The sequence below is a fragment of the Bufo gargarizans genome, chromosome 1, assembly GCF_014858855.1.
Source record: "Bufo gargarizans isolate SCDJY-AF-19 chromosome 1, ASM1485885v1, whole genome shotgun sequence".
NCBI classification, from domain to species: domain Eukaryota; kingdom Metazoa; phylum Chordata; class Amphibia; order Anura; family Bufonidae; genus Bufo; species Bufo gargarizans.
This window is the reverse complement of record NC_058080.1, coordinates 514,556,899-514,628,987: the sequence shown is the minus strand read 5'-3', so window position 1 is coordinate 514,628,987 and position 72,089 is coordinate 514,556,899. Positions and strand designations below refer to the sequence as shown.

The following is a 72,089-nucleotide window of genomic DNA, read 5'->3' as shown; positions in this document are numbered from 1 at the left end:
TAGCCTGGAGTCTCTGGCGTTGCGCAGAGACCTCAAGGGACCTCTGGATCTGTACCCAAGAAGTACGTAGGACGGAAAGGTGATCCTCCACAGCCGGAGTATCCTGGGGAGAGAATACCTCCGGTAACACGGCAGGTTGGAACCCATAATTGGCCATGAAGGGAGACGTCCCAGAGGAAGAGTTCACCGCCGTGTTCCTGGCAAACTCAGCCCAAGGCAGGAGGTCAACCCAATTGTCTTGGTGATCGGAGACATAGCAACGAAGGAATTGCTCCAAGGCCTGATTGGATCGTTCTGCGGCCCCATTGGACTGAGGGTGGTAGGCCGAGGAGAAAGAGAGATGAATCCCCAACTGGGAGCAAAAGGCGCGCCAGAACCTGGACACAAACTGACTCCCCCGATCCGACACAATCTCCTTGGGCAAACCGTGCAACCGGAAGACCTCCCTGGCAAAAATCGAGGCCAACTCTTGTGCAGAGGGTAACTTCTTGAGAGGAACACAGTGGCACATTTTGGAAAACCGATCCACAATCATGAGAATGACCGTATGGCCTCGGGATGCAGGAAGGTCCACAATGAAATCCATCCCCAGGTGTGACCATGGACGCTCCCCGGTGGCTATGGGTTGCAAAAGGCCCAACGGAAGGTGCCGAGGGGACTTACTCTGGGCACAAACGGAGCATGCCGCTACATATGCGGCGATGTCGGAACGTAGAGAAGGCCACCAGAACAGACGTGAAACCGCCCAGGACAGCTGATTCTTTCCAGGGTGCCCCGCGGCCTTGGAGTTATGGTAGGTTCGCAACAACCGAGTGCGCAACTCCTCAGGCACAAAACATCTGCCGTTGGGTCTCCCAGAGGGAGCACCAGATTGAGCCGCCAAAATCTGCTCACCCAGAGGAGAGGTCAGGCTGGTGCGAATAGCAGCCAGGATCTGATTCGGGGGTATGACCGTAGTCGGAATCGACTCCTCCCCGGACAGCTCGGAGTACTGCCGTGATAAGGCATCCGCTCTGATGTTCTTGGAGCCGGGTAGGTAGGAGACCACGTAATTAAAACGTGACAAGAACAGAGCCCATCTGGCCTGACGTGGTGTCAATCTCTTGGCCTCAGAGAGGTAGGTCAGATTCTTGTGGTCCGTCAGGATGAGAACCGGAACCACCGAGCCCTCGAGCAAGTGCCTCCATTCTTTAAGGGCCTGCACGATGGCCAATAACTCCCTGTCACCAATCTGATAGTTGCACTCCGCGGAAGACAGTTTCCGGGAGTAAAACCCACAAGGAAGCAGAGGACCCTCTGGTGTTCTACGCTGAGACAGGAGGGCGCCTACTCCCGTCTCAGACGCGTCCACCTCGAGGACAAAAGGCAACCCAGGGTTGGGATGCGACAGAATCGGAGCCGACACAAAGGCGGACTTTAGAGCCTCAAAAGCTCGGATGGCCTCGAGCGGCCAGACCTGAGGATTACTGCCCTTCCTGGTCAGATCCGTGAGAGGCTTGGCTAGCATGGAAAAGTCCCTGATGAACTTCCGATAATAATTGGCGAAGCCCAAAAAGCGCTGCAGGGCACGAAGCCCACTGGGCTGGGGCCACTGTAAGACAGCCGAAACCTTCTCAGGATCCATGGAGAACCCCTCAGCGGAAATGATGTAACCTAAGAAGGTTACCTGGGATCGGTGAAATTCGCATTTCTCAAGCTTACCGAACAGCTTGTTCTCTCGTAAGCGTTGCAACACTCGTCTGACATCCAGAATGTGGGCCTCCATGGATGCAGAATATACCAAGATGTCATCCAAATAGACCACCACACACTGCTGCAACAGGTCACGGAAAACATCGTTGATGAATTCCTGGAAGACTGCGGGCGCATTGCACAACCCAAAGGGCATAACCAAGGATTCATAATGACCGGTCCTGGTGTTAAACGCGGTCTTCCACTCATCGCCCGCCTTGATCCTTACCAGGTTATATGCCGCCCTCAGGTCGAGTTTGGTAAAGACCGTGGCCCCTTTGAGGCGATCGAACAGCTCGGAAATCAAGGGTATCGGGTAAGCGTTCTTGATCGTGATGCGATTGAGACCCCTGTAGTCGATGCAAGGCCTCAACTCACCGCCCTTCTTTTTCACAAAGAAAAATCCAGCCCCTGCCGGGGACGAGGATTTGCGAATGTGTCCGCGTGAAAGCGCCTCCCTCACGTACTCCTCCATGGCCTCATTCTCCGCTACCGACAGTGGATAGACTTTGCCATGAGGAGGAACGGCACCAGATTGTAACTCTATGGCACAATCGTATGGGCGGTGCGGAGGTAGGGCAACCGCACGCACCTTATCGAATACATCCCGGTACTCCTCGTATTCAGGAGGCAACAGAGAGTCCGAGGAAGTACACAGCAACTTGACAGGCCCCTGGATGCAACTAGCCCCACACTGCGGTGACCACGAGAGGATCTCGGCCGATCTCCAATCGAAAGTCGGATTATGCTTCTGGAGCCAGGGGTACCCCAAGACCACCGAGTAGTGTGGAGACGAAATAACCTGGAGACAGACCGACTCTCTGTGAACGGCACCAATGGCCATCCCCACTGGAAGGGTCTCCTGAGTCACGTGTGGCGGCAGAAGGGGTCTGCCGTCTATCGCCTCAAGAGCCAGTGGGGAACCTCGAGGCTGCAGAGGAATGGAATTGGCGGCGGCGAACACACTATCAATGAACAAGCCACCAGCACCAGAGTCCACCAACGCCTGGGTCGTCACCGAGCCCCCGACCCAGGAGAGGACAACAGTAATCAGTGGTTTGTCAACACGGGAAACCGGGGACGAGGAGACTCCACCCAAGATCTGCCCCCGACAGGATCTCAGGTGCGAGCGTTTCCCGGACGGTTCGGGCATGCCAACCGAAAATGCCCACCGAGACCACAGTACATGCATCGGCCCTCGCGTCTCCGGAGTACCCTCTCCCCCTCGGACAGGCGAGCAACCCCCAGCTGCATGGGTTGACCCCCAGACCAGTCATCCCCAGGAGGCGTGGGAGGAGAGGGAGGCACGGGTGGGACAGCAAACGTAGGCGCCAATCTGTTAGAAGGCCTCCGCAGGCTCTCCTTAAAGGAAGGTCTCTCCCTGAGTCTGGTGTCAATCAAAATCAGGAAAGAAATAAGGGACTCGAGCTCCACTGGTAGGTCCTTGGCTGCAATCTCATCCTTCAAGACATCCGAGAGACCATGAGAGAAAGCAGCGACCAGAGCCTCATTATTCCAGCCCACCTCTGCTGCCAGGGTACGAAACTCAATGGCGTATTCAGCTACGGATCGTGAACCCTGTCTGATGGACATAAGGAGCTTCGCAGCAGAGGCAGCACGAGCCGGCACATCGAATACCTTCCGAAGAGAAGCAACAAAACCGGAAAACTCGGCAACCACCGGATTGTTGTTCTCCCATAAAGGGCTGGCCCAGGCCAAGGCCTTGTCCGAGAGCAGCGAGATCAAGAAGCCCACCTTTGATCTCTCAGTAGGAAAGGCATGTGGCAGCAACTCGAAATAAATGGCCACCTGGTTAAGGAAACCTCGGCACTGAGTTGGCTCTCCCCCAAAGCGCTGTGGAAGGGGGGCAGAACCGGTCATACCCCGAAACACCGCAGGTGCAGCAACAGGTGTCGGGGTAGACTCTGGCGCAACAACCGGAGCGGCAGTAGGAGCGGGCCCAGGAGCGACAACCGACCCATCGGCAACGGAAGCTAAATGAGCCGTACGTTCAAGCAGGGTTTGTAACGCCACAGCGAACCGACCCAACAGGTGATCCTGCTGATCAAGTCTGGCAACCAGCGTAGGTAGCGAGGATGGCCCTGTACCGTCAGAATTCATGGCTTGGTCCTAATGTCATGGAACCATGAACCAGACGTACAACGGAGATAGGTGGAATAAGAAGGCTTTATTGAAAATCAAGCCGTAGCTAAAGTCCAAACGGATGGCTAAACTGAAGCAGGGTCTTGCGTAGACGGAGGTCAGGAACCAGGAGGGTAGTCAGACGTAGCCAGGATCAGGAACCAACGGGGTAGTCAGACGAAGCCAGGATCGGGAACCAACGGGGTAGTCAGACGAGGCCAGGATCAGGAACCAGAAGCAGCAGCAGTCTTTGAAGCATGTGCACACAGGAGGACCAAGCAAGGAACTGAAGCCACAGACCTTCTATATATATGAGCTAGGCATCCAGCTCCTCCCAGTGGGAAGGAGGAGCCGCAGGGTGGGAGGCTACAAGAAACCCAGAAACCAAGATGGCCGCCAGCACATGTCAAACGAAGGAGAACAGTGAGAAGGTAAGACCATGACAGTATCTCTATCCAGGAAAGCTGTGTAGATGAAAGTCATAACACATTCAGTGCAATGTGAATGAAAGTGGCTTTAAGTTGTAGTTGAGTTCAATATGTGTGAAGTGAAGACTGATGGATGCTCAGCAGAGCTGTGTGTGGAGTCTGTATTCCAGAAATAAGGAGGTGGTTATGAGCTGTTTGTAAATATGAATAAATGATGCTGCAGCAAGAAATGAACAAATGAAAATGTGAATGTGCATGGCATATGATATTTTTTAATATATTTTTTTATAATATGCGCATTGGAGATTTTTATTTTTCTGGGAAGATTTTAGTTTTTTATTGGTGCCAAAAGTTTTGATTGAGCTCTACATTTTTAAATTGAAGTCAATGAAGTGTTTCCTATGGGCCCTTCATGTGTTCATGTCTGTATTGTCACATCTGTTTGTTTCAATGTTTGTTTATATGTTAAATGTTGTGCTAACGACAGAGATCTGTCCTTATGAACAGCTGAGAATTGACTAACTGAAAGAGGGAGGATCACACCAACCGACCGGAAGGGGTGGACTTAAATGACCTACAGGGGAGGGAGGAAGACAGGGTGGACGTCACAGACACAAAGACAGCCCTTGTGCCCATCCCGTAGTTAAAAGAGAGCGCCAGGAAAGAGGAGAAGGCCTGTCTATTAATTTCCACATTAAGAAAAGCTGGCTACTTCTGCAAAATGCAGAGTAACACCAAACAGCATTGGGTATCTTAAGAAGGGTCATGAATAAAAATGATAGGTTAAAAGGTTTACCTTGAAAAAGATACCAGTGCATTGCTATTGTTTAAAGTGTTGAAGTATGAAGACAAAGATCTCTATCACTTGTAAAAATAATATGTATGTTTGTTTTAAAATATTAGTAATATTAATGTACAGATAATTAGATCAGGTTTAGGATTTTATAAAAGTTTATTTTGCTTTGGCAGCAGACCTCTATGGTACCATTGGAAAGAGTCATGTATATACGGTGTTGGGCCGACAAGTGCAAGGACTTTTGTTTGTTTATTTGATCCATTTAAAGCAGGGGTGGAGAGAAAACCACCCCATCACCAGGTTCTTCTGACATGGACTAAGTTTAAATTATGGACTGAGTTTTTTGAATTTACATCTTCTAGATTGTGTGGAACTGTTCAAGTACATCTTTCCTAAGTGCAGGTTGTATCAGCTGTTAAACAGAGCCGGGACTGGCAACCTCAGAAAGGTCCAGGGGCTAAGTCAATGACACCAGGTGTGGGAAGACACAGTTTTCGGTGACCTGACTGTCACCCAACAAGAAAAGGCTTCAACCACTGGTCTGCCATACTGAACAAGGCCTTGCTTCTGGTACTACAGCTGTCCAGGGGTGGACCTGAACAGTAATCATCTGCCCAATACTTCCTGACCAACCAGCAGGGTTGATGCAACGATCTGCAGACCAGTGCGGGGAGGAGGTCCTTGTGTCAAAGCTCCTCCCAGTGACAAGGTAATGGACTGTCTATCACCCACTGATAAGAGGCTCTAAGATCTGCACTGTCATTACACCTGTAAAACTCCTTACACATAAATAAGGAGGGGTAATAGACTGAACAAAAACGGGCCATGCAGGTGCACAGAACATCAAGAAATAGACAATTGGCTTTGTACCAGAGAATTTGTTATCCAAGAAGATCAGAAGTGAAGAAGACCTCAGTGAGACACTTCTTGTTAATCCAACACACAGTTTTTTTATTTTTGTTTTTCTTAGAAATCTAATGGTCCAGAAGTAGTTTTCTGTCAAATGATTAGGCTATGTATGTAGAAAAGGTCCTGATGTCGGGTGTTGAAAATGAATTAAAGTGAAAGACCCAGGGGTGGAGTGTATTTTAAGGGTATTTTTGGTTCTCCCCTTTAATTCTGTTTAATACTCTTTGTAATAGTTTATAAGTGGGTAAGGCCCCATGCACACGGCCGTGTGCGGGCCGTGGAACCGCGGCCTGGATCCCTCCTGAGAGCAGGAGCGCACGGCGTCACTGGTTGCTATGACGCCGTGCGCTCCCTGCTGCCGCTGCAATACAGTAATACACTGGTATGATCTATACCAGTGTATTACTGTACTGTGCCGGCAGCAGGGAGCGCACGGCGTCATAGCAACCAGTGACGCCGTGCGCTCCTGCTCTCAGGAGGGATCCAGGCCGCGGTTCCACGGCCCGCACACGGTCGTGGAACACGGCCGTGTGCATGGGGCCTTAGAGAGAGAAACCCATCCCCCATTGTGCTGATCATGCGTGATGCACATTGGAGGAGGGGCTAACAGGTTAAAACTCTGCTACCCACCTTGTCTCAGGAGACTCCACCAGGCCTCCATTCTAGGTAGGATGTGAGTTTGCCCTATCTCTCTTGTACACCCTGGGGTGACGGTCATGTGAAATAACGGGGTAGACAGCCATGGGTTATAGTATGATTGACGGAGTTTCCATCCCATATAGGCTAGTGATGTTTATTTCCTTTTTATTCACTTAGTAAATATATTTATTCACGTTGCCTGCGTAAGCTTATTCATTCTCAAATCTTTCTAATTCACTTTACGTTACAAGAGTGCATGACTGACAATCCAAGTTTTAACCCCTGCAGTGCCTCATTAATAAATGTCCAGGAGGGAGCCCCGTCATGTGCAGGAGTCTCTGCACTAAATGCTACCCAGCCCCTCCTCCCTATGTAATGGTTCTAGTGCTCTCCTGATTGGACGGTAGAGCTGTCTATCAGAACAGAGAGGAGGGGCTGGGAAGGATTCAGGGAGACCAGGACATTGCACATGAACGGACCCCCTCTTTGGCACTGGCGGGAAGGGGATCAAAACGTAGGACTTCTCAGTCATGCAATCTGTGTGACCATTAGTCTGATCACACTGCTCTCCCCATTACCTATATGGTCTGTGAGTAGTCAAAACTGCTGACAGACTCCCTGTAAGATGTGTCTGTCAATGTGCTCTGTATGTTTTGCAGTTTTTAAAGGTAAAGCAACGAGTGACTAAAAAAAAAAAAAAAGAACTATAGTCTTTTACCATGTACATCCTCCTTCCTTTCTGATCCACTCCTGAGACTGGATTCAAAAGCCGCCACAAAAAGACATGTGCGAAAACACCCATAACAAACTTGCTGATTGTTTCCAATAGAAACTACCAGGATGGTAAACTGAGCTTTGGACTGTAACACAAGATTTGTGCAAGATAACTAATATAATGCAGCATATTTATCAATGCAATGGCATCATGTTCCTGGCACAGTTGCTTGAGAAATGTCAGTTGCTTGAGAAATGTCAGAAAAAGCAGCCATGGCTTGCAAGTTGCCTACAGTGTTACTAATGTACAATAAAAACTAGCTACTTCTTAACCTGGAAGTGAGCACCAGCAGGTACAACCCCATCCTAGGACAGGGACACTGCTGCAGCTCATTAGCTGCCCCACATTCATGGCAGATGGTGGTCTGAACCAGACCCCTCACATCTGCTGTTATTGAAGAGGTCTACTTAAAGGGCAGATTTGTCACCTATGTGTCACGCGCTAGTGTGGGAGGGAAACCCCACACCGAACATAGGAGGGAAAGGGGAAAGAAAATAAGGCCTGAAAACTTAGGGAAGGAAGATGGACACCTCCTAGTGAAAACCCTACTCAAAACCCTGACTGACTACCAGTATGAAAAGACCCCAGAGGTAGGTGAGTTCATACACAGGAACGGACCCTGGTACTAATGACAGGAATGAGACATCCTGATCCTCCAAAAGGAAGGATGAACGGGAGTCTCCCTAAGGCCTAATACAAAACAACAAAGAAATGCAACACACAGAAAAGCCAAAATACAAAGGGAATGTTAACACTTAACTTCCAAGAAGCTATGGCAGCAACAGGACCTCAGCCGAGATCCAAACGCCAGCTATCCACAGGTTCAACTGAAGCTATAAACCGCACAGCATTGTGGGAGAGACAACTATAAATAGGCAAAGTTAAATGACCACAATTGCAACACCTGGAGGTTAACCACTTGCCGCAGCGCTAACGCCGAAAGGCGTCATTGCGGCGGCTCTCCCAGGCTACGCTAACGCCAATAGGAGTCATTTCGCGTGAGCCGAGATTTCCTGCGAACGCGCGCACGCAGGCGTGCACGCTCACAGGAACGGAAGGTAAGCGAGTGGATCTCCAGCCTGCCAGCGGCGATCGCTCACTGGCAGGCTGGAGATGTGATTTTTTTAACCCCTAACAGGTATATTAGACGCTGTTTTGATAACAGCGTCTAATATACCTGCTACCTGGTCCTCTGGTGGTCCCTTTTGTTAGGATCGACCACCAGAGGACTCAGGCAGCTCACTAAAGTAGCACCAAACACCACTACACTACACTACACCCCCCCCCCTGTCACTTATTAACCCTTTATAAACCACTGATCAGCCCATATAGACTCCCTGATCACCCCCGTCATTGATCACCCCCCTGTCATTGATCACCCCCCTGTAATGGAGCCTTACAGGGGGGGTGATCAATGACAAGGGGGTGATCACGCATATAGACTTCCTGATCACTTCCCTGTCATTGATCACCCCCCTGTAAGGCTCCATTCAGACGTCCGTATGATTTTTACGGATCCACTGATACATGGATCGGATCCGCAAAACACATGCGGACGTCTGAATGGAGCCTTACAGGGGGGTGATCAATGACAGAGGAGTGATCACCAATATAGACTCCCTGATCACCTCCGTCATTGATCACCCCCCTGTAAGGCTCCATTCAGATGTCCGTATGATTTTTACGGATCCACGGATACATGGATCGGATCCGCAAAACACATACGGACGTCTGAATGGAGCCTTACAGGGGGGAAATCAATGACAGGCGGGTAATCACCCATATACACTCCCTGATCACCCCCTGTCATTGATCACCCCACTGTAAGGCTCCATTCAGATGTCCGTATGTGTTTTACGGATCCACGCATCAATGGATCGGATCCGCAAAACACATACGGACGTCTGAATGGAGCCTTACAGAGGGGTGATCAGTGACAGGGGGGTGATCACCCCATATAGACTTCCTGATCACCCCCCTGTCATTGATCACCCCCCTGTCATTGATCACCCCCCTGTAAGGCTCCATTCAGACGTCTGCATGTGTTTTACGGATCCACGCATCCATGGATCGGATCCGCAAAACGCATACGGACGTCTGAATGGAGCCTTACAGGAGGGTGATCAGGGAGTCTATATGGGATGATCACCCCCGTGTAAGGCTCCATTCAGACGTCTGCATGTGTTTTACGGATTCACGCATCCATGGATCGGATCCGCAAAACGCATACGGACGTCTGAATGGAGCCTTACAGGGGGGTGATCAGTGACAGGGGGGTGATCACCTCATATACACTCCCTGATCACCCCCTGTCATTGATCACCCCCCTGTAAGGCTCCATTCAGACGTCTGCATGTGTTTTACGGATCCACGCATCCATGGATCGGATCCGCAAAACGCATACGGACGTCTGAATGGAGCCTTACAGGAGGGTGATCAGGGAGTCTATATGGGATGATCACCCCCGTGTAAGGCTCCATTCAGACGTCTGCATGTGTTTTACGGATTCACGCATCCATGGATCGGATCCGCAAAACGCATACGGACGTCTGAATGGAGCCTTACAGGGGGGTGATCAGTGACAGGGGGGTGATCACCTCATATACACTCCCTGATCACCCCCCTGTAAGGCTCCATTCAGACGTCTGCATGTGTTTTACGGATCCACGCATCCATGGATCGGATCCGCAAAACGCATACGGACGTCTGAATGGAGCCTTACAGGGGGGTGATCAATGACAGGGGGGTGATCACCCGATATACACTCCCTGATCACCCCCCTGTCATTGATCACCCCCATGTAAGGCTCCATTCAGACATCCGTATGTGTTTTGCGGTTCCGATCTATGTATCCGTGGATCCGTAAAAAACATATGGACGTCTGAATGGAGCCTTACAGGGGGGTGATCAATGACAGAGGGGTGATCAGTGACAGGGGGGTGATCACCCATATACACTCCCTGATCACCCCCCTGTCATTGATCGCCCCCCTGTAAGGCTCCATTCAGACATTTTTTTGGCACAAGTTAGCGGAAATATATATATTTTTTTGTTAGTTTTTTCTTACAAAGTCTCATATTCCACTAACTTGTGTCAAAAAATAAAATCTCACATGAACTCACCATACCCCTCACGGAATCCAAATGCGTAACATTTTTTAGACATTTATATTCCAGACTTCTTCTCACTCTTTAGGGCCCCTAAAAAGCCAGGGCAGTATAAATACCCCACATGTGACCCCATTTCGGAAAGAAGACACCCCAAGGTATTCCGTGAGGGGCATATTGAGTCCATGAAAGATTGACATTTTTGTCCCAAGTTAGCGGAAAGGGAGACTTTGTGAGAAAAAAAATAAATAAAAAATTTCCGCTAACTTGTGCCCAAAAAAAAATTTTCTATGAACTCGCCATGCCCCTCATTGAATCCCTTGGGGTGTCTTCTTTCCAAAATGGGGTCACATGTGGGGTATTTATACTGCCCTGGCATTTTAGGGGCCTGAAACCGTGAGAAGAAGTCTGGGATCCAAATGTCTAAAAATGCCCTCCTAAAAGGAATTTGGGCCCCTTTGCGCATCTAGGCTGCAAAAAAGTGTCACACATTTGGTATCGCCGTACTCAGGAGAAGTTGGGGAATGTGTTTTGGGGTGTCATTTTACATATACCCATGCTGGGTGAGATAAATATCTTGGTCAAATGCCAACTTTGTATAAAAAAATGGGAAAAGTTGTCTTTTGCAGAGATATTTCTCTCACCCAGCATGGTTATATGTAAAATGACACCCCAAAACACAATCCCCAACTTCTCCTGAGTACGGCAATACCAGATGTGTGTCACTTTTTTGCCGCCTAGGTGGGCAAAGGGGCACACATTCCAAAGAGCACCTTTCGGATTTCACAGGTCATTTTTTACACATTTTGATTTCAAACTACTTACCACACATTAGGGCCCCTAGAATGCCAGGGCAGTATAACTACCCCACAAGTGACCCCATTTTGGAAAGAAGACACCCCAAGGTATTCCGTGAGGGGCATGGCGAGTTCCTATAATTTTTTATTTTTTGTCACAAGTTAGCGGAAAATGATGATTTTTTTTTTGATTTTTTTTTTCTTACAAAGTCTCATATTCCACTAACTTGTGACAAAAAAAAAAAAATTCCAGGAACTCGCCATGCCCCTCACGGAATACCTTGGGGTGTCTTCTTTCCAAAATGGGGTCACTTGTGGGGTAGTTATACTGCCCTGGCAATTTAGGGGCCCTAATGTGTGCGAAGTAGTTTGAAATCAAAATCTGTAAAAAATGGCCGGTGAAATCCTAAAGGTGCATTTTGGAATGTGGGCCCCTTTGCCCACCTTGGCAGCAAAAAAGTGTAACACATCTGGTATCGCCGTACTCAGGAGAAGTTGGGGAATGTGTTTTGGGGTGTCATTTTACATATACCCATGCTGGGTGAGATAAATATCTTGGTCAAATGCCAACTTTGTATAAAAAAAATGGGAAAAGTTGTCTTTTGCCAAGATATTTTTCTCACCCAGCATGGGTATATGTAAAATGACACCCCAAAACACATTCCCCAACTTCTCCTGAGTACGGCGATACCAGATGTGTGTCACTTTTTTGCAGCCAAGGTGGGCAAAGGGGCACATATTCCAAAGTGCACCTTTCGGATTTCACAGGCCATTTTTTACACATTTTGATTGCAAAGTTCTTCTCACACATTTGGGCCCCTAAATTTCCAGGGCAGTATAACTACGCCACAAGTGACCCCATTTTGGAAAGAAGACACCCCAAGGTATTTCGTGATGGGCATAGTGAGTTCATGGAAGTTTTTATTTTTTGTCACAAGTTAGTGGAATATGAGACTTTGTAAGAAAAAAAATAAAAATTAAAAAAATCATCATTTTCCGCTAACTTGTGACAAAAAATAAAAAGTTCTATGAACTCACTATGCCCATCAGCGAATACCTTAGGGTGTCTACTTTCCGAAATGGGGTCATTTGTGGGGGGTTTCTACTGTCTGGGCATTGTAGAACCTCAGGAAACATGACAGGTGCTCAGAAAGTCAGAGCTGCTTCAAAAAGCGGAAATTCACATTTTTGTACCATAGTTTGTAAACGCTATAACTTTTACCCAAACCATTTTTTTTTTTTACCCAAACATATTTTTTTAATCAAAGACATGTAGAACAATAAATTTAGCGAAAAATTTATATATGGATGTCGTTTTTTTTGCAAAATTTTACAACTGAAAGTGAAAAATGACATTTTTTTGCAAAAAAATCGTTAAATTTAGATTAACAAAAAAAGTAAAAATGTCAGCAGCAATGAAATACCACCAAATGAAAGCTCTATTAGTGAGAAGAAAAGGAGGTAAAATTAATTTGGGTGGTAAGTTGCATGACCGAGCAATAAACCGCTAAAGTTGTGGAGTGCCGAAGTGTAAAAAAGGGCCTGGTCACTAGGGGGGTATAAACCTGTGGTCCTTAAGTGGTTAAGGGTCCATTCACACTTCCGTTGTTTCTTTCCTGATCTGTTCCGTTTTTCTGCGGAACCGATCTGGACCAGATCTGGACCCATTCATTTTCAATGGGTCCTGAAAAAAATCGGACAGCACAATGTCTGATTTTTTTTCAGGACCCATTGAAAATGTATTGGTCCAGATCTGGTCCAGATCTGTTCCGCAAAAAACTGAAAAGATCAGGAAAGAAACAATGGACGTGTGAATGGACCCTTAGGGTGTGGCCAGTACCAGAAACAACCCAGACACCAACTGATCCACAAGGTAAACATGTCAAACCAAACCACGCGTTGCCATTCTCAAAGATCTCCTGTCGTGGGGACGTCCATATGTCTCTGTACGTCCGTGATACTATGAAACTGGCTGACCTGTTACATGTGCGCTTGGCAGCTGAAGACATCTGTGTTGGTCCCATGTTCATATGTGCCCGCATTACTGAGAAAAATAAAGTTGTGTTATATGCAAATGAGCCTCTAGGAGCAATGGTGGCGTTGCCATTACACCTAGAGGCTCAGCTCTCTCTGCAACTGCACATGTTGGATTTGTTATTCCATGTTTTGTGATTTGCCCACACCTGATTTCTATGCATGTGATTGGAGGATATGTATTTATATGGGAGAGTCACAGATGACATTTTATATCATGAGTAAGGATCGTTAACTTGAGATCCGAAACGCGTCAATTTTGCATCTGTCTTGTTTTGTAAGGATTTTACGGCATCGAATAAAGGATATTGTTTTATCAGAAGCTGGACCCCTCTACTTTTTACACAGTTTATGTTGGCTTTGTCCTGGCCACATCCGTGCCTCCGATACGACACGCAGGTGAGCGCTGCAATTTGACTTTCTATATCTCTGCAACTGCCGCGCCCTCTGCACTTTGATTGACAGGTCCAGGCAGTTTAACCATGATCATGCCAGCATAGCCCTGTCAACTAAAGTGCAGAAGGTGCAGCCATTGTAGAGAGAGCTGAGCATCCAAGTGTAACTGCAACGCCCCTGTTGCTCCTAGAGGCTCATTTACATATATTAAAACATCATATTTGTCAGCAATGCGGGCACATAGGAATATTGGACCGATATTAGGTGTGGGGTTGGAATTTATTTGGGGTCTGATCTAGAGTCCAAATGAATTTTAATGGTCTGTCCTGGGCTCTGAATTAATTTTAATGGCTGGTCTGGGGGTCTAAATTAATTTAGGGGTGCAACTGATATTAGGGATAGGTGATAAATGTCTAATTGCTGGGGACCCCACTGCTGGGAGCCCCAGTAAGGGGTGCTCCAGGAACTGAAATTTGGTTAGCTATTCTAGGGATAGGTGTGGTCCCCAGCAATCGGACCTCTATCAGCTATACTGTGGAGAGATTAGGCTACTATCACATTTGCGTTTTTGCCTGATCCAGCAGAGATCAGCAAAAACGCTTCCATCAAGAGAACACAACCGTCTGCATCCATTATGAACGGATCCGGTTGTATTATCTTTAAAATGGCCATAACGGATCCATTTTCTATTGTGTACGAGACAAAATAGAAAACGGATCCGTAATTATCTGATCCGTTTTGTTCCGCATCCCATGCCGGACAGAATTTTTCTGTTCAGTATGGGAACGCAACCAGGCGGAGCGGAATGCATTCTGGGGCACTCCGTTCCCTTTAGTTCAGTTCTGTCCCCATTGACAATAAATGGGGATAAAACTGAAGCGTTTTCCTAGATCGCGCAGGGCGCGGGCTCTTTTGTTTATCATAACACACTGCCGGGCGGAAACTTCCACCTGGCAGTGTGTTCGGTGACATCACCGGCTCTGATGGGCGTGCTTTTGCGCTGCCCTAGCCGTTTTACTGGCTAGGGCAGCGTTAAATCCTGCCCATCAGTGCCGATGACATCACCAGGCTTCCTGGCAGCCCCGGTACGTCACCAGATCTCCAAAAAATGCCTTTGCCCTGCGTGATTTAGCGCAGGGCAAAGGAGAGCATCGGAACATGAACTGCTCCATGCTCAGGTCAGGGGGCTGCCTGGGTGAAAATGGGGGTATGTCCGGGTTTAGCTCTGAACCTGGACAACCCCTTTAAACACAAGTGTGAAAGTAGCCTAATTACCAAGGTGATCTGTAATAGCCTTCTCATGCACAGTAACACGGGGTGCCTCAGTGTTCCCAGGCAGGAGGGCACCCCGGAAATGGCGACCACCCATGACCCCGCAGCCGTGGCCCGTTATCCACCGCCCGGTGGGAGGAGTTTGGGATCAGTACACCGGGGTCAGGCAGGCAGCACCGGCCATACACCAGAGCCGCCGGTACCGAGCCGCCCGGCGCTGTAATCACTGATACGCAATGGCCGGAACTGGCCCCTGACGGCCCCTGCCTCCCCGCACACCCGGGACATGCTCAGCCCGTCTGCTCCACCCGGCACCGCTGACCCGTCACAATGGCCTTAGTGACTCTCCAGCGATCCCCGACGCCCAGCGCCACCTCCTCCGCCAGCACCAGCGAGGTGAGAACTTCCCCCCACAGCCAGGGCTCAGGAAAGAGCGGAGCAGCCGCCATAGGCCCCGTGCAGGGCCCCGTGCCAGCAGTCACTGTTATCACACAGATGCTGGGGATGCCTCCCCTAGTGTGAGCATAGCCTGTGAGTGTATGGGGCAGTGTAGGAAAGACGAATGCCACTGCTGTGATTCCTGGCATGCCACTCTCCATTACAGTCAGTGGGGTGGTATATAGGAAAACTGGCTTAGTTGCTCATAGCAACCAATCAGATTCCACCTTTCATTTTTCACACCTCCTCTGGAAAATGAAAGGTGGAATCTGATTGGTTGCTATGGGCAACTAAGCCACTTCAACTTTACACCAGTTTGATAAATCTTTACAAATGGGTTAGGCTGGGTTCACATCAAGTTTTTCCCATCCGTTTAACGTATACGGCAAACGGAGGCTTAAAATGGGGTGTGAACCCACCCTTACACCAGAGGGAATGCATCCCCTTAAAATGAGTTTTTATAAAAACACCTCCCCTCTCCCTGAATCTCACCCAAAATAATAAAGTTTGTAATAACCTTATCTAGACACACATTTCCTGGGCAGAGAAGCTGCACGCTGGGGTGACTGGCGGTGGTCCGAAACCCAGAGAATATAGCATGATATTCGCTGGCCATTGGGCAGACGGAATAAAGCAGGACATCCACTTTAAAATTCCACTCCAGCTTATGTGGATACCCTCTGCTCCAGTGTTGTGATCTGTACATGGTGGCCATTTGTTGTCCTGGGTCATCACGTCACCATTGACAAAAGACGTCAGCTGGCAATGTCGCCATGTGAAGGTCAGAACACAGGAGTTGTGGTGATCCATGGAGGCCATCAGCAAGGGAACTGAAAAGTATATACAAGCTTTCATATATTTCTATTTCAAGGAGCCGGGGGAGTCCCCTTTAAATAGGTTCATCATCTGTGAACATATCTCCCCCATAAAATGTGGATTATATCATGTCATGTATATCAGGCGGTATCCTCCTGACGGCCCCAGTCATGCTGGACACGTACGGACAGAAGACTTGATGACGTTGGAATATTTAACCAGATACATATAAAATCTTCAGTGTCTATTGATTAGGATGCCTGTGCATGTCGGAAGAAGATTGTATGAGGATAGAGAAGAAATGGTGCAGGCTACGTAAATACTATATACGCTTTTCTTCCTTGTTCCAATCACGGCTATCATACATATATGCAGAACCGTGCAGCAAAAATGGCGCCAGCTGGATAGCATAGTTCTTTTACCAAACCTACCAAATAGACGGGAAGTGAAAGGGGGTTTGACTTCACGAGGTTTGTTTGTAGTCTGTTATTGTGGAGATGCATACTGGTGGGATATTTTAAATCAAGACTAGTTGCAAATTTGCTTTAGATGCACCAAAGCAATAAAAATTTATTTGGCGAATAAAAGCGCGGACCTGTCCCCACACTAAGCTCCTCTTATGTAAGGCAGCATATTCTGATCACAGATCCACAGTAAGGGCTCATGCACACAACCGTATGTATTTTGTGGTCCGTATGATATCCGTGTTGTATCTGTTTTTTTGCGGACTCGTTGACTTCAGTGGGTCCATGGTCCACGTTTTGTGGCCAAGAATAAGATATATTCTAACCTTTGTGGGACCGATGCAGAAGGCACACAGATGATCCCCCTCACACTACAGAGTCTCTGTTTATCCCATGTGATGCAGCCTCAGCCGGTGTCCCCTGTCTACTGCTTGGCATAGGTTTCTCCCTGTTTTCTTCTAAAAGAAGAGGAGAGCAGTGTGAAGCTGCTTCTCATAGAAGTACACTGAAGATTCTGCACACAGCACTCACAGATCGGATACCAGTGTTTCCCAACCAGTGTGCCTCCAGCTGTTGCAGAACTACAACTCCCAGCATGCATGGACAGCCTTTGACAATATGAGTCTGTGTTGTTGTTGTTTTTTTTTTTTTTTTATAACTAAGCACCTAATGGACTCGCCTACTAAGTGATTTCACTCCTGGTTCCTTAGAATTTGTTTATTTTGGTGTTGGGAGTCTCCATTGCAAATTCTGTTAAACACTTCCTGACAGAAACCCAGCAAACCCCATTATAGTCAGTGGGGTGCGTCTGCGGCTGTTTGTTGCCGACATGCAGCTGATCCAGTGTTTCAGGGGTACAACTCCCTGTCCTCCACTAAGATCAGTAGAAAGTAGGGGTGGCTGCCCCTGTGTCCTGTTGGTTGATTATGCGGATCCGTCTCACAAATGCATTGCAAGAACAGATCCATCTCTCCGCTTGTCATGCAGACAGATGGATCCGTCTTGTATCTTTTTTCACATTTTTACCCGTCTGCGCTTGCGCAGACTGGAAGGGCGAATCCGGCATTCCGGTATTTTGAATGCCGCATCCGGCACTAATACATTCCTATGAGGAAAAATGCCGTATCCGGCAAGTCTTCCGTTTTTTTTTCCGCCAGAGATAAAACGGTAGCATGCTACGGTTTTATCTTTTGCCTGATCAGTCAAAATGACTGAACTGAAGACATCCTGATGCATCCTGAACGAATTACTCTCTATTCAGAATGCATGGGGATATGCCTGGTCAGTTCTTTTCTGGTATAGAGCCCCTGTGACGGAACTCTATGCCGGAAAAGAAAAACTCTAGTGTGAAAGTACCCTTATCCAAGACTGAACAACCCCCCCCCCCCCCCCCCCCCCCTACAATGCCCGGACCGGCGATACTGATCATACTAAACTGGTCCCTGGCACCAGTTTCCTTCCCAATCGCCCCATGACTGTCTTTGCATTTCCCAGATAACATGCGTTGACAGTACAGCCAATAGCGGGCCACAGCAGTGACCTGCTCCCCGTGCCCCATAGGAACTAATGTGCATTGAGGAATTCAGAGGCTGTTGCACACACTCCGGCTCCCCGATCCTCTCCTCCAGATGCTATGGTCATGTTTGACCATATGTGTGCCATATTTAAAGTCCTTCCCAGTGCCATACATGTACGGTGCTGGTCGGGAAAGGGTTAAAGCAGGGGCGTAGCTAAAGGCTCATGGGCCCTAGTGCAAGAGTTCAGCTTGGGCCCCTCTTCCCTCAGAGACAGGGAAGAACATAGCCTTCATGCTGCCTGAGGCAAAAATTGAAAAGGCACCCCCCTCCCCCCATGCCAGATTCTCAACCTGACCCCTTCCAAGCCAGAGGTGTAACTTGACCAACATACACTTTATATAATTCTGGTGTCTTCTTATGTACCAGAAGGGTCTTTGGGCCCCCTTAGGCTCCTGGGCCCGGTAGCGACTGCTACCTCTGCACCCCTATAGCTACGCCCCTGGGTTAAAGCATCTGTTATGCACATTTGAAGGACACATGGATCGGAAGAACGGAAAAATAAACGGTAATGTGAACCTGGCCCTACTTGGAACTTCGCCCTTCTTTTAGCAAAGGGGATTTAAAGGGGTTGTCTCATCATAGACAATGAGGGCATATCGCTAGGATATGCCCCCATTGTCTTATAGGTGTGGGTCCCACCGCTGGTATCTGCACCTATATCGAGAACGAAGCCCCGCAAGGTGGTGGCTGGAGGACTCCGGTCCGGCCACCACCAAACTGGCTCCCCATAGAAGTGAATGGGAGCCTACCGCTGGCTCGGCCCCATAGAAAATGAATGGAGGGCTGCTTTGCATGCGCAGTGCGCCCTTCTTCACTTGCGGGGCTCTGTTCTTGATATAGGTGTGGGTCCCAGTAGTGGGACCCGCATCTATAAGACAATGGGGGCATATCCTGGCGATATGCCCCCATTGTCCATGATGAGACAACCCCTTTAAGGGGTCTTCCACTGGGCCCTGCAAAGCCACCTCCATTACACAGAACACAATTATTAGTTGTGTGGATCAGCCTGCCAGGATCCTGGTCATATGACGTCCTTCGCCAGGTTTCTGACTTGTGCTATAGATGGGGACAGAGCTAGCCCTCCTCCTGGCACATGCACCAGCTCCTGGATCCACCCCATCTGCAGGCATCGTTCTTGTCCTGTTCCCAGCAGAAGGGACGTCCTGTCTTCAGCCCTGTAAAGTTCCCTACAGTCCCGGGAGACTGCTGGTTTTTACGCTTTGCATTCAAGTCAATACCTGATTTCTATTTCCTTTAGAGATGTGTGTTGTCTGATGGCTGCTGTTTAACCCTTACATGCTATACGGCTGGGTAGAAGTATGAGAGCCGTCCCTACGGGTATGAATACACTGCATATTACACAGACAGCTTGGCATTGGCCCACAGTGGAAATGCCGCACCCCTGGTAAACCAGTAAGAGGGTGGATTTACTGCACAAATTATCCAGATGGCAGGAAGCTTAATTCACGTGGACTGAGGTTAAACATGAGCTTAGGTCCTAGAAGATTGTCTGGTGACTGCATGTTCTGAGTTTAGGTATTTTCTACCCCTGTAACATAGACAGCGCTTCAGGATAAATTCACTTCGATTCGTCTCCTAATGCTGTGTGCGAAATTTAATTCCAGTCCATCGACGTCACTGGTATCTAAGGGAGAGCTCACATCTCTGTTTTATTTTCCCTTCTTCTGATCCATCAGATCCGAACCGAAAAAAAACCTGTAGGATCCTGTAAAAAAAACAAAAACAAAAAAAAAAACGGATCCCATTCATCAGTTATGCACATTTGGCATCCGTTTGAGCCATTTCCGTCTGAGATTCTGTATATTAGATGGAATAAAAAGTCCTAAATGCATAAAAATGGATCTCAGACGGAAATGGCTCAAACGGATGCCAAATGTGCATAACTGATGAATGGGATCCGTTTTTTTTTGTTTTTTTTCGGTTCGGATCTGATGGATCAGAAGAAGGGAAAATAAAACGGAGATGTGAGCTCTCCCTAAGAGGCAGTGCCCTATTAGATCAAGAAAAAGGGAATCCTAGAACTGGATCCTTATAGTGAAGCACACAGTACACAGAATGCAGTGATATGCCCTATTAGTGCAAATGAAGGTCATTGGAGGGGGTGTCCTTATGGACCCCTCTCTGTGCCGGAATGGAGAGTTCTGGAAGACTTGATCTGTCCATGTATGACATGGACTGCTGTTCATTTCAATGACTTCCATGTGATACTACATTACTCTGCTCACCATAGCAGTCATGTCGTTATAGGGGTCTCTCTGATGAGACAACCCCTATACAGGGCATGAGGATATCTAGAGGTGAATATGGAAAGAATCCAGAGTGGAGGACTGCTGCCAAGAGCAATTTTTCTCTCTGGAGGACCCAACTCCTCTGCACATTATATGAGCTTAGGATGGTCACACCAGCGAGGACTTCCCAGCAACTTTCTGTGGTGATGACAAGTGATTATGGGGATTTCAGATCCATCACCATCAGCTCATGGTGGTATCAGGATAGGCCATCAATGTCTGATCATTAGGAGCCCGACTCTGGCAGAGGAAGAACAGAAAGAAGGGGCAGCAGAATGCCTTCCCTACCTATCCAGTGCTGACCGTGTCAGCAATGTTACTCAATGGGCTCATGCACATGAGTGCATGCGGTCCGTTTTTCAAGGATCCGTTGTTCTGCATCTGAGTTTTTATTTTTTCTCTGATTTAAGTCCTCTTCCATTCCATTATTGCACAAAACATATCCGTATGGTTTCCGTATTTGATCATTTTTTTTGCGGATCGGAAACAGTAACTTATTAATCACCAAACACATGAGCAACATGGGCTGGGCATAGCATTTCTACAGTATGGATCTGCAAAATACGGATGACATACGGATGTGTTCAGTATTTTTTGTGGACCCATTGCCTTGAATGGGGCCTTGGACCGTGATTTGCGGACAATAATAGGACATGCACAACTTTTTTGCTGAACGGAAATATTGAAAAGGAATGCACACGGAGTACCTTCCATTGTTTTTGCGGACCCATTGAAGTGAATGGTTCCGCATAAGGTCCGCAAAAAAAACCTGAACAGAAGCAGAAAGAAAATACGTTTGTGTGCATGAGCCCTATAACATAGGCGAATGCATTTATTTCCCTTTTTTTTTGTGCAAAGGTCATATTGTCATGTTGAACAAATCCCAAGGCCTGCAATAAGACTTAAAGGGATGTTCCCATCTAGGACATTAGGGGCATATTCTAGCGATATTCTCCCAATGCCTGACAGTTACGGGTCCCACCTATACTTAAAACGGAGCCTGCAAAGTGCAGAGGGTGCACTGCGCATGCGCGGCCGCCCTCCACTCATTCCTATTAGAGCGTTGCAAAATAATCGAGGAGGAGACCGTGCATGCAGTTCACAACTCCCATAAACTACAGCAGAGAGGGCCACATAGAGGGGCCAAGGAACCCCATTCTTCTGATATGAGGACACCGAAATGGCTACATAGTGCATCAGTAGTACTCGCCCACCCGTATTGCTGAGCTGTGTGCCATTCCTCTACTCTCTGACATGGGAACTATATGTGGGCAGCCACACAAAGCATGCATATCTGTGTCCAGATGGTTGGTGGGTGCACAGAATGGCATTGCAGGTTGAGCCCCCCGCTCGTTAAGGATGTGTTTGCACTTGACTGATTTGCTGCTGAATTTTCTGCAATTTGAAATCTGGATTTGTGCTACAGTGCAGTAGTCAAACATTTCTTCTTAAAGGCAGTGTTAATCTGGGTAAACTGTGGACAGCACTAGGCAGAGGCGTAGGTAGAGGGCAGGATTCTGCTACTTAAATGGGTTTTCCGAGATTTTAATCTCTATGACCTCCTCAGGATAGGTCATCAATAGGACATCGGCGGGGGTTTGACACCCGGCACCCCCGCCGATCAGCTGTATGAAAAGACGGCTGTGCCCGTGCCCGTGCCAGCGTTGCCTTCTCTGCTGTGTTTACCTGCTCACCATCGACGGCGCAGCAGTGAGCAGTGTAATTACAAGAAGCCATCCCATTCACGTCTGTCAGACGGCTCTGTAGTATACTTTTGAATAGGAACGAAGCATCCCATGGAAGTGAATGGGACGGCTTCTTGTAATGTGATGACCTATGACTTAGGATAGGTTATTAATATCTGATCAGTGAGGGTCTGACGCTCCGCACCTCCACCTATCAGCTGTTCCCTGCAGCCTCTGGTGCTGGAACTAGCCCTCTCATTGAAACAGGAACCACAACTCCGTTCAAAATGTAGTGGTTATGTTGGGTTACCGCAGCTCAGCCCCTATTCACTTCAGTGGGAAATGAGTTGCAGTAACCCAGTGCAGCCACTTGTTGTGCCTCCTGTCCCAATTAAGGAATAGTTCCGGTGCCAGTGGCTGCAGTAAACAGCTGATCGGTGGGGGTGCGGGGTGTAAGACCCTCACTGAACAGATGATATGACCTAGGCTGAGGACAGGTCATCAATATCAGAAGCCTGGAAAACCACTTTAAGTGCACTGGAGGCGGAGCTTCACAGTGAAATGATCTTTCTGCTCTGCATTGAGTTGCTTCACATCCCAACATCTGATCTCTGACTGACAGCTGTAGTAATTTTCTGGTTGGATGATACAGCTGTCACTCAGAGCAGAGGGGAGGGGCTGTGGGGCAGCTTAATACAGAGAGCACTTCACAGGGCACTTACAGGAACAGAGTTTAGCAAAATTAAACTTCATATTCACGCTACTCCTGATAAGAAAAGCTCCATCAAGGTATGTTTGTCCTGCTCTCCCCAGCCCCTGCCTAGTGCTGTCAGCAGTAGTGTTGAGCAAACTTGTGTTTTACGTTCGGCGCCTAAAGGTCGGGTTATTGAAGAATCCCGTTATGGATTCCGCTACCATGGACCATAACTGAATTTAGAATCCATAACGCGATTCTTGGATAACCTGACGCCGAACTTAAAACACAAGTTCGCTCAACGCTAGTCAGCAGTTTAGTATGGTCAAAACTGCTGACAGTCTCCCTTTTATAACAAAGAATAAAATCATCCAAGGAAAACTAAACTATAGAAATGAATGTGTGGGATATTAAAGTACAGACCTGGCATTTATTTGACATTTCTTTTATTTTTTTTTCCTGCAGGAGTTTGGCAATGATGAAGAGCGTAAGGCAAACCTAAGGTGAGTGATGCTTGGGTAGTTCTCTAGAACATTAGGTGAAGGCGACTAATAATGGCAAATTACATTTTAATTGTCATTATTTTACGTTTATGTAACGCAGAGATGCAATAAATATTATAGAGCTGGCTACACCACACCAACAACCAGCTCAAAGGAATTATCCCATGACTAATGTAAAAAATAGAAATCTGACATCATATAGGACATGACAACCTCTATCTAACAAAGCTAGAACCAGCCCTGTACTTCACATGGGTCCATTCATTGCTCTGCTAGATTTATATCAAGCTGGAAGCTCAAGGGGAGTGTATTTTCTGCTGCAGCTCAAGGGGCGTGTCCATGCTCTGCCTATCACAGCTCAGGGGGCGTGTCCATGCTCTCCCTATCACAGCTCAGGAGGCAGATGAAGGATGAAACTGAGCATGTGCGACCTTCTCAGTGAGCAGGTCAAAGAAATAAGAAAAAGAACAAACAGCAGGTGACGCTATACAGATACATTTTATTGAATAACTCAGTGGCTATGATTTTTTTTTTAATTACATGCAATTACATCAGGTATTGAAATCCAGGTGCTGATTTTAAAACTGTAGAATATTTTTTGTGTGACAACCCCTTTAACCCATTCTGGTTACCAGGCAGGTAAAATGGTTATGGGCATCGGTAGTATACCCAAGCTAGTTGCCAATACAATAATAAATCATTGCATGTTGGCTGCCTGATTCATGGGTTGTGTCCTGGGTTGATTGGATATCCGGTTATATTGTAGTTGCAGCAGTTCCCACAAGGTGGTGACAGCAAGTCACATCTTCAAACCTCATCCAGTAATTGTATTGTAGATGTCGCCACTGCATGAGGGTTGCAGTGTATGGTAACATGCTGTAATTGAGCTTTATGGTTATTATTTTTATTTCTCATCATGATCTTTAAAGGGGTTGTTGCATGAAGACCACATATCCACAGGATAAGGAGTAAGTGTCTGATCAGCAGGGGGTCCAACCACTGGGGTCCTTGACAATGACCTATGCTCCCCCGTTTGAACAGAGCAGTGGTCACACATGCCTGCTGCTGGAGATTGCTGATCGCTGGCAGTCTCATAGAGTGGTGGTCGCATGTGTCTGCTGCCCCATTCAAACTGGGAGCATAAGCTTCCGTTCTTGTGATTGGCTGGGCCCCCAGCACTCATACGTCTGCCCTATTCTATGGTTAAGGGATAAGTTGTAATGGGACAACTCCTTTAAGTATCTGTCTTTAGGTCAGCTTGGCTGTGCATGACTTGCTCACTTAAAGAGGTTGGCCCATAAACAATAACGATCACCTGTCCACAGGATAGTGCAAAGGTATGATCACTGACAGTCTGACTACAGGATTCCTCATCGATCAGGGAATAGGGGCCCCGGAGCCCCAGGGTAATTTGCTATTATTTGTTTTACTTGCTTATATGCAAACAAATCATTACTACGCTCACTCTGTGGGACTGCGGAGTACAGCACTCAGCCATGACCAGCAGTTTTATGGAAGTGAATGGAGAGGTGGTCAGGGATGTGCCATTCACTCAGGGGACTCGGGGACCCTCGTTCTCCCGATCATCCATTTCTAAATGTTGTTTGTGGCCCTTTAACCTTTGGAGCATGCAGTGCATTCATTGAAAGTTGTAAAAGTTTTCATACTTATACAACTACACAAACTAGGCTTGTCTCATTGTCCTGTCCCAAAGCTTGTCAAAAAGTCGGATATTGACTCATAGGGAGCCACTTCCACAAGGTGGCGCTCTCTTTCCTTGGCAGATACCTCTTTGTATACTTCTACAAATATACAGATATCTGTCTGTCTCTTTCTCTATGTCTCTCTTTTCCTCTATCTACGTCTTTCTATCAGTCTATCTCTGTATCTTTCTGGACCCATGTTTATTTTTTTGTGAACATACAGCATAAGATTAACTCACAATGAATCGCTGTGATCGGCCATTTGTGATGCCCTTCCATACAGCTGTGAGAAGTTTTGGACATAACTGAGCGTTAACTTTTGGGTGTTTCTATAGCTTCCATGCAGGTATATAGAGCTGCAGGACGCATGCTCAGCCACAAACTGCTCCTCACCCTTATAAGTAGTAATGGATACAAAGTTTTTTGTGTATAAATGGAATTTGCACGAGTCTTGCATTCCCTACACCGAAGGGTTAAGGGCCCCTAGTATTGTATGTGAGTCATATCCTTGTCATGGGGGTAGATGTGCATCCTGTGAAAACCTGGCCAGTGTACTAGTAAATGACACTAACATCAGTCATGCTGTAGGGAATGATGGCCTTCAGCCATATCTGCCAATTACAGGCACTCATTCTCTGGAGCAGATGTAGCCAGGGAAAGATAGTAAGCCCTTACTTAAGAAAGTCATAAAGTCACCTTAATATCATGGGTAATGGCTCCATCGTCTCTCTACTAGAAAGTCAGACTCCTGTTTACAAAGTATGGGCAGGAACTTTTGTAGTACTATTTTGAGCTCACTAATGAAATATCAGCCTGGAAAGTAAAGCCTGTATTACACTGGCAGATTCGCCGTAACGCTTGTTAATGATGATCTGGCAGTATAAGGCTAAATGCACGCAAACAGGATTGCGTGCGGAAAATCCGCACTGTAGGTCATGTACATTGTGTTCTATAAGAATTTGAAATTCTCAATGCACACAATGCAGATTTCTTCTGCGCAGATTTTGACCTGCGGTGCTCCGCAGCAGGTCAATTTATTTTATTTTTCCTGACCAGGTTTTCTTCATTCGCTTAGGAAAATCCGCACCAATTGATGCGGATTGACGGCACAGATTTGCCTGCAAACACTTGCATATTTCAGTGCGCATTCTCCGCACATGAATTCTGAACGTGTGCATGTACCCTAAGGCTACTTTCACACTCGCGTTTTGTGCATGACGGATCCGTTCAGATAATACAACCGCATGCATCCGTTCAGAACGGATCCGTTTGTATTATCTTTAACATGGCCATGACGGATCCGTCTTGAACACCTTCGAAAGTCAATAAAGGACGGATCCGTTTTATATTGTGTCGGTGAAAACAGATCTGTCCCCATTGACTTGCATTGTGTGTCAGAACGGATCCGTTTGGCTCGGTTTCATCAGTCTCCAAAGCGGAATGGAGATGGAACGGAGGCAAACTGATGCATTCTGAGCGGATCCTTTTCTATTCAGAATGCATTAGGGCAAAAACGGATCCGTTTTGGACCGCTTGTGAGAGCGCTGAACGGATCTCACAAACGGAAAGCCAAAATGTGAGTGTGGAAGTAGCCTAATACTGCCGTCGATTACCCGATCAACAAGCAAACGCTCGGTTATCGGGCAATTCAAATCTTTCAACAGGTTAAAAAATCATTGCAGGCGGCAAATCGTGGTGTCTAATCATGATCTGCAAACAGTGATCAATATGGGGACAAGCGATGGCATAACTAACTCCCCCCCCCCCCCCTCCCCCTTATACTGTGGAGGAGATCGCAGCATGTAATAGCAGTGGTCTCCTCCGCCAACTAGCAGATGATTGCCGGGAAGGAACGCTTCCCTTCCGACAATCGCCTGGCTGTCTAATACAGCCTTAAAAGTTCAAGCTTCATCTCTACTAAAGTCTCACATACAGACGTGGACAAAATTGTTGGTACCCTTTGGTCAATGAAAGAAAAAGTCACAATGGTCACAGAAATAACTTTAATCTGACAAAAGTAATAATAAATTAAAATTCTATAAATGTTAACCAATGAAAGTCAGACATTGTTTTTCAACCATGCTTCAACAGAATTATGTAAAAAAATAAACTCATGAAACAGGCATGGACAAAAATGATGGTACCCCTAACTTAATATTTTGTTGCGCAACCTTTTGAGGCAATCACTGCAATCAAACGCTTCCTGTAACTGTCAATGAGACATCTGCACCTCTCAGCAGGTATTTTGGCCCACTCCTCATGAGCAAACTGCTCCAGTTGTGTCCGGTTTGAAGGGTGCCTTTTCCAGACTGCATGTTTCAGCTCCTTCCAAAGATGCTCAATAGGATTGAGGTCAGGGCTCATAGAAGGCCACTTTAGAATAGTCCAATTTTTTCCTCTTAGCCATTCTTGGGTGTTTTTAGCGGTGTGTTTTGGGTCATTGTCCTGTTGCAAGACCCATGACCTGCGACTGAGACCAAGCTTTCTGACACTGGCTAGTACATTTCTCTCTAGAATTCCTTGATAGTCTTGAGATTTCATTGTACCCTGCACAGATTCAAGACACCCTGTGCCAGACGCAGCAAAGCAGCCCCAGAACATAACAGAGCCTCCTCCATGTTTCACAGTAGGGACAGTGTTCTTTTCTTGATATGCTTCATTTTTTCGTCTGTGAACATACAGCTGATGTGCCTTGGCAAAAACTTCGATTTTTGTCTCATCTGTCCACAGGACATTCTCCCAGAAGCTTTGTGGCTTGTCAACATGTAGTTTGGCATATTCCAGTCTTGCTTTTTTATGATTCGTTTTCAACAATGGTGTCCTCCTTGGTCGTCTCCCATGTAGTCCACTTTGGCTCAAACAACGACGGATGGTGCGATCTGACACTGATGTTCCTTGAGCATGAAGTTCACCTTGAATCTCTTTAGAAGTCTTTCTAGGCTCTTTTGTTACCATTCGGATTATCCGTCTCTTAGATTTGTCATCAATTTTCCTCCTGCGGCCACGTCCAGGGAGGTTGGCTACAGTCCCATGGATCTTAAACTTATGAATAATATGTGCAACTGTACTCACAGGAACATCTAGTTGCTTGGAGATGGTCTTATAGCCTTTACCTTTAACATGCTTGTCTATAATTTTCTTTCTGATCTCTTGAGACAGCTCTTTCCTTTGCTTCCTCTGGTCCATGTCGAGTGTGGTACACACCATATCACCAAACAACACAGTGATTACCTGGAGCCATATATATAGGCCCAATGGCTGATTACAAGGTTGTAGACACCTGTGATGCTAATTAGTGGACACACCTTGAATTAACATGTCCCTTTGGTCACATTATGTTCTGTGTTTTCTAGGGGTACCATCATTTTTGTCCATGCCTGTTTCATGAGTTTATTTTTTTACATAATTCTGTTGAAGCATGGTTGAAAAACAATGTCTGACTTTCATTGGTTAACATTTATAGAATTTTAATTTATTATTACTTTTGTCAGATTAAAGTTATTTCTGTGACCATTGTGACTTTTTCTTTCATTGACCAAAGGGTACCAACAATTTTGTCCACGTCTGTATATGGGGTTTATCAGGTGTGACAGCTCCTTTTTGACAAAAATTGTTGACCTCCTTCCCGCAGTGGTCGACGTATACTGTGATAAGTGCACTGCTTTCTTAGCTTTGATTGCACCGAAATTCGGGAGCACCTCATTTAGACACTTTTTTTTTATTCAGATGCGCCAAAAAGAATGACTTTTCCCGACATACTCGACATATCCTGGTTTTGCTCTAGAATGTGGCCATGGCCAGCTTTTGTGAAGCTGCATCTCTGATTCTGGCTCGTAGAAGTGGTGAAGATTAGATCAACTTAGTCTAAAGTTTTTGGTGGACAGAATGTTGGCACAGTGTAGTGATAGACTGGCTGACTTCTGTGATGGCAGTAAGTACTTAAAGTGGTGTCCCACCGATGCCCGCCGTGGGGAGAGGTGTGATGAGGCTCACTACTCCTGCCGTCCTCTGCCTCCAGACGATGAGTTACAGGTTTCCTTTCTATGCAGAACAGGAAAGAAACCTGACAGTCATTGTCCGGAGGTTGGAAGTAGTGGGCCATGACACCTCTCCCTCACAGCACAGGAATCGGGAGAACTATTACATCAGTGGGGGTCCTACCATTCGGACCCCCACCTGGAACCAGAACACCATACCCTCCAAAATGACCAGAGCGGCCAGTTGGACATGTATGCGGCAGCTCCATTCATTTCTAAGGGATTTCCGGAGATTAGCTACCTCCGGAACACCCATATAAATTATTGATTGAAGCGGCCTTGCGCATGCCTGACCAGCTGCTTTGGTACTTTTGGGGGGCTTTATGGGTTATGGGGGCCCCATTCTCATGCTTGGTGGGGACCTAGCAGTAGGACCCCCCACAGATCTAATAGACAGGGGATAACTTAAAAAAAAAACTTTGCCTTTCAAAATGTTCTCCGTTCCATTGCCGTAATTCGCTGCAGTCCCCATCGGACCAGAAGTGACTGGGACCCCTTCTCGGACATAGGACTACTGCAGCCACTCGGTGGCCTCAGCATGGACATGGCATTCTTGCACACGTGACCACTAAGGTGAGTTTTTTATTTATTTATTATTATTAACACAGACCTACTGGTTACTAGTGTTTGCATCACTTTTTTTTTTTTTTGTGTGTGTGTTGGTCGGATGCTGCCCATAATTATTCATACCCCTGGCAAATTTGGACTTAAAGTTACTTTTATTCAACCAGCAAGTAATTTCTTGACAGGAAATAACATAGGTGTCTCCCAAAAGATAATAAGCCGATGTACAAGAGGCATTATTGTGCAAAAAAAAAAAAACATTTCTCAGCTTTTTATTTACATTTGAGCAAAAAATACAAGATGTTCCGCACTGTGGAAAATCTCAGAGGGCGTGGTTGGAAGCCAAAAGTGACACCTGTGCTTGCCAGGAGGATAGTTAGAGAGGTGAAAAAGAATCCAAGGATCACCACCAAGGCCATCCTGGTGAATTTGGGCTCTGCTGGTGGCAATGTCTCAAGGCAGACAATCCAACGGACACTGCACACTGCTGGGTTCCACGGATGCAGACTAAGGAGGACGCCACTTCTCCAGATAAGGCACACAAAAGCTTGCTTGGCCTTTGCAAAAGCTCATCTGGACAAAGAAGATGACTTCTGGTCTTCTGTGTTATGGTCAGATGAAAAAAAATGTAATTGTTTGGTCACAATGATGTTTCCTTCATTTGGCGTAAAAAAGGAGAAGCCTTCAACCCAAAGAACACCATCCCCACTGTCAAACATGGTGGGAACCTAATGCTTTGGGGGCGTTTTTCAGCCAATGGACCAGGGAACCTAATCACAGTAAACGGCACCATGAAAAAAGAGCAATACATGAGGATTCTCAACGACAACATCGGTTAGTCTGCAGAGAAACTTTGCCTTGGGCACCAGTGGACATTTCAGCATGACAATGACCCAAAACACACAGCAAAAATGGTGAAGAAATGGTTAGCAGACAAGAACATTAACGTTTTAGAGTGGCCCAGCCAGAGTCCAGACTTGAATCCAATTGAGAGCAGGGTGATGGCAAGAAGACCCTCCAACCTGAAAGATTTGGAGCTCATTGGTAAAGATGAATGGGCAAAAATACCTGTGGAGACATGCAAATTGCAGCTGGTCTGCAATTATAGGAAGCGTTTGATTGCTGTAATAGCTAATAATGGCTTTTCTATTGATTATTGAGAAGGGTATGAATAATTTTGGACTGGACACTTTTTGCTCAAATGTAAATAATGCCTCTTGTACATCGTCTTATTATCTTTTGGGAGACACCTATGTCATTTCCCGTCACAAAATTACTTGCTGGTTGAATAAAAGTAACTTTAAGTCAAAATTTGCGAGGGGTATGAATAATTATGGGCAGCACTGTACATACACTAGATCGCCAGCGACAGAGAGCCGGTCACTAGCAAATCCTTCAGGCTGGCTGTCTGACAGCCCCTCTCTGACCTCTCCAGAAAGGTCTTCTAAGCTGATTTATGACCAAATGCAAGTTCAACTTTGTGTAAGTAGTCGGCCAATGCAGGGTAGAAGATAACCTCAGATCGAACTGGTTAAAAATGAACGCCATGAAAATGGGATATTCCTCTTATCCCTCTGGATTAGATTTTTTGCCTGGTTTCACAGTTTATTATCCCTGGATTCTATGTAAATCTGCCCACTCCAGCCCATGCATCTATTATTGATCTGTTTTCTGTAGAACCATGTCATGTGCGAACATCTAAAATTGGGCAGATTAATGCAGATGACGTCAGCAGTTGCCTGAGTGCACAGCTCCACATAATGGGTCTGTTTCACAATGACAATGGATGCGGCATGCCACTAAAAGGTTAACGTTCCTGGTAATTTTGGACTTCTTTTAACTACACAGCAGGGTCTTATTTTCTGCTGCCGGCCTCTTCTTTGTATTTTTTCCTCAAAAGGTCACTTGCTGAGGCTGAGTCAGAGCCAGGCGGACAATGAACCTCATTTCTTCTTACTAGAAGAGAGGGGCTGCTGACTCATATCTTCAAACCTGACACGCTGGGAACGGCTCCGTCACAGAAGGCGAAATAGACGTTTTTCTTCATTAACCCTTGTAGATTACTTATTCTGTATGCATTTGGTCTTGTAATCTGTCATGGCAGACAGGCTCAATCCATTGGTAGAAGCACCAGCCAGCTCTGGTCACATCCATGTGGTCAGAGGTGACTACTTGCTGCAAGGTACCCCTTGAGAAGCCAGGAAACGCACATTTTGATTCTGCCTACAATTTGTGTACTTTGTGTTTGCTTCTACTGAGATCTACTCAGATTGTCCTAGTATTTAGGTTCTTTTTTATGTGCATTACTATCCATCTTGATTTTAATTTTTTTATCTGCTATTAGCGTGGATCTTTCTTGTGAATCCAATTTTGGACCATTGAGTTTTGAAATCTCACATCGTATGTCTTGATAGTAAATTGTGACCACCTACTTGGAGTAAGGATGGCATTTTAGCTTTTTTTGGGGATGTACTAATAAAGAGAAGGAAGGATTTGATGTAATAATTTGTTTTCATTATTAGGCATTATGGGCATCATTTACTAAGACCAGCGGTTCACACACTAGTCTTAGTAAAACCCCGCTGGAGAAAGATCTAACGAATTTATTAAGAGGCACACTCCTCTTAAAGGGGAGTAGAAGATTGATAATGTTTCTTCAGGAAAGGTCATCAGTATCTAATTGGAGGGTATCTGACTCCCAGCACCCCCTGTGATCAGCTGTTTCACGAGACCGCGGCACTCCAGTGAGTGCTGCACTCTCTTCCTAGGCCAGTGATGTCACCCGTCACACGGCCTATGTGCAGCTCAGTCCCTTTCAAGTGAATGGGCCTGTTGTGCAATGCCAAGCACAGCTGCTATACAATGTACGGCACTCTGATTGGTAAGCTGTGAGGAGACATCTTCAAACAGCTGATCAGTGTTGGACCCCTACCGATCACATATTGGTGACCTATCTTGAAAATAGGTCATCAATATTCTACTCCACAAATCTTCTGCTGTCCATGCGCCAAATTAGGCTCCTTTCACACTAGCGTTCGCTGGTCCGCTCGTGAGCTCCGTTTGAAGGGGCTCACGAGCGGACCCGAACGCAGCCGTCCAGCCCTGATGCAGTCTGAATGGAGCGGATCCGCTCAGACTGCATCAGTCTGGCGGCGTTCAGCCTCCGCTCCGCTCGCCTCCGCACGGACAGGCGGACAGCTGAACGCTGCTTGCAGCGTTCGGGTGTCCGCCTGGCCGTGCGGAGGCGTGCGGATCTGTCCAGACTTACAATGTAAGTCAATGGGGACGGATCCGTTTGAAGATGCCACAATATGGCTCAATCTTCAAACGGATCCGTCCCCCATTGACTTTACATTGAAAGTCTGGACGGATCCGCTCAGGCTATTTTCACACTTAGCTTTTTTTAAGCTAATATAATGCAGACGGATCCGTTCTGAACGGAGCCTCCGTCTGCATTATTACGATCGGATCCGTTCAGAACGGATCCGATCGAACGCTAGTGTGAAAGTAGCCTTAAAATCTACTCCAGCTGGTGTAATGTACATGGCCCACCTTTTCCTGCTCACTTTTTGAAAAAACGGCGAGGGTGTTGGGGAAAAAACTATAAATGGTTTGTATGAAAATCTAAAGCATGTTCCTTTTTTCTGTGTGTTGTTACCCTCTACAAAATGCAAACCCATGGGATATGAACCCTCCCATATGCTATTTTTACACAACAGAGTTTGACCCTGGATTTCTGCCCGTGGATTTGCAGTTTGATTTACCGGAGATCCACACAAGGATTGTCATTCAGTAGGGGCTAATCCTTGAGTTTTTGTTTAGTTTTTTTTCACCCAAAACGCATGACATGCCAATTATTTCTATGGTGTCTAGTTGTAGCCTAGGAGTGGGAGGCTGGATTTTTTTCCTGTGAATTTTCCATCCCTTGTTATCACAGCATTCTTCTTTAGTGCAGTGAACTTGTGCTTTTGAAGATGCGTCCATGTACCTATAAAAAAAGTTTCAGATCCAAACTCTGCTTTTCCACATTTAGTAGCTTACAAGTATATTTCTTGGGAAAATTGACTAACCTAGTCCCAAAATAAACATTTTGACACTTCCCACGCAACGGCAGTTGGGACAGAAGATAGCTGTCTTTTGTATTACTTCTTTAACACTTGAGTTAAAAGAGAAAAAAGTTAGGCACCCTGTCACTAGGCAGCTGGTCCTGGTTTTAACAGTTTGCCCTGAAGGCCCAAACTGAAGACTGGAGGGCCTAGTGGAGGAATGAGCCCTGATGACCTGCTGTGTCTACACAGTACGTTCTAATGGGAATTACAATTGACTTGGCAGTCTTGCCTAAAGGGTCAGTAAATAAGTTTCAAAGCTTCCTTTACTGGTCTGGGTCATGTGCTTTACCCCTTTCCTCCAGGGAGTGCAGCCTTCCCAATTTGCACCTAGGTGGCACCTCTCCAGACCTGTCTTAGTAAATACTTGTACTCAGAAAATATTCTCCAGAGTTGTTTCACAAAACACAGTATTGTACAGTTCCTCTGTTGTTCTTCCTGGAGATTTATGAATAGGTTGGGTCACGGTCTTTTGAACAGCTCAACGTAGAGTTCTAAGAAAAGATGGTTCAGAATAGTTATCTTATGGCAAATTCGGGTACAGTGGTCCCCCAAGTTACAATATTAATTGGTTCCCGAACGACCATTGTATGTTGAAACCATTGTAAGTTGAGTAATTGGTTCCATAGGCCCAAAATGAGAAGATTTAAGAAAAATAAGCAGATAACTAAGATATATAAAACAGCTATTTTACCAGAGAAGTGGCCTTGATTGGTTGGACCTGAGTCTGAGACATTGTATGTTGAGCCTGGTTGCAACTTACGATGGGTCAGAATAGACCATTATATGTTGAAAATATTGTATCTTGAGGGATCACTGTATTTCTGAAGACTGCCATATCAGTGGAGGTAACGGGTCTTTGAGAGCATTTTCAAAATGTCTGCAGTTTATAGCGGCCTCATCAGTAATTTATGTTGAAACTCCCACCTCGCCACCAATATTGTGCAGCCTTACCACTTCACAGAATTGCTGTGCAGGTGTGCAGAACCCTGTGACATTTGTTTGCACTCTGCTAGTATTTGCTTGAAAACGTGAATGTTGTAGACAACATAAACAACATGACCATGTCCGCAAAATACGGCTACCATCTGTGTGCATTCTGTATCTTTCTCACACCCATCAATAAAAAGGACTATTCTCATCTGCCGTATGGACCAGAATAGGACATGTTCTTTAATTTGCGGAAAGGCCACGCAGATCTGCTAAAGATTTGAATGTGTGCATGGCTCCATAGAAAAGAATGGGTCAGTGTACAATCCACAAAAATGCAGATACCACACAGATGAACAGTACGTATGCATGAGGCCTAAGGAACTTATACACAGGCCAGGGATCGGGAAGGAAAAATGCTTGTTTCTGACCATTGCCCTGGATGATTCAACAAATGAGCAATCGCTGGGTGATTGCATGTTTAATGTGGCACTCAATGGGGAAAATGTATCAAAACAGGTGTTATGGAAAATTGGCTTGTTGCCCATAGCAACCAATCAGATTCCGCATTTCATTTTCCAAAGGAGCTGGGAAAAATGAGAGGTGGAATCTGATTGGTTGCTAGGGGCAACTAAGCCAGTTTTCTTTACACCAGTTTTGATAAATCTCCCCGACTGTTTCTATAAACAGGGAGGGTGCTGCTGATAAATGAATACTGTATGTGGATGAACAATCGTATTGCAGAACATTCATCCCCATACTAAAGATATTTGGCACAGGTAAATGCAGGTCATGAACTCCGGTCAATGTTGCTATTGGTAATCAGCACAGAAAATTTGCCTGTGTAAAATAAACTTAGGGGGTCATCTACTATTTTGAAATGCTCCTAAATTAAGCGTACTTCAGGCGCAGATGGCAGCGCAACGGTCTAAAATTGTGGGCGTGGTGGGGAAGGGGAAAGGCCGGCAGACCTATCTCATTTACCATTTTCGACGCCTGTTTTAGCCGTAGAAAAAGGTCTAAATGTACAACAGTTAGGAAGCTGTCTTAGGGTACTTTCACACTTGTGGCAGAGGATTCCGGCAGGCAGTTCCATCGCTGGATCTGCCAAAACGCATGCAAACTGATGGCATTTGTCAGACGGATCAGGATCCTGATCCATATGACAAATGCATTGAAATGCCGGATCCGTCTCTCCGGTGTCATCCGGAAAAAAGGACCGGCATTTATTTTTTTCACATTTTTTGCGGTCTGAGCATGTGCAGACCACAATGCCGGATCCATTTTGCCGGAAAACTCGTATCCGGATCCAGCATTAATGCTTCCATAGACACGTTTGTCTAACTTTATGCCATCTTTTGGTTGGCTTACTCTGCAACAGTTTTGTGTCAAACGTTTGGTACATAATGTCATATCTTAGAGTAGGCCATGCCGCTGTTACATTTAGGCATCCACCTTTCCACTAAGTCATGCCCCTTTTGGCTGAAAACATTTTGCAACAAGGTCTAGATGCAGTCCTATTAGTATTGTGTTTTACATGTTAAAACCTGGCCATTGTTGGCGGTGACAGAAGAACGAAAAAATAACGTGGATGTGAACTCCCCTTATATGGTCTGACCTGCCCTAAAAGATGAACTCTGACTGGGCTTTAATCTGAGAACTACTTCAGCGAAATTTATACAGGCAGCCTTGGATCCCGTTTCCAGTAGTGTGGGCCTAAAGTGTTTGCTTTGTACAGTAGCTTTGATTTGTTCATTGTGGAATAATTGAGTATCTACCACTAAGAACTAAGGTTCTCTTGATTTTTTTGTTAGGCTGTGTAGGACTTTACATTGTCAATAAATGATCTATTAAATTATAACAGTCAGGAATTATTGTAAGACCTTATTCAGATGACAGTATCCGTTTTTTTGTGGTCTGCAAATTGCGGATCCGCAAAACATGGATACTGGCTGTGTGCCAGCCCTTCTATAGAAATGCGTATTGCGGACAACAATAGAACAGGTTCTATCTTTTTTCCATGGCCACGGAATGGAAGTATGAATTCGGGCAGCACATAGTGTGCTGTTCGCATCTTTTGCAACCCCGCTGAAATGAATGGGCCCGCATCCATTCCACAAAATTGCGGAATGGATGCAGGCTCAAATATACGACCCTTTTGTATCTAACTTTAATAAGAAAAAAGAGTGATATGCAGAATATTCTTCCTGCTATTTGAATGGCTCATAAGTTACTGATAGATGCTACCAGCCCACAAGTGACCTAATATCGCTGCATTTGAATGAGTTACAGAAACATGAAGTCATCTTGCCTTTGTAAAGCTCTATGTACATCCAAGAAGATAAGAAAGGAAATATATTCACATTGGAAGATCGTAATAGAATAGAAGGTACTTACTGATGCTGCTGGCTGCCTGGTGATAACACAGTGTGGCTAGAGGGCCACAAGAGACCTTCAGAGAATGTCTTCCCTTCATCGCACTTGGAAGGAGTCTTAGAAGAACCTCTCCTTGGTTGCTGCACTGCTGCATGTGTCTGTGCCTTGTTCAAATGGGTGATGCTCAATTAACAGAAGCTAAGTTGGATCCCATGTAGGTGGTTGTATTCGTGGGCTTGTGTAACTGGAAACTTTGGGAACTACTGTTGGTCTTTTATTTTGGATTGTACGCTAATTTTTATATAGTCTAGGTTGAAAAATACTCTGAAAGGCTATGGACACCTTTGGGGCAATTTTTTAATGTTTGCATTTTGCTCACTTTAGGCTAAAAATCATTTTTTTAGTTGGTCTTTATTAAAAAATGTTCGGCAGTTTTTGTGATACATGTGGCTAAGAATCAGTCTGTCCCTCCTAAGTTCCTTAAACACTCATTTAAGCCATAATTTTTATCAGTTTATAATGAGTGTTTATGAGGTCAGGAGATCAGAGATAAGGCTTCGCATGAGCTGTCAACTGACGCAGTCTGCAAAAAGACTGATTTTTTTAACCACATGTATCACAAAATCCGCTAATGAGGACCAATTGAAAAAATGATTTTTTAGCCCAAAATTAGTAAAATGCAATCATAAAAAATTGGCATGATGATGTCCTTTAGCCTTTAAAAGAATATCTTTACCTAAATTGTACGGTCTTGGGATACAATTTGGTAATTAGAAACCTTTTGGATGCTAGATTATAAGAATTTTAATTCAATTTAAATTGAGTCGCTCTTGTTCGGTCATTGTAATATATATAATGCATCATGCCAGAGCTTGGAAAGTGTAAGCCTCATGTAGCATACATTCCTTTTCTCTCCTGCATCCTTTATCTGTTTTCATTTAATGTATCTTTACCTGTTTTCATTTAATAACATTGTATTTGATTATTGCGGTGCCCGTCCGTGGTACTGGCTACTTGAAATTATGGCATATTATTTTAAGTACAGTTGCGGCCCAGCAACTAGCGGTCCTCCACATGAGGACCCTGGGGCCAGGCTGCACCCTTTATAGGCACCCATAGAGGATAATTACTTGATTGCATTGATTTTTAGCCAGAATAAATGCAGACCGGTGCCATAAGTCATCTTGTGAATTTTTTGACAAACATAATACAATTTGCAATTGTCATTCGAAATGTATACATGCATTGTAAATCTTACACGGTATATGTTTATTTTCAGCTTGAGTGACAGTTTTTTCATGGTAAAGGGAGCTGCCCTCTTCCTGCAGCAAGGAAATAGCTTCCAAGGACAAAGGAGTCTGCTTCACTTGCACAAGAATGCTGGTACGGGGTGGCCGTAAGGTCAGCAGCTTTCTAAGGGGTGCTGGATAGTAATTGCTACTAATAATGTTCCTTGGATCCCTTGGGGGAGATCACATGCATGCTTGTCAGTGTGACAGATGTTCAAGGACCTAACCCTCAACATCCCAACTACTGCCAGCTGGCCTTATGAGAAGATGATGTCAGTACGGTCTGAACTGCAATGGCATGGGAGTTCAAGAGCAGCAAAAATGTTATGTCCCCTGTACTTATTTAAATGCGGGTTGTGTTTTCTTAGCCGAATAACCATCATTTCTTTTGAATGGGAACCTTCATTATGGCAAATAATATTAAGAGTAATTTTATGATCCAAGAGTATCTCTCCATGTGACTACATAGCTCAGACTAAAGGTGGCCATAAACCTTTATTAGCTGTTGGCCAAATGCGTATACGACCAAGAGCTATATCTCCAGACTGTACCATACAGCCAAGAGCTATATCTCCAGACTGTACCATCCATGCAGCCAAGAGCTATATCTCCAGACTGTACCATCCATGCAGCCAAGAGCTATATCTCCAGACTGTACCATCCATGCAGCCAAGAGCTATATCTCCAGACTGTACCATCCATGCAGCCAAGAGCTATATCTCCAGACTGTACCATCCATGCAGCCAAGAGCTATATCTCCAGACTGTACCATCCATGCAGCCAAGAGCTATATCTCCAGACTGTACCATCCATGCAGCCAAGAGCTATATCTCCAGACTGTACCATCCATGCAGCCAAGAGCTATATCTCCAGACTGTACCATCCATGCAGCCAAGAGCTATATCTCCAGACTGTACCATCCATGCAGCCAAGAGCTATATCTCCAGACTGTATGTGGTCTCCAGGGTGTATGTGTTTGCAATGGGGAAAGGGGAAATCAAATGATTGGACATGTTGAAATCAAACATGGCCAATCCTTCTCTAGCCCTCCCCGCCGATTAGCCAACTGACCAGACACTTATCAAGAATAAACCACTCTCTTCTGATAATTGCCTGCTCTTTCATATGGTGATTGGGCAGTTATAGGGAATGCTGAACTGCACCCTACATGTGCCTTAAGTTATGTTCCCTAGTTCTAGTTCTTTCCATCTTCTGAGAACACTCAAAGTAAACTGTGAGACAGACAGCCTGTGACCCAATCTCATAGTAGTATCACCTCGTAAGAAATTAGACTGCTTTAAAGGTCGTTCCGTTAATTTTAAGTTATCCACTAACCGTTATAACCCCCACCAATCACACTAGCGAAACTCTGTACCCACAGGGCCGCATGAAATGAACAGTGGAAGGTGAAGCATGTGCTCTGCTGCTCCATTCATGTTTGAGATCTGCTGGAAACGGTTGAACGCTGTACTGTCTCTGGCTGTCTCATAGAGATGAATTGAGCGGCAGGGTGCATGCTCGACTGGCCACTCCATCTATTTCAAGGGGATCTGCAGGGTGTGGTGGGGGGTCCCCTGTTCTCATTATCGCTCTGGATCTTAATACTTGTCCCCTATCCTGTTTATAGGTGAATAATATTCCCCTAGACTTTTTCAGGAGAATGTTTTTGTGTTGTGAGGAAAAGAAAACCCTATGAATTTGTGGTATCTTTAAAGGGGTTATAAAATAATCCTTAAACGGGCTCAGAATAGCATAAAGGAACAAAAGAAATCCTCTCCTCACAGATCCTCTGCCACTGGGTCCTTGCTGGTCTCTTCTTCCTGGTCCCTCTCGACCCACTGGGAAATGACTGTTCGGCCAACCACAGCGCTGACCTGCCTTAGGCAGCGACTGTGTTGAGAGGCATCCGGAAATAGAGACTGGAAGGGGGCCCTGGGAGTGCTGGGAGACTTCGGGCGTGCACCCTTTTTTTAAGTTGGATTTTCAGCATGTGCTTTGACCCGTATACCGTAGTTTTATCACCATTACTGGGTCCATAACCAATAATATACAGTACAGACCAAAAGTTTAGACACACCTTCTCATTCAAAGAGTTTTCTTTATTTTCATGACTATGAAAATTGTAGATTCACACTGAAGGCATCAAAACTATGAATTAACACATGCGGAATTATATACATAACAAAAAAGTGTGAAACAACTGAAAATATGTCATATTCGAGGTTCATCAAAGTAGCCACCTTTTTCTTTGATTACTGCTTTGCACACTCTTGGCATTCTCTTGATGAGCTTCAAGAGGTAGTCTCTAATCTGAGCTGCTGTTAACCTGCGATTTCTGAGGCTGGTGACTCGGATGAACTTATCCTCCGCAGCAGAGGTGACTCGGTCCGCATGTGAGCCAGTTTCTTTGTAGCGCTTGATGGTTTTTGTGACTGCACTTGGGGACACTTTCTAAGTTTTCCCAATTACTTTCTTAAAGTAATGATGGCCACTCGTTTTTCTTTACTTAGCTGCTTTTTTCTTGCCATAATACAAATTCTAACAGTCTATTCGGTAGGACTATCGGCTGTGTATCCACCTGACTTCTCCACAACACAACTGATGGTTCCAACCCCATTTATAAGGCAAGAAATCCCACTTATTAAACCTGACAGGGCACACCTGTGAAGTGAAAACCATTTCAGGTGACTACCTCTTGAAGTTCATCAAGAGAAGGCCAAGAGTGTGCAAAGCAGTAATCAAAGCAAAAGGTGGCTACTTTGAAGAACCTAGAATATGACATATTTTCAGTTGTTTCACACTTTTTGTTATGTATATATTTCCGCATGTGTTAATTCATAGTTTTGATGCCTTCAGTGTGAATCTACAACTTTCATAGTCATGAAAATAAAGAAAACTCTTTGAATGAGAAGGTGTGTCCAAACCTTTGGTCTGTACTGTATATAGCAAAAAGGCAGCATTCCAAGGAGTGCTGCCTTTTTGATAATATATACACATACACAGATATACTGTATATACATTGTGTGAAAATATATATTGATGACATTTTCTTTCTAGGTGATCTGCCTCAGCACCTTCAGCTTATGATCAATCTTCTTCGCTCTGAAGATCGTATTAAACTGGTAAATCTGTCTTTTGTTTCTTATAGAAGGAGTTGGGTGTAGGCTTGCTTGTAGACTATGGTGATCCCTCTAAGGACCTGCTGTTGTTACCTTACTAACAGCATTATTGGGCAGCATGTGGATGGGTCCACATTTTGGATACTGCAAAAAGTAGAGCGCCAACCCCATATTAAGTGTTTTAGTACACAAAAATGAGTAACCATCTCCTAGAATGCTACAAGTTGTCATTGAATGATTTTGAACACCACACATTATCTGTTATTTGTAAAAAAAATCTGGGCATGTGGCAGTGGTATCTGGCAGCCAGATTAACCCCATTAAACCAGTCGTACTGCCTGATAGGCATGATCCTGCTTGTTAAAATCATACCTTAAAGGGGTATTCCCATCTTTGACAATGGTGGCATATCGCTAGGATATGCCTCCATTGTCTGATAGGTGCGGGTCCCACACCTATATCGAGAACGGAACGGGAGCACTGTGGCTGGAGGGCCCCAGATTTCCCGGGGTCTGTCCAAAACCAAGCGCTAATCCCCGCCTCTCGCATACAAGTGAATAGGAGCGTGCCGCACATGCGCGGCCCATGCTCCCATTCATTTGTATGGGGCAGACGGCAATAGCCGAGCCAGCGCTCAGCTATTTTCGGCGGCCCCATAGAAATGAATGGAGGGCGGCTGCGCATGCGGAGTGCGCTCTCCTTCACTTTCGGCGCTCCGTTTTCGATATAGGTGCGGGTCCCAGCGGTGAGACCCGCACCTATAAGACAATGGGGGCATAGCGATATCAGATTTTAAAGGAAAGTTTCACAAAAAATCTCCTTTTTACACAATAAAAGCACACAGAGCTATGGGGACTGGGTATTGCAGATGTGCTAGCGGCAATCTAGAAACCCATGTCCTCAGCCTATACACAAAATCCTGATGACAGGTTCCCTTTAAAGGTGCTGTACAGCATTCTTGCACCGTCTGGCAATGCCGGATCCGGCAGGCTGCTTCCAGCTAGTACAGCCTGCCGGATCTGCAAATGCAAATGTGAAACAAGCCTTAGATGGTAGCGGGTGTCAGCTTTCGCTCGGGCACATGGAATGTGATAGTTTATAAAATGTTATTGCGGTTATTATTATCTTACTGTACTGATGTCTACCAGCATCTGAAAAAGGTGCAATGAAATTGTATAAAATAGCTCAAAGTGAGTATTACTGCTAAAAGCAAGAGCTCTTAATTCTGGAGCATCTTTCATCCGAGAGCTACATAGATGTGGAAGCCTGTGAACGAACACATGGTGACAGTATTTAATTCATGATGTTATACGTGTTTATTAGACCCCTCCTACAATAGTGGTTTGTATGTGCTGTTCTCTCAGGCTGTCCGACTAGAGAGCAGCTGGTCAGACCGTGTACGTTACATGTTGGTGATCTACAGTAATGGACGTCAGGACACAGAAGAGAATATTCTACTTGGGGTAGATTTCACCAATAAAGAAAGGTACATTTAAAATATTTTATCACAGTGCCGCAGACATGACATTGTTATCATGATTTGGTCATTTAGCAGATGTTTTTGCTTGCTTCTCTAAATGCAAAGTTCCAAGTATATAGTAAACGTCTATGATTTAGGTGGATAATAAACCTAAAAATGAATGATTTCCCCCCAAAAAGTTACATTTTACAACAGGGACTAACTTGAGAAATAGTGTAGAGAATATCTGGGTCTACATGCTGTCAGTATGGCCACAGCAGGTACATCACACCTGCCCATTTTCTCTCTCCCATGTACTGTGAATGGGGACAAGGAGACCAGGCACTGCCCGCCAGGAGTTCGATTTCTTACTGCTTGCCCTCCTTATTATCCAAATTGCTTCAGTTTGTAATTGTCATCAATTAGACTTGTCATAAATGCAATTTCTTAATCTACAGGCTAGGGTTCAAGGTAAACCTTTTATTTTAAATTTGAAGACTGGAGTTTAAACATGATCCAAAATGTAATCTCATGATCACTGGCATTGGTCCTCTCTCTCTTTTCTAATAGTAAAAGTTGCACTATTGGTATGGTTCTGCACTTGTGGAGCGACACCACCATACGTTTGGATGGGGATGGGTGAGTGACTGCACACACAGTAATTGTATTTTATCTGTTGGAGATGAAAAATATCTTTTTGTATATGATTTTTCTGTGAAATTTGCCGAGCATTCATTTTAGAAAAGTCACATGGTCACCAGGTCCAGTAATCCAAAAAATCTTAGCTGTCACTTAATAAATGCAAAAAATACTGAAAATAAAACACTGTCCAGCATATGCAGTGAATGAATAAAAAAAAAAAAAAAAAAGTCCCTAGTTATTAAAGGGGTTTTCCAGGCTCCTGATGTTGATAATCTATCCTCAGGATTATTATTATCATGTCAGTGTCTGACTCCTGGCACCCCCACTGATCAGCTCTTCCTTGCAGCCTCTGGCGCCAGAACTAGCTCTTGAATGGACAGGAAGCACAGCTCCGTTCAAATGTAGTGGCCGTGCCGGGTTACTGCAGCTCAGCTCCTATTGAAGTGAATGGTGGATGAGTTGCAGTAACCCAGCTCGGCCACTACGCTTTGAACGGCGCTGTTATTCCTGTTCCAGTGCTGAATGCTGCAAGGAACAGCTGATGGATGACCTACCCCAAGGATAGGTAATCAGTATCAGGAACCTGGAAAGCCCCCCTACGTACCAAATTATGTGTGGTATTAAACCTGCATGGATTGGAAATTAGACCACTCAATGATTGAGACTTTCTCTCCTGTTTAGACAGTGAACACCCCACAGGGAGTTGAGATGAACTGTTCAAAAGTGGGTACACCTTTGCAACTTGCATCATATCCGCTTCTATTATCTAGATGTTCCTAGACTTATTATGTTGCTATCTGACCAAATGTGGAAGCACTAAATGTGTTATAACCTTCATTCATTTTTAATTTGTTTTGCTTTTAGGGGGTTTAGTGTTAATACTGCTGGAAGAACTCATGTGTTCAAACCAGTGTCAGTCCAGGCCATGTGGTAAGTGATTATTGTAAGGGCAATACTATGATTTCCATTCTTTTTTTTAATGTAGGGTTCTGTATTGCCACTGCAGTGTTTGAGTATGGGACTGAATGAATATCCGATTATACACTGCATTATTTACTGCTGGAGTGGTAGAGTTTGCTTCTTTTGTTTTACAGATATGCTGTTGTGAGTTTTACACATTAATCTAGGGGGGGGCTTACTACTTTTATCTGTTGCGAGATGTTTGTTGGGGGAGAGAGAAGGATGTGCTGAGCCAATCATTGACCACAGTGGTGACCTGCTAAGCCACTGATTGGCTGAGTGGGCACTTCCTGCCATTTTCTGTGTGTCGACTGGGCCAGGAAGTGGAGAACACTGCAAGATTCATACCGACGGGGGATCTGGGGATGGTCTTAGGAATTTTTTCCTTCCAATGGGAACCAATATTGCCATCACAGCTGTGTTGTACCCAAGGTGTGTCCAAAGATGGCCCGACCCAACCCCTCAGCATAGAAACCAACGTCGCTATATAATATAGTTTCAGATCCGGCAAGGCTAAGCCGCCCTTAAGTCGCTCCCCGGTAATTATAGCACGGGCAATCCTCGGGCGCCTATTTCCCCAGGTGTACTTAGAGAGTAAAGCATGCGCTCTGGAAAATAACCTTTCTGGAAGGCTTATGGGCAAGGTGCGATATAAGTAAAGAAACTTTGGGAGGGTGAACATTTTGAATGAGGCTATCCTGCCAAGCCATGAGGCGTTGTGTTTAGCGTATTCATAATTTAAGGTATAAAGGTCAGACATGGATGCGGTCATATTTGTACCTAGATATTTAATACTACAAGGCTGCCAGTCGAACATCCGATCCCTTTAAAGGTTCGTTACTACACTCTCTAGGATGTTAATCGGTAATGCTTGCGTTTTAGCGGAGTTCAGATGGTAATACGAAAGTTCCCCATATCGGGAGATTTGGGCCATCACCGCCGCTAAGGATTGTTCCGGGTTTGTAAGAAATAGCCAAGCGCTGGCTCTGCTATTTCCGTCGGCCCCATAGAAATAAATTGGAGCGGTGGACGCGCATGCGCGGTGCGCTCCCATTTACTTCAATAGGAGAGACGGGGAGCTGCGCCTAGTGGTGGACGAACCCCGGGAAACCCGGGGTCCTACAGTCACAATTCTCCCCGGCTCAGTTCTCCTTGTAGGAGGTGGGACCCGCACCTATGAGACAATGGGGGCATATCCTAGCGATATGCCCATATTGTCTGTGATGGGATAACCCCTTTAACAGAATGGCCAGATACCTTTCTTACAGACATGTAAACTTGAAGAATTAACACTGCATGAAAACCTTATACCATTCAGTTTAATGGAACGTCTACAGAGCAATCTGAGGTTTCTGAATTGCCATGAAGTGTTCTGTTTCCGTAATGCAGTTTCCACATAAGAACCAGTAGATTGAGTAGAACTCTAGCAGACATGAGAGAGGCTGTTATTACAGTGATAATTGCTTGTTGTCGACATAATGTTCTAAGCTAAAAAAAATAAAATCACGTTTGCCTGTGATAAGGGAGAATGTGATGAAGGCAGCAGGAAGGCACATCGTGGAATACCAAATAATGCTGACATATGTTGCGCTACTATCTGCATTTAATGGCTGCTTCCTGCTGTTGCTTTTGGAATGTGTCTCTTTACATGACTTGCATGTAACAGGTCAGCACTTCAGATGCTCCACAAGGCCTGCGAGGTTGCCCGGCGGTACAATTACTTTCCTGGAGGACTTGCACTTGTGTGGGCCTCGTACTATGAGAGCTGCATTAGCTCTGAGCAAAGCTGCATCAATGAGTGGAACACCATGCAGGACCTGGAGTCCACACGGCCAGATTCCCCTATCCTCTTCATGGAGAAGTGAGTGTGTTCTTTAAAATAAATTGGGAAATGGCTTTAGTTTTAATACGGCTCTATAGTGAACATTAGTTTCATCTTATATTTGTAGAATTTCTCTTTCTTCCATCATTGTAAAAGTGGCCATGCACAGACTTGGATCGACTGAAGCTGCCAATTTTGGGTGGGGTGGCCGACCATTTTAGGCTACTTTCACACTAGCGTTCGATCGGATCCGTTCTGAACGGATCCGATCATAATAATGCAGACGGAGGCTCCGTTCAGAACGGATCCGTCTGCATTATATTTGCAAAAAAAAGCTAAGTGTGAAATTAGCCTGAGCGGATCCGTCCAGACTTTTACATTGAAAGTCAATGGGGGACGGATCTGCTTGAAGATTGAGCCATATTGTGGCATCTTCAAACGGATCCGTCCCCATTGACTTACATTGTAAGTCTGGACGGATCCGCACGCCTCCGCACGGCCAGGCGGACACCCGAACGCTGCAAGCAGCGTTCAGGTGTCCGCCTGCTGAGCGGAGCGGAGGCTGAACGCCGCCAGACTGATGCAGTCTGAGCGGATCCGCATCCATTCAGACTGCATCAGGGCTGGACGGAAGCGTTCGGGTCTGCTCGTGAGCCCCTTCAAACGGAGCTCACGAGCGGACAGCCGAACGCTAGTGTGAAACTAGCCTAATGTGTATGAAATACCCGTTCATTTGGCATATATTGGAGGAAGAAAGGATGCTTTATTCTCAATGGAGATAAGCCACCTCCAGTGGTGACATCAATTTGTTCCCCTCTCCCTACTGAAAACATATGTATGCTCGCTCGGTCAAGCTAATCATGCATGTGTATGGGAGTTTGGTAGGAATAGGTGTTGAAAATACATGGCTGGCTTAAAGGGGTTGGCCACCTTTTTTAGTTTTTGTTGTGGCAGACCTCCCACTACCACCACGGCCAGATATACAGAGAGATGCGACATACTTACCTGCTCCCTGCCGCTGGGTCCTGACACCTTCGCTCACCCTCTGTTAAGATCCGCTTTGATGACACATCCAATGACTGGCCACAGTGGTGCCCTGCCCCCCTTCACTTGACAAGACACAAGGAGGGGCAGATCATCCGCTTCAAAGGGATGTTGACATCGGGGAACCTGAGCAAAGAAGTCGGAACCCAGCAGCAGGGAGCAGGTAATTATGCTTTCCTTTGCAGGTCTGGCCAGGATGGGGGTTTGCCAGTATAACCCCAACAGGTGGCCAGCCCCTTTAAATTAAAGTGGGGTTTATGGCTGAGATAGGTGAATGAAGATCCATTTGTAGTTGTGTTTGCCTGCTCTTCTGACTTAGGTTATTATGTTGCAGACCTAATGAAGGTGGAAACACTGAATGGGTCATTAAAACAACACTGAGGGGCATCATGATGAGCCAAGACTTGGAGAATGTGACCTGCAAAGAGGTGACATTGCTTGAAAGCATTACCTACTTCCATGGGTGTCGCATGAACTATCTTCTGAAGCTTGCGTTTCTCATTTAGATTCGGAATGAGCTGGAGAAGAAGTTGAGCTGCAATTTGAAGGAATACAAGGAATACATAGACAATGAAATGTTGATAATTCTTGGCCAGATGGATAAAGCCTCTCTTATCTTTGACTATCTTTACCTGGTAGGTAGCAAAAATAGAAGAAATGAATTTCATAGTAAGATCTGGTTAATTATAGGTCACTCACAGTACCTTTTTTTTTTTCAAGTCAGTGGGGCAGGTTCAGTAAGACTAGCATTTCATATGCCATTCTTAGGCTACTTTCACACTAGCGTTCGGGCGGATCCGTTCTGAACGGATCCGCTCATAATAATGCAGACGGAGGCTCCGTTCAGAACGGATCCGTCTGCATTATTTTTAGCATAGAACAGCTAAGTGTGAAAATAGCCTAGTACGGATCCGTCCAGACTTTCAATGTAAAGTCAATGGGGGACGGATCCGCTTGAAGATTGAGCCACATTGTGGCATCTTCAAACGGATCCGTCCCCATTGACTTACATTGAAAGTCTGGACGGATCCGCACGGATCCGCACGCCTCCGAACGGCCAGGCGGACACCCGAACGCTGCAAGCAGCGTTCAGCTGTCCGCCTGTCCGTGCGGAGGCGAGCGGAGCGGAGGCTGAACGCCGCCAGACTGATGCAGTCTGAGCGGATCCGCCTCCATTCAGACTGCATCAGGGCTGGACGGCTGCGTTCGGGTCCGCTCGTGAGCTCCTTCAAACGGAGCTCACGAGCGGACCAGCGAACGCTAGTGTGAAAGCAGCCTTAGTGAAAAATCTGTTGGAGCGAGACGTGCCAAATTTATTAAGAGGCCCTTAATGAAATTGGAGCATCTTCCGGAAGACCATGCTCCAGAGAATCAAATCTATGCCGGCTGTGAGCTGGTATAGATTTGAACAATAATTTATGCCACCTTTAGTTGTAAATTGGAGTGAATCTATCAGACTGTGGGAGGCCACATCTATTCCTCTGAGCCACGCAGATTTTTTTTTTGTGCCACTTTTTAAAAAGTTGCAAATTATAGCACAAGTTTTAGCACAGCTAATGCAGTGTACCAAAATGTGTGACTTATTACTGTCCTAAAAGTGACGTAAAGAGAATGCTGAATCTATCCCAATGGTTTATTTTTACATTTTTGGTAATCCACTGTTGTCTACGGACTAGAAGGGTGACAAGGCAGTTGTCATTAGTCAGGTTACTGGTCTGCACTGGCCTAGATACCACACTAGATATTTTTCTATTTCTCCTTTGCTCTTGAGCAGCAGACCCTTCAAGTGGCTAAACATGTTCTAACAGGGCATGTACAAGGGGTTGTCAGCAGCGGATACCTTCTTAAAGAGGTGTTCTTACCAGAAGTAGAGTTGGTATCTTACTAGAATATGCCATCATTCTTCATCTTTGGAATATGCCCCCCAGGGCCCCCTCCCACCAGATTTCCCCTTGCTTCCACAATGATCAGACTCGTGCACAGAAACGTTTGATGCACGATGTCACTTGCTTACAGAGATGGACAGGGACTTGCATTGATTTGATTCAATGTGCTGTGTCTTTTAAGGGCTCTGAGTGGAATGCATCAAACTTGGAAGAGTTGAATGACGAGGGGTGAGTACAACCTAATTCATTAGTTTTGCTGCTAACTTTACTCTTACGGCCAAACATTAGTGTACATGTTATGCTGCTAGGAGTCCTGTTCTTTCTTGGTGGATTTCAGAGAGACAGCCGGCAAATCCTTATAGAAACTTTTATTTTATTTTTTTCAGTATTCACATAGAACCTGTGTCATGTTTAAAGCTTATTTCCTATTAGTACAAATTTCAGTATTCATTTATCTTTTTCTGTTATAACAAATTTTTATTTTAGAAGACAAAGCATAGGTACAAGTATAGAAATTGGTTAACATGACTTTTTTTTTTTTAAACTCGTTTTATTGAAACAAGAGTAACAAGGCACATCAGTGGTACAGTTGCATAGAGTTAACATGACTTTTCATTGACATATCATTAGGAGAAAAGCTTCCCCCCATATCATATTAAATACAGAACACGTACATAAGAACAGACTTATGTGGCGTATACCTGAGTACGTCGGTTAGTTATACTGTGTTTTGAACATCTGGGTCAAGGCCTCTGTATTTCAGCCAGGGGCTCCTAAGGCCTTGAATTTGTTTGGGGAATGGAGTTCCCAGTGGGCCAGCTGCTCAAAACGGTACAACTGATCCCCCTCTATTTAACCAATGTGCCAATGCGGGGGCTTCCTCTGTTTCCATTGACCAGCCACCAAAATCCAGGCTGCACCCAGTAACGTTTGAACTAAATGTTGTTGCGCCAGTGGGACCTGTAATTCCGTCATGAGGCCTAAGAGGCAAATCTTAGGGGAAACTGGGAGGTAGAGTTTGCATATTATAGACAGCTGGCTGCAGTATTCCTTTTTCTGACCGTAGAGCCGAGTCTCACTATACCACTGACTACTAAAGACAATTCTCACATGAAAATGGACTAAAGGCTGGATATATATTCTACTGTAGCACCGGTCCCCATGAAGATGTGTTCTAGTAATAGATTCCCTTTAAATGGGCTTCAGAACTGAGTAGAATTCAGTGCTACCTGTTTTTCTCTGTCCCCATGTCAATCATTTAAAATGAGATGACGCATTAATGGTAGATTCACATTACAGTTTCCTTTTTCCGTTGTTCTGATCCGTCAGAACAACAAACAAACCAAAAAGCAGATCATCGGTTTTAGCCTTTTCCATCTGAGATCCATTAGTTTAGATGGAAGAAAAAGTCCTTCATGGAGGACTTTCTCTTCCATCTAAAATAATGAAATGGCTAAAACAGATGCAAAGTGAGCATAACGGATGCTCAAAATAAAGTATGTTTTTATTTGTTTTTGGTTCTTCTGATGGATCAGAAGAATGGAAAACTAAACGGGGATATAATTCTACCCCAAAGATGGCACATCATGAAAGCTTAATGAATGAAGACCTATCTTTTACCATATCCCTTAAAATCAATAATAATTTACATGTAATGCAATAATTACCAGAAAATGATTTGTACATCAGCTCTGTTTGCATATGTAATGAAGATTTCTGTGTTTGCATTTTTGCCTAGCTCATACATCAGTAGGGCAAAGAGTTACTGTATCTTGTATTTCCTTAAATTTACTGAGGCGTAGTAATAATAATAATAATGTGGTGTGTTTTTTGTCATCCCAGAGTTGGCTACATACTGAATGTCACCAGGGAAATAGACAACTTTTTTCCAGGTCTCTTTGCCTATCACAATATCAGAGTATATGATGAAGAGTCCACTGACTTATTGTCACACTGGAATGATGCCTATAACTTTATTAACAAAGCAAAGTTAGTATCAGTTTACACTTGTGTTAATTTTTTAATATTATATACTGTGTATATGTATTGATTATAATATATAAAAGGGGTTGTCTGGGATTTTGATACTGATGGCCTATCTTCAGGATAGTTCATCAATATCATATTCCTGGCACCCCCTGAAAAGCTGTTTAAAGAGGCCACAGCGCTCTGGAGAGTCCTGGGGCCTTGTTGTAGGCCAGTGACATCACATTTATTAGTCACCTGGCTTAGGTGCAGCTCTTTCCCATTCAAGTGAATGGACCTGTGGTGCAGAAACAAGCACAGTCTCTATACAATATGCTTCGAGGCGACTGCAGTGTTAGCTGGACGTTATGCGTTCAGGCTGCTGCTTTCCCTACACCTAATTTTTTTTCATTTGGTCTATTAAAAATGTTGAACTTTTGTCTCTGTGCAGCCTTGAGTTTCTCTAGTAGCAGGCTCTGAATTTACACTCTGTTCCATCAGGCAGCTCAGCTAACGGCTTCTGATATCTGACCTCTTAAACTCTCATCATAGCTCAATTCTTATCTTACTGATAAGAATTTGACTTAAATAAGTGTTTGACCTTTTAGTAATTTAAAGGGGTTCTGCAGTTTTTTTAAACTGATGATCTATCTTCTGGATAGATCATCAGCATCTGATAGGCGGGGATCTGACACCCGGGACCCCTGCCGATCGGCTGTTTGAGAAGGCAGGAGCGCCACGGCCTTCTCGCGGTTTACCACAGGCTCAGTGACGTCACGACTAGTATCAATGGCCTGGGCGGGGCTAAGCTCTGTTCACTTGAATGGAGCTTAGCTACGCCCAGGCCATTGATACGAATTGTGACGTCACTGGGCCTGCATTAAACAGTGAGAAGGCCACAGCGCTACTGCCAGCCCCGCTGCCTTCTCAAAAAGCTGATCGGCGGGGGTCCTGGGTGTCGGACCCCCACCGATCAGATGCTGATGATCTATCCAGAGGATAGATCATCAGTTTAAAAAAACTGCAGAACCCCTTCAAAGATGACGGTTATTAGATTATCAATTGAAGAATTTTTCTTTTGCCCAAAATGAGTAAAAAAAAATTGCCCCTGAAGGTGTACATAGCCTTTAAGAACCAGGAGTTAATTTCTGATTGCTACATTTATCAATGAGAAATGTAAAGTTGTGGGATACAATGATATACCTGGCTCATCCAGAAGGAGTTAAAACTGGAGACGCCAGTTACATCAAAGTCTGAGCTGTAACCATAGCAGTACATAACATCACGTTAGCATTGCATATTTTCATTTTGTTACTGTGCCAACAGAAAAAATCATTCCAAGTGTCTGGTGCACTGCAAAATGGGAGTCAGTCGCTCAGCTTCTACAGTAATAGCTTATGCAATGAAAGAGTATGGCTGGTCCATGGAGAAAGCGTATAATTATGTAAAACAGAAGCGAAATGTAGCAAGACCAAATGCTGGTTTCATGCGTCAACTCTCAGAGTATGAAGGAATCCTTGATGCCAGGTAAATGTAACTTTGTGTATCAAAGTTTGTATTAATGCATTTACACAGTGAACCTTTATGTAAGGTATATGTAGTCTGAATATTGCTTAGAATGTTTGAACTCTCAGAAGACCCCGAGGTATACAAGGTCATATATTATGGCATTGCATTATATTGTCATTCCCTAAGGCTACTTTCACATCTGTGTTTTTGCTGGATCGGCAAAAATGCTTCCGTTATGATAATACAACCGACTGCATCCGTTCTGATTGGATCCGGTTGTATTAACTCTAAAATAGCCATAACGTTTTCTTTGGTGTCCTAAAAATGGATCCGACACCATTGACTTACATTGTGTTGCATGCCGGATCCGTCTTGATCAGTATCCCATGATGCACACAAAAACGCTGCTTGCAGCACTTTCGTGTCCAGCGTGGGAATGCAACCAAACAGAACGAATGCATTCTGGTGCATTCCGTTCAGTTCAGTTTTGTTCCCATTAACAAAGAATGGGGACAAAACTGTAGCGTTTCCTCCGGTTTTGAGATCCACTGACGGCTCTCAATACTGGAAAGGAAAACGCTGATTTGAAAGTAGCCTAATACACGCATTGACAAAATAACATGTCCAGATAGAAATATCAGATTGCTGCAAAAGTCAGCATGCAGTTATGTCTCTGACCGTTAAGAGGGAAAGAAAAGGGCCATAATTACTGATACATGGACATAAGGGCAGGTTACAGCAACAATTGCCAGCAGCGTGCTGAAAAAGCGAAAATCTACTTCTCCATGCTGCTGGAATAAGTGTCTTTTCCTGCCCTGGCATTAGAAAGAATAGCCTTTTTCTGTGATTTTATTTAAATTTGATCCAGGGTATACAGTTTGCACATATGTGATGTACTTGTAATCCACAACCTCTCTAATTGTCAGATTGGCAAATGGAGGTCATAATTCTGACTAAAGGAATAGTCGCGTAGGTACCCTGCAGGGCCCTGCTCTTCTGATGGGGTGCTCTTGATTAAATAATGGGTTTTGCCAGTGTACATGCCAGCTGCTGATTGAAATAACTCTAACACCACAACGTAGTCATACCAACCATCATCATGGGCAAGTAAAGCCATGACAGTAGAAAACATAAAAAAATAAAATAAATGATGATTAATTGGAGGTTCGAGGCAGCAATTCCTAACAAATGATCAGAAAACAGTCTATAATTCTATTCTTGTCTTTACATCAACCAAAAGCTGTTTTATTTTGTAGTGTCTGTAAGATGCCCCAAGTTAGACACCTTCTACACCCTAAATAGTGCCAAACTCCTAAGAGTCCAACGAGGTTGTCTGACCTGTTACTCAAATCACTTGGGGGGGGCAGCGCTGCAATAACCATGCCAGCTACTACACAGAGGATGGTGCTGTGTAATGCTGGCGTCTTCTAAAAACAGGTGATTTGCGGGGGTGCCAAGAGTCAGATCCTACCAGTCTGACATTGATGAGGAGAGGTCATCAATAATGAAGTCCCAGAAAACCCCCTTTAATAATGTAAAACTCCTTATTTTCTGATGACCCACTTGTTAGGAATACTTATTCTTGCATATTGTCTGGGCAGACTTGCAGTACAGTTCTCTCTGTGCTGTTGGCTACACATCCTGCCTTTCTGATGTCAACCACAGGTCCTGTCAGATCTTCTTCAGATGTAAATTCTTGCTTGTCATGCATAAAGTGTGGTATAAGGCTACTTTCACACTAGCGTTTTGGCTTTCCTTTTCTGAGATCCGTCATGGGCTCTCAAAAAACGGATCAGTTTTGTCCTAATGCATTCTGAATGGAAAAGAAACCGCTCAGAAAGCATCAGTTTGCATCAGTTCAGTCACCATTCTGCTCTGGAAGCGGACACCAAAACGGGTTTTTCGGTCTGCGATGTGGAGCGGCTTAAGTCAACGGGGACGGATCCGTTTTCTCTGACACAATAGAAAACAGATCCGTCCCCCATTGACTTTCAATGGTGTTCATGACGAATTTGTCATGGCTATAGAAGACATAATACAACCGGGTCCGTTCATGACAGATGCATGCGGTTGTATTATGGTAACTGAAGCGTTTTTGCAGATCCATGATGCATCCGCAAAAAACACTAATGTGAAAGAGAGAAGAGTCTGCACACGTATGCAGCTGCCTTCTCTTCATTTATTTTGAGGTTTTGCATTGATATTAGCCAGTATAGCACCCATATGGGTATTTCTGTTTTAGTGGGATAGAGTCCTGTTCTTGCCTGTATTTATCTATATATGATTGAGGGTATGGTTCATTCAGAAGTTAAAGGGGTTGTCTACTCACAAAAAATGGGGCATTGCGCTAGGGTATGCCCCCATTGTCTTATAGGTGCGAGTCTTGCACCTATATTGAGAACGGAGCGGGCAAAGTGGTGGCTTGAGGACTCTGGAGGACACCACCAAGCGAGCTCCCTATAGAAGTGAATGGGAGCGCACCGGGCATAACCGGCCGCCGCTCCCATTCACTTCTATGGGCACAACAGAAATATCTGAGCCAGCGCTCGGCTATTTAGGGCGGCCCCATAGAAAATGAATAGAGGGCAGCTGTGCGCCGTCCACCACTTTCAGGGCTCCGTTCTTGATATAGGTGCGATATGCCCCCATTGTATGTGATGAGACAACCCCTTTAAAAATAAAGTTCATAACTTGTGACAATCATATATTTTTTTTTTCTTTAAGCAATCAACGACACAATAAACTATGGAAGCAACACAGAGAACAAGCAGAATTTGAGTCCATGTTTCCATCTGCCTATCAGCCGCCTAACATGGAATCTGACCTTCAATACAAAATAAATGAGGAAGATGTGGATGATGAAGTTTTGCCTGAAAGTAAATGTTTTGGGAATCCTCCAGAGCCTCATGGCTTAATTGAGCCAACTATGATGTTGGAAGTCCAAGACCTGGAGAGAGATGCCTTATTAGTAGACCCTCCTTTTCCAGAACCATTCTGCACATTGAAAACCAAAGAGAAAACGTGTATGAAGGCAGAAAGAGATTTAGATATTCGAATGCGGGAAGTAAGAAAAAAGTTGGACTTTGAAAAGACTTTAGGTCCAAAGTACCTTGAGGATGATCTAAGCTCTGTAGAAACATCTGCACCCATGATGTATTACAGGGAGGATCACCGTGTTAGCAAGGAATTTTTGAACAATAGCAGCAGTAAGAGAAGCTGTCCAAAAGACAGTGAGGTAGGAGTCCATTCAGTTGTATAACACTGTCAGAATTGTTGAGACATTACATTTTCATCTACAACATTTTATGGCATAACTTTAAATGGGCTCTGTTGTTTCTAGAAATGTTGGATAAATCACTATTACAAGTGAATACAAGAAACTTTGTAAAATATGTTATCAGAGATTATTATTATTTTTTTTTCTCCACTTATGTTCAACTTCTCCCTTCTGCACAAAGGCTGAAAAAATGTAGAATACAATTGTATAATGGCCAGATATAGCGTTACGCCCCATGTACACAAACCACAGCTTATTCTGTCTCTCACCTGAAATAAGAGGTTACACTTTAAGGTGAAATACACTTATAAAAATGAGATGTTCTTGAAGTAGGAATGGAAAATGCAGGCTCTGTGACTAACTTTGGTCCCTAAGTACTACTCCTGTGGACCAAATTTGTAACGACCATCTTATGGGTTAAAAAGTAGAATTAACATGGAGACGTATTGCCTACATTTTAGTAATTTTTCAGTATTCGCTGTGTTAATGTCATCAAAGAAAGTTATGGTGGACAGTGGTATGAGAGAGTCAGAGAGTGTGGGTAGAGAGCTAGTTCACTGGCTGGATATACAGTTAGAGAGCGAGTGGTTGAGAATGCAAAAATATTTTGGTTAGAGAGTGGGAGAACAGAGTTTAGACAGGGAGCAAGTCTAGTGTGTGTCTATCTGTGGGTGGCTCTGGAGGACCATTGTGTGAAGCCAAAGGAGGAAGTAAGAGATAGGTGTTTGGAGGCAGTTGAGTGGCATATGTCAATAGTAATGTTGAAATCCTCCATGATGATGGTAGGGATGTCGGCTGAGAGGAAGTGTAGGAGCCAGGTATTTAAGTAGTAAAAAAAGGCTGTATTGGGGCCTGGTGGAACAGTAGATGATGGCTCTTTGGAGGTTAGAGGGAAAGTAGATGTAGACAGAATGAATTTTGAAAGAAGGGAGGTTTGGGAAGGGTGGAGATGGGTTGAAGGAGCATTTACCTGATGGGAGAAGGCCAACACCTCCATTACGTCAGGCTGAACTGGGAGTGTGAGTAAATTGGGTTTTTCCATAGGAGAGTGCGACGGCGGAGACTGTGTCAGAAGGTTTCAGCCATGTTTCTTTGAGACCAAGGAAGGTAAGCATTCCAAAATGGATGTGGTCATGGATGTAGGAAAGCTTATTGCAAGCGGAACATGAATTGCATAATGCTGTAGAGAGAGAGACCAGGGTAGCAGAGGTCAGGTGAAATGGGTATGAGGGTTAAGGGGTAAAAACAGTTTGTGAGAACAGGGGCTCGGAGGCAGAAAGGAGAAAGCATAGTGGGGATCAGTTGAGGGGCCCCAGCATGTCTCCAGCAGTCAGTAGAAGTAGTGAGGGGGAAAGTAGGTGTGAGTATGAATGTCTTTGTGCTAAAATGTGCCTGGAAATACGTTTTTACTTTGCCAGATAAAAACTGACCTATTATTAGAGTTGGTTCATTTCAATGGGAGCAGCGCTGCAGTAACCAGTTGGTGTACTCTAGAATGGAGCTGTGTAGATGTGCAACTGCGTCCCGAACAGCTAATGGTGTCAGAACCTGCGATGTGATATTGATGACCTATCCTAGGGATAGCTGAATGTAATGATACCGTTAAGGCTACTTTCACACTCTCGTTTGGTGCGGATCCGTCATGGATCTGCACAGACGGATCCGTTCAGATAATACAACCGTTTGCATCTGTTCAGAATGGATCCGTTTGTATTATTTTTAACATAGCCTTGAACACCATTAAAAGTCAATGGAGGACGGATCCGTTTTCTGTTGTGCCAGATTGTGTCATAGAAAACTGATCCATCCCCATTGACACCAAAACGCTGCAAGTAGCGTTTTGGTGTCTGCCTCCAAAGCGGAATGGAGATGGAACGGAGGCAAACTGATGCATTCTGAGCGGATCCTTATCCATTCAGAATTCATTGGGGCAAAACGGATCCGTTTTTGACCGCTTGTGAGAGCCCTGAACGGATCTCGCAAACGGAAAGCCAAAACGCCAGTGTGAAAGTAGCCTAACTTCGTGATCTGTTTCTTTATTCTGGAGAAAAGGTACTAATACATATGCAAATGAGCAGCTAAGTGGACTGAGGGCAGGCTCAAACCGCTCTGTGCACCCTTGGTCCTCCTGCTTCCTATGCCAGCAAATCCTTCTCCTTTCTAGGTTCCTGCATAGTCATCAAGCCTGGCCCTGTCAATCAAGAGGAAGAGGGAGGGGCTGGCAGGAGGAGCAAGGGTGCACAGAGTTGTCTGGGCTGCCCTCAATGCACTTAATTTGACAGTTTAAGGGTCCATTCACACGTCCATTTTTGTATTCCGCATCCGTTCCGATAAAAATTCGGATCCATTCATTTCAATGGATTCCGTAAATATTCGGACTGCATGCATGGTGCTCTCCGATTCCGTTCCGTGGGTTCAGTTTATTCGGATCCAGGAAAAAAATATACCCTGTCCTACTATTTGTCCGATTTTGCGTTCCGTCATGCCATTCTAGTCAATGGATCCGTCAAAAATGCGGAAGACATGCTAAAAGCATCCTCGTGTCATCCAGATTTTCGGATCTGCAAAAAACAGGAACGTTTATCTGGAAAGGTAAAAATACTGACGTGTGAATGGACCTTAACAGTGAGTGTCCAGGTTTTAGACTCCCTTTAAATCCCGGTGTATAGGTAACAAACCTCCATATACTGTGGATGTGGCAGACTCTTAATACATGTGGAATAGGCCAAGACATAATTACTAATAATGGATTGCTCATTCTCATTCATCTAGCAGCATTCATATACAGTTTTTTTTTTTTTCATTTTATTTAATGACCCATTTCCTAGAATTGTGACTCTTAAGTTGTTTGGTTTTGCAGGAAGATGCCATATTTGGAATCCTGAGCAAGGTCAAGCCACCATATCCATCATGTACAGACTGTATATATTCTGAGACGCAGGAGGAATGCCAAGATCTGGATACAGCTGGCATACCTGAAGCCCCCACTGTATGCACACAGCCAGCACTGTTACAGCACATGACTTCAGCAGTTTTGGATAGGATGCATGGACACAAACTGGTTAAACCAACACCACTACAAACCGATTTGCGCACTTTTGCTTCAACCCCTTCTAAAGCCAATGATGTGAATTACAGTGATTCAATCAACCTGCATGAAACAAAAGATGAAGAATTCTGTGAAGACTCAAAAAGAAATGTAAAACAAGGTAAAGATCTGAAATATTTGTTTTTCAGCAGGGACTTGGAAAAACCTGCCACACATAGCTACTTGATGCAACACCAAGAATCGATTATGCAGCTTCAGAAGGCTGGTTTGGTTAGAAAGCATACCAAAGAACTGGAACGTCTCAAGAGTGAAGGCTCTTCTGTGCTTAAAGAGAGTCCTATAGAAAAGACAGAGAGCTGTAAACTTCACCATACACAGCAACCTTCTGATCAGTCTATTGAAGAACAAACAGGTAGCATAGAAAAAGTAGAATTGGTCGACATATTGGATGGTGTGTTTCAGAAGACATCTACCCCATCCTACTGCAAAGCTGATTTGATCAGTAGTTATACAAAAGACTTTCTGAAGACTATCTGCTACACTCCAGCGTCGTCTTCAATGAGCTCTAATCTCACCCGCAGTTCAAGTAGTGACAGCATCCACAGCATTCGTGGCAAGCCTGGCCTTGTCAAACAGAGGACTCAAGAAATCGAAACTCGCATGCGTCTAGCCGGTCTTACTCTTTCTTCACCTCTGAAGAGATCCCACTCACTAGCCAAACTGGGAAGTCTCAATTTTTCCACCGATGATTTATCAGGTGATCCTGACACTTTTCAAAGCTCTGAGTTCAAGAGCCCAAGGCTAAGAGACAATTTCATCTGCACTGACACTCCATCCTCCACCTCAACAATGGAAAATCCATCAGGTCTCACGGGGTCTAATAATTCATCAATGACGGAGACAGAACCAAGATGACTTTTTACCAAATGTTACTTTTAATTTATGTCTGATGTAAACATAATGGGCAGATATGTTTGAGACCAATATTATGTTGCTTTTATACCCATTGCTAATTTTCTTGACTAACTGTGCACATAATATTATTGTGTTCTTTACTAATATTTTTTTTTTCTTAATTTTTGTATTGTGGATTTATTTCTATTTTATTATTACTGCCAATCAAGGTACTGTTTTTGTATTTAAGTTGCTTTTGGACTGGGTACCACGACATTGTTACAATTTGTAGACCAAGAATAACTAATATATGTATAAAGATATGCTGCATTTCACGTTTACTGAATCTACCTCCATTTACTTAAGTAAAGTTTTATAGACACACCAGTATACAGTGCTGTACAAAAAAAAGCAGGGAGCAGGTAAGTATGCTTTTGCCTCTGTAGGTCCAGCCACATGAAGGAATGGACACCCAGAAGGCACCTGGGTGTGAACAACCCCCTTAAAGAGAATTCACTACCAGATTACATCCTGGCTTTTTATTTGCTTAAAGGGTTTGTCTCATCTGGACACACATGGCATATTGATAGGACATGCCATAATAAATATCTAACAGGTTCAGGTCTCACCTCTAAGGCCTCTTTCACAAGAGCGTGACGGGTAGGCCCTGGATGCGTTCAGTGAAACTCGCACCATTTTGCAAGCAAGTTCAGTCCGTTTTGTCTGTGATTGCGTTCAGTTGCTCAGTTTATTCCACGCGGGTGCAATGTGTTTTTCACGCACATGATAAACTGAAGGTTTACAAACAACACCTCTTAGCAACCATCAGTGAAAAACGCATCGCACTTGCTTGCGGATGCAATGCGTTTTTGTCACAGATGGTGTAACGGAAAACAAGAAGTCACAAATAAGAATCCGACTGGCTTGATCCGAAACTAAGGAACAAAAGGGTGACCCCTGTTTAAGCCCTATAACTCTCCCTGTCTTCTCAGCCCATGCAAAGATCTCTATGATAGAAAATTGCATTCCCTCGTGCCTCGACTGTATGACACCTGAACACCCTATAATAGTGAGGGGACACGACCACCGGCTCCCTACACTTAATACGGAGGGAGTCAGGGTCACCTAGGATCAAGCAAACAGGAAAACACTAATCAATGAACAGACTTATCTGTAGAAGCATCAGTTGTAGCATCAAGCATGTACACACTCCAGGAAGTTGTATAAACCGCAAAGTGATGCATTATGGGAGGGTATTTAAAGGGATGCAATCAGTGCAACTAGATGACAGCTGAGAGGGAAGCGAGATGACAAAACGAAAGCAAAACAAAAGAACCTCAAGCAGGAGGTTCTGAAGAACGTCTGTCAGAGCTTCTCAGATGTCTGGTGGTGACAGTTTTTCACACAGCCCCATTCACTTCTATGGGTTCAGGGCTGCGTGAAAAACGCTGAATATAGAACATGCTGCAATTTTCACACAACGCAGAAGTGATGCGTGAAAAACACTCGTACACAGGCCCATTGAAATGAATGGGTCAGGATTCAGTGCGGGTGCTATGCGTTCACGTCACGCATTGCACCTGCACGGAAAACTCGCTCGTGTGAAAGGGGCCTAACAGCGTGAGTGATGAGATCTGCATTCCGTAACTAGGAAAGGTGCTCATAGAGGACAATAGTCAAAGCAATTGTTGAAGAGATTCTATGGCACACCAATTATAGTTTTATAAGGCTTTATTTTTTTATATTTTTTTTATCCATCGTGTAAATGTTTAGATTACTTGGTACAAGCAATCCATGTCCAGAATTTCCACATGTATACAGAGATTTTACAAGGCCATATAATGTCCCAACGTTTCGGTACCACAAAGGACCTTTATCAAGGGATCTGTCAAGAAATATGAGCATTATATATAACATTCCATATGTTATCAACGAATTGAAGTATAAATTAGAAAAAACAGAGGTCAAGTAGGGTTACATCATAATAAGAAATAACATTGATAATGATTGTCAAAGCAACAATCCATATACTACAGGTCCATAGTAGTGGCAATTATATAATCAACTGTATAAAGGTACTGCTGTGAGGCATGTCAAAGTATATAGAAGTATTAAAAAAGGGATGTCTGGATATTGGGGAAATAAGGAGCAGTAAGGCAAGAAGATACAGTAATAAAGGTAAAGTAGGCAAGAGGAAGTTATAAAATGGGGCCAGAGGTCTGTTAGGGGTGAAGTTGGGGAGCTGTGGTTATTACCTGAGGCCTAAAGTAGAGAGACTAGATCTGGGCGGCACTGCATGGCGGCCCAGCGTGTTATAAATAGAGGGATAAAGTGTATGGCGTCATAGGAGTGAGTGTGCGCCGCCGCTGACATCACTACGTCAGGGTAGCGCTATGTGAGGTAATGCTGGCAAGGGAATCACTCTTGTAGGGGTGACTACAGAGAGATCGCAATGAAGGAGGGGGGACCAAAGGGGAGATAATCTATAATAAGTAAAGGAGAAATGATCTAATATACCGTATATGAAGTCTGAAGGGGATCCATGGTATGGAGTAAATATGTGTAATGGAATGTTGAAAAGGAGGAATAGGAATTGAGCATATAGAATGAAGGATCGAGGGAGAATTACAGTGAAAGGAAAATTTAGAAAAAAGAGAAATGGAGGAAAGGGAATAAGGCAAAAAGTATGGAAAAGAAGGGTAGAGGAAAAGGTAGACACAAAAAAGGTAAAAAAAAAAAAAGTGGAGGAAAGGGGGAAAAAGGAAAGAGTGAAAAAAAGGGGGAGCAGATAAGGAAGAGAGGGAAAAAAGGGGAAAAGCGAGAAAAAATGGGAAGGTAAGAAGAAAGGAAACCAGAGAAAAGGGGGAGAAAGGAAAAGGATATTGACATGGATAAGCACGAATCGGGTATAAGATCAGGAAGGAGAGACGGTAGAGAGTATGTTGAATCACGTGGCTAAATGTAAAGACAATCAAAAATGAAAAGCAAACCATGAATGAAATTACCACAGCAAAAATTAGGAAGGCATACATAGTAGTGAGGGGGTTAAGTAAGGGGAGGGGTGGGAAGGAAAGGGGGAAGGGAATCTCATCCATGTTGTCTGCTAATTAGGGATAATGTCCCAGACTAACAAATCTGAAAAGGAATGGAGAAGAAAAAATCATATAATATTGTTACAGATTACAGAAAAAATAATTATCTATTCAGTCATTTTGGGGACAAAGTATCCAAGCGATGGATCTAAAAAGAATTGTAGCGTTTCCTCCCCTGAATGGAATCGATACTTCTTCCAGGACTTGAAAACGCAGTGATGAAATGTGATGATTGTACTCCTTAAAATGGGCCGGAATTGGAAATAATCATTGTTGAGTTCTAATGGTAGACTTGTGCCTGGAGATTCGGTCTCTTTTATATGTTGTGTGGTTTCTCCAACGTATATCAGTCCGCAGGGGCATTTAATAAGATCCACATAGGTGGAATCACAAGTAAAAAAATAATAATCCCTCAATCGGATATTTTTTGCCCGAATATGGGTGTATGACCATATTGCCTTTTATGACACTTGAACACTGGGCACAATGGAGACAGGGAAAGGTACCTGATTTAGGGTTCTTAAGAAAACGATGACGGGGGATCTTGGGAATGTCTGCCCCAACCAGCCTATCTTTAATATTTCTTGAACGTTTGTAACATGTTAGCGGTGGAGCTTGGAATTCCTGTATGTTGGGGTATGCCTGAGATTGTATGTTGGATTTTAGGTATGAGGGGATGGTAGCTGTTCGGTTGCATCGGATGTAGAATTCTGTGTTGTGTCGGAATGTGAGGTGGCCGGTTGGAATGCTTGTGTATTCAATCGGTAACCTCTCTGAACAAATTTGAATGACTTCTCTTTTGGCGTGTAGAGGGGTTTGTAACAATCCTCTCTACTCATGTTAGTTGTGAGCGTGGTAGAGACATCTTAGTGGCCCTTGGATGACAACTTGTGTAATGTTAAATGCTGTTCCTGTCTGTTGGTTTGCTGTACAGGTGAATTTCAATGTGGCCTTGTTCTTCCTTCAGTATCAAGATGGGGTATACATTATCAAGGTATTGGTGGAAGAGTAGTACGATAGAATTGGGATCATTCCAGGAGCAGAATATGTTGTCAATAAAGTCAAGCCACATAGTGGCATGTTGCTTAACCCCTTCCCGACCGCAATCCGTATATATATGCGATAGCTGCACATATCCCGTGCAGCTACCACGTATATAAACGTTCTTAATCAGCGCTTGGATTAAAGCTTCTGCCCCTGCCCTGCTGCTGTCACGGACAGCATACAGTGCAGTAATGCCGGCAAGGGACCAATCAGAGTGGCCCCTTGCCGACAATCGATCCGATTGGTTAGTCTGTGCAGACTAACCAATCGGATCGCGGCAGTGAAAAAAATGCCGGTTTCATGCTCTGATCTGCGCTCTGCAGATCAGAGCATGAAATCAGGTAGGGTCCTCGTAATACCCCCCTCCAAGCCCCCCCCTTGTGTCCGCCTGCAGCTCATCTCCTAGAGGCAGCTGCCCTGATGCGGTCCGCCCCCTCCCCGCCCCATGCATTCATTCTCACCCGCCCCTCCTGCCCCAGCCTCCCTCAATATTGGCGGCCGTACCCCCCCTTTCCAGCGCTGCCCCCGATCCCCCTGCTGTGTGTGATGGCGGCGGCTCAATTACTGAGCCGCCGCCATCAGCAGAGAGTGTCAGCTCTATGCTGACACTCTCTTGTAACCCCATAGATGCCGCGGTTGGGGCATCCATGGGGTTTATAGAGGGAGGGACTCCCTCTCTCAACCATCGGGGCTGCAGCGCTGTGATTGCAGCCCATGGCAACCGGACGCTTTGCAAAAGCGTCCGCTGTTGCCACCTACAGGGCATCTAATAGTATTATACTTTGCAATGCAAGAGCATTGCAAAGTATAGTACAGCCATCAGCCCCACTGGATCTTTATGATCCAAGAGGGACTTGATAAAAAAGAAATTGAAAATAATAAAAATGTAAATTAAAAAAAGAAATTGCCTTTTCCTATAAAAAAAATAAAATAAAATACACATATTAGGTGTCACCGCGTCCGTAACGACCGTCTCTATAAATATATCACATGATAGACCCCGTCCGATAAACACCATAAAAAAAAAAAAAAACTGTGCCAAAAAAACTATTTTTGTCACCTTACATCACAAAAAGTGCAACAGCAAGCCTTAAAAAAGGCTTATGACCCCCCAAAATAGTACCAATCAAACCGTCACCTCGTCCTGCAAAAAATTATACCCTATTTAAGACGATCGCCCAAAACATAAAACATAATTTTTTGGGTTTCAGAAATGCTATTATTGTGTAAAACTTAAATAAGAAAAAGTATACATATTAGGTATTGCCACGTCCGTAACGATCTTCTCTATAAAACTATCACATGACCTAACTCCTCAGATGAACGCTGTAAAAATAAATAAAGGAAAACTGTTCCAAAGATTTTTGGGTCACCTTGCCCCATAAAGTGTAATAATGAATGATCAAAAAATCCTATGTACCCAAAAATGGTACCAATAAAAACCTCAACACTTTCTGCAAAAAACAAGCCCCTGCACAAGACGATCGGCAGAAAAATAAAAAACATATGGCGTTCAGAAAACCAATCCAGCACAATCTGCCTTCCAAAAACCGTATGGCATTCCTTTCCTTCTGCGCCCTGCCGTATGCCCGTACAGCAGTTTACGACCACATGTGGGGAGTTTATGTAAACTGCGGAATCAGGGTAATAAATATTGAGTTTTGTTTGGCTGTTAACCCTCAATGTGTTAAAGAAAAAAAAATTATAAAATGGAAAATCTGCCAAAAAAGTGAAATTTAGAAATTTCATCTCCATTTTCCTTTAATTCTTGTGGAACACCTAAAGGGTTAACAAAGTTTGTAAAATCAGTTCTGAGTAACTTGAGGGGTGTAGTTTCTACAATGGGGTCATTTATGGGGGTTTCCACTACAGGGAGTGCAGAATTATTAGGCAAATGAGTATTTTGACCACATCATCCTCTTTATGCATGTTGTCTTACTCCAAGCTGTATAGGCTCGAAAGCCTACTACCAATTAAGCATATTAGGTGATGTGCATCTCTGTAATGAGAAGGGGTGTGGTCTAATGACATCAACACCCTATATCAGGTGTGCATAATTATTAGGCAACTTCCTTTCCTTTGGCAAAATGGGTCAAAAGAAGGACTTGACAGGCTCAGAAAAGGCAAAAATTGTGAGATATCTTGCAGAGGGATGCAGCACTCTTAAAATTGCAAAGCTTCTGAAGCGTGATCATCGAACAATCAAGCGTTTCATTCAAAATAGTCAACAGGGTCGCAAGAAGCGTGTGGAAAAACCAAGGCGCAAAATAACTGCCCATAAACTGAGAAAAGTCAAGCGTGCAGCTGCCAAGATGCCACTTGCCACCAGTTTGGCCATATTTCAGAGCTGCAACATCACTGGAGTGCCCAAAAGCACAAGGTGTGCAATACTCAGAGACATGGCCAAGGTAAGAAAGGCTGAAAGACGACCACCACTGAACAAGACACACAAGCTGAAACGTCAAGACTGGGCCAAGAAATATCTCAAGACTGATTTTTCTAAGGTTTTATGGACTGATGAAATGAGAGTGAGTCTTGATGGGCCAGATGGATGGGCCCGTGGCTGGATTGGTAAAGGGCAGAGAGCTCCAGTCCGACTCAGACGCCAGCAAGGTGGAAGTGGAGTACTGGTTTGGGCTTGTATCATCAAAGATGAGCTTGTGGGGCGTTTCGGGTTGAGGATGGAGTCAAGCTCAACTCCCAGTCCTACTGCCAGTTTCTGGAAGACACCTTCTTCAAGCAGTGGTACAGGAAGAAGTCTGCATCCTTCAAGAAAAACATGATTTTCATGCAGGACAATGCTCCATCACACGCGTCCAAGTACTCCACAGCGTGGCTGGCAAGAAAGGGTATAAAAGAAGAAAATCTAATGACATGGCCTCCTTGTTCACCTGATCTGAACCCCATTGAGAACCTGTGGTCCATCATCAAATGTGAGATTTACAAGGAGGGAAAACAGTACACCTCTCTGAACAGTGTCTGGGAGGCTGTGGTTGCTGCTGCACGCAATGTTGATGGTGAACAGATCAAAACACTGACAGAATCCATGGATGGCAGGCTTTTGAGTGTCCTTGCAAAGAAAGGTGGCTATATTGGTCACTGATTTGTTTTTGTATTGTTTTTGAATGTCAGAAATGTATATTTGTGAATGTTGAGATGTTATATTGGTTTCACTGGTAAAAATAAATAATTGAAATGGGTATATATTTGTTTTTTGTTAAGTTGCCTAATAATTATGCACAGTAATAGTCACCTTCACACACAGATATCCCCCTAAAATAGCTAATACTAAAAACAAACTAAAAACTACTTCCAAAAATATTCAGCTTTGATATTAATGAGTTTTTGGGGTTCATTGAGAACATGGTTGTTGTTCAATAATAAAATGAATCCTCGGGGGCGTGGCCTGACCGAGCTAGATGGCGGCTGCTTGAGAGCGGAGCTCCCGCCACTAGATCCTAAGTATGCCTTGTCACAGCGATACCCGAATCATAAAGATGAAGATTCAGTCCAAAGAACAGATCAGAGCCGCCACTGAACAAAGAAAGGACTCACAGCACCAATCCGACATGGAGAGGTACCTTCAGAAATCGGCACCTCAGGCCCCGGCGCGAACACCTAAAATGGCGCACAAGCGGCAGGCAGAAGGAGACTCCTGTGGGACCTAGAGTCCCGAAACCTTGCACGAGGACGCGAACGAGGTGAGCGGGCCTCAGGCTGAGTCGGGTGCAGCGGCGCTTACTAGGGACTTTTTAGAGCAAGCGCTACAAAGAGCTCTGGCACCCATTGCAGCGGATCTAGCTGCTATAAAGACGGATGTCCGCCATATTGGGGACAGAGTAGAGTCTTTAGAACAGGTACAGGACGCCATGCTCACTTTTAATACGGCGGTCAAAGACACGCTGGGATCCCATACAAGAGCCATGAACACTCTGTACAAATGGAAGATCAGGAGAATAGAAACCGCTGCCGCAACATCAGGATACGGGGCTTCCCTGAGGCTGCTGACAAGGAGGACTTGGCGCATGTGATGAATGCACTATTCTCCTCATTGTTGGGGCAGGAGAGAGCACAGAACATTACAGTGGAAAGGGTTCATCGTGCATTGAGACCCAAACCAGGTACCTCAGAAAATCCTAGAGACATCATATGCGGCATATTGAGCTACAGGGACACTGAGGAATTGCTGCAAAAAGCAAGAGAATTAAAGGAGGTGACGCTACAAGGAGAAAGTATACAGATCTTCCAGGACCTGGCAGCATCTACCCTCCAAAAAAGGAGACTGCTGAAGCCATTAACGGATCTTCTACGTGCTTAAAAATTCCCATACCGGTGGCTTTTTCCATTCGGCATATTAATAACAGCTGGAAATCGTCGATTCACCGTGAGAGCACCGGCGGACTTAGTCCCCTTTTGGGAAATGATGGGGATCACCCCTGTGGAGATCCCATCCTGGCTGCCGGTTTCTTCAGAAGATGAACTGCCACCTTTACCGGCGAGTATCCCATGGATGCAGCCAAAGCAACAAAGAAGTGGAAGGAACAGGAAAGTGGCAAGTAGAGGCATGGATATATGACCCTATAGCAGACACATGTGGCTTGAGTTCGCGCATATGGCGGAATGGACTTACTTCCCTTGTGTGCTTGAGGGAGAGGTATTATCTGTACTGCTTAAATGTTCTTATTTCACCCTTCTTTAACATATGATTTACTGCACTTTTTGGGCTGTTAGACGTGCTCTGGTTTTCCGCAAAACATGCTTAGTTTAATTATAAGACTATCAAGAGCACTGTTAATGTTCAAAAGAAATGTTCAATTGGAATTACATATGCTGAGATTAGTGTTGCAGATGTAGGGTAATATCAGAAGGATCTAGGCCGATCAGGATATGCTTCTGGTACATATTTCCACCCCCCGGGTACTGAGCCCTACCCAGGACTCTGACCCATTAGTATTACTGTTGGTGTTTTACACTATGTATTGTCTAATAAGTTTGAAGTTCTTTATGTTACACACTCCATACTTGGTCCTGATCAGTTTTAGCTGGATGTCTTCTACTATACAACACAAAAATGGCGCCGTTAGTCATTAATATAGCAACATTTAATGTACACGGATGCAAGGGCCCAGTAAAAAGAAGTCGGATTTTTAGGTCTATTAAGTCGGCTCTAGTAGATATTATTATGCTACAGGAGACCCACTTCACAGCTAGTCATATCCCTAACCTAGGTAACTCTAACTTTCACTATTGGTTTCACGCATGCTCGGATAGGAATGCGTCCAAAGGGGTCAGCATAGGTTTGCGGAAGTGCGTCCCATTTGCTTTCCACTCACAGCTGATTGATCCAGAAGGTCGCTTTTTATTACTAAACTGTGAGATAGGCCACACCAAATTTACACTATGCAATTTATATGCCCCCAATGTCAGAACCGTACATTGGATGCTAGAAACATTAGATAAAATCTCTGCTTTTGCATTCGGCAAGGTCTTACTGGGGGGAGATTTCAATGTGACTCTGAATCCGTTATTGGATTCATCAACCCAAAGATCAGTGGTTTCATTTAAGGCCCTGAGAACCCTACAAATGCGGTTGAAAGCACTACAATTAGTGGACGTCTGGCGATCTATACATGGGATTGATAGGGACTACACATTTTACTCTAATCCGCACAGGTCGTACCAGAGATTGGACTACCTCATGTTTCCAGAGAATAGTTTGCCACTAGTGATATCCACAAAAATAGATAGTATAACAGTGTCGGATCACGCAATGGTGTTGTGTGCCTTTCAGCTTCCGGAGCTAGTTGGGAGAGAATGGTCCTGGAGACTTAACCATACTATTCTTGACACACAAGCCCATGTGGAGTCGATTGCGAAAAAATTGCAAGACTATTTTGAACTAAATGTTGACACGGCTACGTCACCGGCTATCTCCTGGGAGGCACACAAGGCGGTAATACGGGGAGAATTCATTGCGCTAGGTACACATATTAAGAAAAATAGGAACAAACGCATACTGGAGCTTCTAACGCAAATATCTCAGATAGAAAGAGCACATAAAAGATCGCTAGCCGCAAAAGAGTTTGAACAGCTTGTATCACTCAGGCAAGAATTGAAGTCGGTACTTAACGTTAAAGTGGCCAGGGCATATCTACGGGTTAAACATAAACATTATATTCATGGCAATAGGGGAAGTAAAGTTATGACGGCGATGATAAAAAAGAGGGAGGAGCAGTCCTATATTAAACAAATGAGGTCAGCGGATGGCCTTATCTCCACAGACACCAAGGCTATATCTAAGGTGTTTCACGAGTACTATCAGGACTTGTATAATATAAGGCAGGGAGACTCTAAAGAAGTTCACAAGGACCGACAGGACAAGACAGCTTCATTCTTGCAAAAGCTCCACTTGCCAGCCCTACCAGACGCAGGCAAGGAGGCACTGGTGGCTCCGGTGACCATAGAGGAGGTTAAGAAAGCCTTAAAGTCGACCCCTAAAGGCAAGAGTCCAGGGCCGGACGGCCTGACTATTGCCTATTATAAAAAGTTTTTCACTATATTGGGCCCACATCTGGTCTCACTGTTCAATTCCTTGCTGACTGGGACTGCTCTCCCTAAACAGTCGTTAGAAGCTCACATTACGGTCCTGCCTAAGCCTGGGAAGGACTTAAATCTTCCATCTAGTTATCGTCCAATATCCTTGCTTAACGCGGACATCAAGCTTTGGGCAAAGATTTTGGCATACCGCATAGCAACTTGGTTGGGGGACCTGGTCTCACCGGAACAGTCTGGGTTTGTGGGTGGGAGGGAGTGCAGGGACAGCACATTTCGGGTAATACAGGCACAGCAGTATGCTTTGAATCACGGTCAGAAGCTTACCCTGTTGAGCACAGATGCCGAAAAGGCATTCGACAGAGTCGATTGGCACTTTATGGAAGCTACATTGGGCAAATTTGGGTTTCCCTCTCAGTTTATAACCGCTGTGCTGTCGCTGTACTCCTGCCCCACGGCAAGAATTCGCATAAATGGTGTTCTCACGCCTCATTTTGAAATACGAAATGGGACCCGACAGGGCTGCCCACTCTCACCTACCCTTTTCATCCTATGTTTGGAGACCCTGTTACAGGCCATTAGGCAGGATAAGGATATACAGGGATTAAGTATTGGGTTCCAGCCTCACACTATAGCCGCATTCGCGGATGATATGCTGCTTTTACTCTCAGATCCGATAGTAGCTTTCCCTGCTTTGTTGAGGCAACTGGATGAATTCGGTTTTGCGTCCAATTCTAAAATAAATCTGGCCAAATGTGTAGCTATGGGTATTAACACCCCTCAGACGACAATTGCCCACCTCAAAAAGAACTATCCTTTCCAATGGGAAAACGAACACATCAAATACTTAGGGGTGCAAATCACTAGAGACCCGGATAAACTTTTTTCCCAGAACTATCCCCAACTTCTAGCGGATATCAGAATTCAACTAAAAGAGTTGAAAATTCCTTTCCTGACATGGTTAGGGAGGAAAAATGTTCTCAAAACTTATGTACTCCCCAAATTGCTGTATTTAATGCAGGCATTGCCACTTCTTGACACAGATCAGGAAAACATTTTCGGCATTTGTATGGAATCAGGCTAGACCTAGACTCGCCTACCGAAGGCTGATTCTTCCTAGATCCAAAGGAGGTTTTAATTTACCTGATGTTAGTAGTTATTATAAGGCTATACAAATGAGATTGCATTCGGAGATAATCAGCCCCAAGGTTAATAAATTGGGATGCCTGATTGCTAGGAAAATATTGGGATCAAAGGC

The 72,089-nt window shown here is 44.7% G+C and overlaps 1 protein-coding gene across 3 annotated transcripts; it reads left to right on the top strand.

Moving 5' to 3' along the window:
• Window positions 1–15,116: 15,116 nt before the first annotated feature.
• On the top strand, window positions 15,117–60,481 carry SSH1 (slingshot protein phosphatase 1). 3 transcript variants are annotated; one of them, XM_044275343.1, is made up of 15 exons: window positions 15,117–15,422; window positions 23,475–23,512; window positions 38,508–38,611; window positions 41,575–41,639; window positions 43,001–43,122; window positions 43,666–43,734; window positions 44,602–44,667; window positions 46,364–46,558; window positions 47,898–47,991; window positions 48,070–48,198; window positions 49,631–49,677; window positions 51,292–51,438; window positions 52,741–52,941; window positions 55,648–56,158; window positions 59,061–60,481. In XM_044275343.1, the coding sequence occupies exons 1-15, from the start codon at window positions 15,357–15,359 to the stop codon at window positions 60,162–60,164; spliced, it is 2,958 nt and encodes a 985-aa protein (XP_044131278.1). In that variant the 5' UTR covers window positions 15,117–15,356; the 3' UTR covers window positions 60,165–60,481. The 3 variants fall into 3 exon arrangements, with proteins under 3 accessions (XP_044131278.1, XP_044131279.1, XP_044131280.1); XM_044275344.1 differs by lacking the exons at window positions 15,117–15,422; window positions 23,475–23,512 and having other exon boundaries at window positions 38,506–38,629; XM_044275345.1 differs by lacking the exons at window positions 15,117–15,422; window positions 23,475–23,512; window positions 38,508–38,611; ... (1 more) ...; window positions 43,001–43,122; window positions 43,666–43,734 and adding an exon at window positions 44,436–44,460.
• Window positions 60,482–72,089: the final 11,608 nt, after the last annotated feature.

What these genes read in the sequence shown, in the direction of transcription:
- SSH1 (XM_044275343.1), top strand. Translation starts at nt 15,357, where the DNA reads ATGGCCTTAGTGACTCTCCAGCGATCCCCGACGCCCAGCGCCACCTCC. An exon ending in CCTATCCTCTTCATGGAGAA is followed by an intron (nt 46,559 to 47,897) that starts GTGAGTGTGTTC and finishes ATTATGTTGCAG; the next exon opens with ACCTAATGAAGGTGGAAACA. An exon ending in AGAATGTGACCTGCAAAGAG is followed by an intron (nt 47,992 to 48,069) that starts GTGACATTGCTT and finishes TTTCTCATTTAG; the next exon opens with ATTCGGAATGAGCTGGAGAA.